This window comes from Saccostrea echinata, unplaced genomic scaffold (genome assembly GCF_033153115.1).
Source record: "Saccostrea echinata isolate AGI-Se365-2 ecotype Australia unplaced genomic scaffold, CSIRO_AGI_Sech_v1 ptg000029l, whole genome shotgun sequence".
Taxonomy (NCBI): Eukaryota; Metazoa; Mollusca; class Bivalvia; order Ostreida; family Ostreidae; genus Saccostrea; species Saccostrea echinata.
This window is the reverse complement of record NW_026889778.1, coordinates 32,588,001-32,660,089: the sequence shown is the minus strand read 5'-3', so window position 1 is coordinate 32,660,089 and position 72,089 is coordinate 32,588,001. Positions and strand designations below refer to the sequence as shown.

At 33.3% G+C, this 72,089-nt stretch overlaps 2 protein-coding genes across 3 annotated transcripts in view; one reads left to right on the top strand and one right to left on the bottom strand.

Annotated features, from left to right (window-relative positions):
- LOC133195807 (rho guanine nucleotide exchange factor 3-like) overlaps positions 1 to 35,006 on the bottom strand; it is a 52,197-nt gene extending 17,191 nt beyond the window's left edge. Inside the window, exons 1-9 of one of the 2 annotated variants that reach the window (XM_061331754.1) lie at positions 34,905 to 35,006; positions 32,085 to 32,160; positions 31,922 to 31,993; positions 27,752 to 27,844; positions 24,805 to 24,984; positions 5,976 to 6,038; positions 3,153 to 3,249; positions 2,926 to 3,002; positions 1,373 to 1,529 (exon numbers count right to left, since the gene is read on the bottom strand). In XM_061331754.1, the coding sequence (XP_061187738.1) occupies positions 1,373 to 1,529; positions 2,926 to 3,002; positions 3,153 to 3,249; positions 5,976 to 6,038; positions 24,805 to 24,984; positions 27,752 to 27,844; positions 31,922 to 31,993; positions 32,085 to 32,160; positions 34,905 to 34,936 (847 nt within the window). In that variant the 5' untranslated portion in view covers positions 34,937 to 35,006. The remainder of the gene's footprint in view (positions 1 to 1,372; positions 1,530 to 2,925; positions 3,003 to 3,152; positions 3,250 to 5,975; positions 6,039 to 24,804; positions 24,985 to 27,751; positions 27,845 to 31,921; positions 31,994 to 32,084; positions 32,161 to 34,904) is intronic. The other variant, XM_061331755.1, reaches the window with a different exon arrangement.
- An 8,717-nt stretch (positions 35,007 to 43,723) lies between these two features.
- On the top strand, positions 43,724 to 56,795 carry LOC133195806 (plasma alpha-L-fucosidase-like). The gene is made up of 8 exons (XM_061331753.1): positions 43,724 to 44,056; positions 45,059 to 45,165; positions 46,169 to 46,296; positions 46,646 to 46,785; positions 46,885 to 46,982; positions 52,891 to 53,023; positions 53,224 to 53,394; positions 56,156 to 56,795. Exons 1-8 carry the CDS (start codon positions 43,734 to 43,736, stop codon positions 56,406 to 56,408), a joined length of 1,353 nt encoding a protein of 450 aa, XP_061187737.1. The 5' UTR covers positions 43,724 to 43,733; the 3' UTR covers positions 56,409 to 56,795.
- The last annotated feature ends 15,294 nt before the right edge of the window (positions 56,796 to 72,089 follow it).

Here is a 72,089-nt window from a genome sequence, read left to right as displayed (position 1 = left end):
TGACCAGTGAAAAAAAATTATTATTTAGAGTCCTGCACAAAAACCAATCTGTTTGCCTGAGGCTGTTAGGCCACAAATTGAACAAACTTAAATATGCACTACATGAGAATGCTTGCATATAAATATGACTAAACATAGTCTTGCAATTCTTGAGATTTTTTAAAGAATTTTTTCCTGTACAAGGGTTGTCCAGTTAAATCTGGGACATTGTGTTTTAATTGATTAAAAATAAGCGCACTGAGCTGAAATTTTTGTCAAATGTTTCTTTATCATATTTTAAAACATCTGAATATTTTTGATAAATCATATGCAAATATAAGGATTTTATAATGCTTGAATGTGCACAAGGTATGGTCCCTACTACACTATAAAATGGCAAAGTTTGATGTCACTAAGGCACACTGGAAAGCAGTTCAGTTTTATGTGGATTAAGTAATAATGACGCCTTAAGAGATTAAAATAGAAGAAAGAATATATAAAGTTATCAGTACAGACAATCACTACTGGTAATATTAAAAGACGCTGTCACTGCGGACTGCCAGAATAATATTGCCTATTCAGTTCAATGAAAGTAAGTGTACCTAATACAAGACTTCTGAAGGTAATGTGTGAGCAAGATTGGTCCCTCGACTGTTTATGGAGGAATAAAGGGGAACTTCAGTGTGCATATTCTATGAAGTTCCTGGAATTCAAGTGATGCTTATCTGACTTTTTTGAGCAAAGATAAAACAAGAGGTTGCTTTAGACACAATCAGTGCACCTAAAGCCATCTCTAATTTCATCTTTTATTTATTTGATCATATATCTATTTGAAAATTGCTACATGTATTGATGAAACAAGTACTAAAGAGTAGGGAAGCTTTTAGAAAGCAGTTTTATTACTTTTCACTCTTATCAACTTGTCCATGATTTTATTGGACAACCCTCGTATATCTCTACATAAAATTTTGATCATCTTATATGGCCCCATCCTACCCCTTGAACAAACTTGAATTGAACAAATTTAAATCTACACTATGTCAGGAAGCTTTCACACAATTTTTTTTTATTTTCTGACCCAGAGGCTCTTGAAAAGATTTTTTAATGATCCCACACTATTTTTCGTCTTTCCTTATTATCTCTCCTTGGAAAGGGATAGTGTAAGGTACTTGAATCTTCTTCACCCAAGGATACTTCGTGGCAAGTTTGGTTGAAATTGGCTCCGTAGTTCTGGAGATTACAACAATGACCACAACAATGATGACAAAAGAAAACAGATTAATCTAACTAGAAGAGTTCACACATGACTCTTGCTCATTTGAACGAAAAATTGCTTTTTAAAATATTTTTTTTTATATTTTGAACCTAACCATAAACATTTATCAAACATTACCTAACAAAGTCCATAGGTCAAGTTTACGACTGAATGGGGAATCCTGGCACCTCTGTAGAAAATCATCAACAGCTGGATCATTCTTTTTCTCATCCAACATAGCTTTCCCAAATACCTGATTGGCACAAAATGGAACATATTCCTTCAGTTTCTGCACCTGTACAGACAAAGAAATATTTTACTCAGTTGAGTTCCTTCTATCAGGTGGATAAGCTGAAAGTTCTAATTGTCCACACAAACAACCTGGTCTGCTTTGTTTTAATAAAGATTTAAAAAACAAAGTATATGACTTACTGCTCTTGCACATATCATTTATAGTTAACAGATGCAAAGTTCTAGTGGCATTTGTTATAGCAATAAGCATAACTAATTTCAAAGTAAGTTCTTTAAGTGAAATAAATTTCACAGGAGACAATTTTCGCAAAAAAGTAAGCACTTTAGACACATCCCAAATCAGTGTGTTGTTGTCCAAGGTAGTATTACTGCTTTATTGTTGTGCCCATATAAGTTCAGAATGTTTTTCTAGCTAGGGTAACAGTCACTGGTTTATAAATTTGTAACTATGCGGTTGGAGTTTATTTTCTATCTAGGAATACTGCATTATTGTTTATAGCTGCTTTGTGGTTAGGGTAATCTTTAGCAATAATTATTGTCTTGTTATTGTGCCCCAGTATATGGTTGGGGCATTTCTCTAGGCTATGATTACTGATTTATTATGGCACTCGTTAGGCATAGTGGTTTGGTTGCATAATTTATTCACATAAATATCTATGCCCCTAGATAGTTGTTTTTCCCCCCTGACATTTATATATGGTGTGGTATATTGTGTGCCTCTTATGTTGTTGGAAATAGATTTAAAACATTCTTTTGCTCCTATATGGAAGGGTTTTAAACCTTATCCATAACTTGTGTAAGTTATCGACAAGTTTGTGACGTGTTTGTTCTCCCATCTTTTTTGCCAAATCTTCTAGTCATATTTGTATTTTTTCGTAATGTATATTAATATCCTTATAAGGGATATATTCAAATATGGGCATGTGTAATTTTTGTACATATTTGGTTCATTTGTTTGGCATTCTAATATATGCCCATTTACGACAAATAGTTTGTTGTTATATTTGCAAAACAGAGCAGAGTAGACTCATGGATATAGAAAATAAATTATAGTGAGGGAAGTCGAAGACGATGGTATAAGGATTACTTCCCTAATTTTCATACAAATGAAAGCCCTTGGGCCAAGGATACTCCGAGACAAATTTGACAAAGATTGGCAAAGGGGTTCTTGAGATATGGCCCATATTCCAAAAAGTTGATGCACACCACACAAATGGCCATAACATTAGCTCTGAGCCTTCAGCTCAGAAGAGCTAATAAGTCCTCATATTTCAATATATCATCCGTCCTAGTTTATTCATTGTGTATGTGTATTTCAATTATATTTTCAAATTTTTATTCTACAGTGAAATGGAAAAATATACTGTGGTACATGTAAACAGTAATGCTATATAAAGATCTGATCATGATGATCCTTTTTTACACAATAAAGGCCTTACCCAATCCACAAGGAGAGCTCCAACATCTCGGGTTGTCCCATCTGGTAGTCTCTGGTTCTGTAGTCCACATGCAAGCTCTGAAGAAAAAAAAAAGAAAACAATTATCTGGTCTTGACCAAATTTTGGCCAACAACATCAACTCATTGTCAGTAAAATTTTAAGTAACCATCACATCTTTAGTCTTACAGTAAAATAAAAGGTCTTAGTTTTTCCCATCATTGCCTTACCTTCATGAATAGGAATAAGCTTGTCAATGGGACCAAATATCTGGCTTAGTTCCCAAGCTGTCATTAGTTGTAACTTCTCCATGGAATCCCGGTATGTCTATAATAAATTATTGGTACCATATTTCAAAATATTTTTTCTTGTAACTATGATCTGCATGCCCCTGCTGGCATTCTTTTTAAATACACTTTCAAAAATAGAAACGCATAGTAAAATTTTAGCGAAACAATGAACATAAAGGTTACTTAGTAGAATGATGTACTGATAATGAAGAAATGAAGTAAACAATGGGTCTACAACCTAACTGCAGGGGTGTGCAATTAAAAAAATCAAGTACTAGCCCACGGGCTTGTGGCAGCAATAAAGTTACTAGCCCCAAGTAAAAAGTTACTAGCCCAAATGCATGGAGGAAAAATTAACAACTAAATAATATAGATAGTTTTCAGTAGGCCCAAATTAATGAGTTATCCCCCTTTGGCCACCATATTGGAGGTCAATATGCTCATATTCCTTCATTATTCAACCAACTCTAACTTTTTATACTGGCCATTGTGGGGTAGGAAGCATTGTTTTTCTGAAAAATATACATTTGTTAAAGCCTCCTTTATTTCATTATTTTTATTCTATAAAGATTTTCCCCCAAATATTTCTGCTACACCCTCTTAGATTTGGTAAGACGAAGAGGAAAAATTAGCAGGTTGACCACCAAGAGAAATAACTCGGAGAGAAAATACGTCATATGAAAACTATCTATTGAAAAAAATAGATTACTGTTGAAAAGTCAGGGTTTTAAGGTCATTCTTTTTAAAATTAAAGTTTAATTCTCACTGTCTAGTAAATCTGGATCATGTATAAATTAATAATTATGATAGAAAATAAAAATGAATTTTAAATTTTTTTTTCCTTTTTCTGTGCATTGCACTAGCTCATCTAAAACAAAAAGAAGTCATTTTCTTTCATCTTAAATTAATAAATACACTGGAAATATATTTTATGTAAATCACATAACACTTATCTTTCAGTTGATTGAGTTATCGTAAATAATTTAATGAGATATCTGCCTTTATTTACCATAAACACATGAATAGAGGAAAATTGGATTAGAAAAAAACGATCGTTCTTGGAAGTAAATAAGTCAGGATGTGCTGCAAAATGATAAGATTATGGAGATTTACGAACAAAAGGAGCATGCTGCCTGGACATTTTTCATTGGTTGGGAATTTAAAAGCAAAAAATGAGTGAAAATACCAGTAGTGATTTTTATATATTACATTGGCATCTTTAATTTTTACTACCCTACAGAGCTACCTGCATGCAGTAAACCACTAGCCCGACCCCAAATATGGTAGCCCTGGGCGTCGGGCGATGCTAACTGCACACCCCTTCTAACTGTCATAATTACTCAAGTTACACCATATTTATAATAGTTGTATACACTCTGGCTAATAAAATAAGAAAAGATCATTTTAACTGTTATTGAAAATATTGAAATACATATCATAATACAGTTAAAAATTTCACAGTATATTGCAATACTAAATTCCCAGCCAATACCCAGCCCTAATGACAAAACTATTCTATTTTATTTAGGGTATTCTTCCTATTATGCATTTCTTTTTTTGAACAGTATACTTGAAGAACCAAGGATGTCAACAATCTGCATTACCTGAAATCCTTTCACATAAGTCTCATCTTTTCTGGCATAACAGTGCTTGAGAAGTTTTTTTAATGACCTCATCAAATTTTCATTATTTCTTTATATCTCCCAATAAAGAGAATGTAGGTCTTCACTTGAAAAAATAAATTCTCTTTGTGGTAAATATGATTAAAACTGACCCACTGGTTCCAGGGAATACTGTATACTGGGTTTTTTTTGGCCCTGTGTTATTTTTGCACTTTTACACTTGCAAACAATTTTCCCTTTTAAATTCACCCAGTCACTGTTCTATTTAAGAAATTATACTGTTTTCTTGGAATCGCCTGGTCTTAAATTCACCCACTTGGGTCTTGCGTGAAAATTTCCCTGTATTCAGTATGTCAAAAATATGAAGACAGGACAGACAGTTGACAGGTGATCAGAGAAGGCTTTGAAATGTTTTTTCTATATTTTTTAACCATATGTTTTTCTATACATTCGTATGTAAAATTTTGATCGTCCATTGTGGCCCCACCCTACCCAAGGTGGTCAGGATTTGAACAAATTTCAATGTACACTATTTAATGAAGTTTTCACTTATTAATAAGTTTTAACTCTTCTGGCCAAATGGTTGATTTTCTCAGATTTTTCCTTATACTATGATTGCCTTTTGTGGCCCCACCCTACCCCCATGTGTCATGATTAGAGCAAATTTGAATCTACACTACCTGAGGATGCTTAAACTAAGCTTCTTCTTTTCAATTTTCATGACACCATTATTGCAAGATAATTATTTGGAATAATTTATAAAACGAAGCCCAAGGGCTTTAACGGTCACCTGAGTATAAAACAACATTGTAAAGATTCCACACAAATACAAAACTGGAGGTACTGTGATCGATATCACAAAATAAATTTCCTGCAAATAAAATATATTTACAGTATGACAGAAAAAACCCTTTGCATGAATTTTCCATTGTGTAACAGTTTTATATTGCATGTAATTCCAATATATGTTCTACTCAGGCTGGTATCATAGAATATGACCCATACCATGAACTAAAACAAATAATACACACACATTTTTCAAGCAATTCATAGATGCAATCTGCTTAAAAATTAATAAAAATAAGGACTCAGTGATTTAATTCTAAATCTAATGATTTATTTAATTTAAGGAATGCCTCACCTTTTTGACAATGGTCAAGTCTTCTACCAGATCATTTTCACCTTGATACAGCTCATATATTGCCTGTAAAACATGAATTCAGTTGTCAAAAATAGTCTAACTAGGCCAGCATTTTTTTTATTTTTAGGTTTACGAACACCAGAATGAAAAAGTCCTGTAGGAGGAGGAAATAAAAAAAAAATAAAACTATTTTTTTAGATAAATTATTGACTTTTGTACATTCATTTTTGCTTCTTTTTTGATGCTCTCCTAACAGGCTCCTCGCCACTGACCACACAATGGTTACAAATAGGAAGGTAGAACCTGATATTGTTTATTTCATCGTCTGCTAGTTGGGGCCAGTGATATAAATTTTTGAGATGTTGGTCAAAATACAAATTTCAAAAAATCAATTTTTTTTAACTATTTCAATATATCTTCATTTTTTTAAAACAATTTTTGTTATGTGAATGTGTAGAAATTGTTCTAAAAATATACTAGACACCTTAGGTAAATATTCCTATCATATAACAGACAGGGAGTATTGGGGATGGGGTCAAAATTTTTTTCAATTAAGTGTAAAATGATTTTTCTGGCTGCCCCATTCAAAAACGATACTACATGCCTGTTTATATTTGTATATACTTGTTTTCTTTAATAGCTAAAATATTTCATTTCTTTAGGCTATTGTTTATCTCACCCACAAGCCACAAATGGACTTCATTACATCTGATGTATAAGCTACCCTTTTCTGAAGAATGTTGCTTAGACTGTACTTTGTAAGCTTTAGCAGAGACCTAAACAATATCTCTGGCTATAGGCCTAGCTACCATGAACAGTTTTTAACCTGTGGGAGGATATTTATTTACATGCAGATACTTTTGAATACTGATACATAATTATCTCACCAACATGTCATTATGCAACAAAGTCGTCAGCATTTTATTGTCCTCTGAATGGGTGAAAACGTTTCGAATGACACTCCTGTCAACAAATTTTACACTAAGCCAAGCTATGATGCTGCTATGGACTAAGGCTGTGTCTAAGCAGATCTACATTTATTTATCTGCCATGTTTCTTAAACCGGAAGTATGAGTTCTTAAATTTGAAATCTTGATCCCGACTCAAATTCAACATCGGAAAGAAAAAATCCATTTTTCTCAATTTTATTAATTTCTGAAAATTCAAAAACTTGAGCGGTGGGTTTGTAAACCTAAAAATAAAACTAGAAATATGTCCATAGGACATGAATGCCCCGCCGAGGGTATATTAGTAATGCAACATTTTAACACAAATTGAGAAAAGTGAGGTCAAGGTCAAAGGAAAGGTAAAAAAATATTGAAGCAGTTGAATAGCTCTCATCAGTATGTATCGGCATGTGAAGTTTGACACTAATTTAAGAAAAGTGAGGTCAAGGTCAAAGGGGAGGTCAAGGTCAAAAAATGTTGATGCAGTTGAATAGCTCTCATCAGTATGTATCAGCATATGAAGTTTGATAACACTATCTTGAATGGTATCTTTAAAACTGAGCTAAAAATTTATTTAAGAAAAGTGAGGTCAGGGTCAAAGGAAAGGTCAAGGTAAAAATATTGATGCAGTTGAATAGCTCTCATCAGTATGTATTAGCATATGAAGTTTGATAACACTATCTTGAATAGTATCTTTAAAACTGAGCTAAAAACTTATTTAAGAAAAGTGAAGGTCAAGGTCAAAAAATATTGATGCAGTTGAATAGCTCTCATCAGTATGTATCAGCATATGAAGTTTGACACTAATTTAAGAAAAGTGAGGTCAAGGTCAAAGGAAAGGTCAAGGTCAAAAAATGTTGATGCAGTTGAATAGCTCTCATCAGTATGTATCAGCATATGAAGTTTGATAACACTATCTTGAATGGTATCTTTAAAACTGAGCTAAAAATTTATTTAAGAAAAGTGAGGTCAAGGTCAAAGGAAAGGTCAAGGTAAAAAATATTGATGCAGTTGAATAGCTCTCATCAGTATGTATCAGCATATGAAGTTTGTTAGAAATATCTTGAATGGTTTCATTAAAACTGAGCTAAACACTAATTCAAGAAAAGTGAGGTCAAGGTCAATTGAAAGGTCAAGGTCAAAAAATGTTGATGCAGTTGCATAGCTCTCATCAATATCTATCAGTATATGAAGTTTGATAAAAATATCTTGGATAGTTTCTTTGAAACTGAGCTTTGAACAGAGCTAAACGCAAAGTGTGACGGAAGGACAGACGGAAGGTCGGAAGACAGACATGACAAACACTATATGCCCCGGCCATATTCATGGCGGGACATAAAAATGCTGGCCTTACAGGAAAACTTCACATGTGTACCAGTCATCTGCTTGAAAATGCCATTTAATTGATAACTATTAATAGAGTATAATAGAATACCATCCAAAATCTATAAATGTCCTCTTTGATAATTTTGTCAAAATACAAAAGTCAAAATTGTTGGATTTTTTATCCCAGTGCATACCTGGTATATATTTCACAGAAATAAACTTCCTAGGCACTAAACATTCAGGTGCGAGACTGAAATCCATCATTCTGAATAATGATGGATTTTGTGGCATGTTTACTTACTATGTATTTTTTCCTCATTCTTGTTACTATGACTTACTATCATTACATTTTCATTTCCAACTTGATTCATTTGCCCCTGATTTTACCACTATAAGAGAAGTGTATAGCAAGTTTCATTTCATCCGGGTCACTACGGTAATTATTGCTGATCACGTGCACTAGAACACAAACATAGAAGGAAAATATTATTTTATCAATAAAACATTGATTTTTAGTAGAACTGACTGTGGGAAAAAAGATATTGAGGGTAAAATACTTAAATAGTAAGTGATTGGGACTTCAAAATTACTTTGACATATCCATGGTATTCGAGATATCAGTGTTCAAGATACCAAAGTTCAACTTTAAATGTATTTTGGATGAATTTGAACAAACTGAATTTACACTACCTGAGGAAGCTTCCATATTTCTTTATTTCTTTGACTAATCATGACTTTAGTAGATTTTTCAAGAATTTTTCCTATATGTTTGATTTTCTATTGTGGCCTTGCCCTACCAGTGGAGATATTTGTTGAACACACTTGAATCTACAATACCTGAAGATGCTTCTGAATTCATATGACTAATCAAGGCATTGCTGTTATTGACAGTGATTTTTCTACATTTTTTAAAAGGGGCCTGGGCCTTTACAATTGGGAAAAATCATCGACATTTGCATCAAATTGGGAAAAATCAATAAGATACCCTCAATTGACAGGTAAAATAAAATATATAAGTAAATGTAACATCATTTATTCAAAATATTTACTATGAAACAACAAATTTGACACAGTTCTACATTTCAAACTTTTTTTAATCTTTGAAAGTTGTCATTGTGACCGTCCTATATTTCCATTTTTTTTTTGGCCATAAAGATATACATAATAGGATATCCTACTCATAATAGCCATTGAAGATGGAATAATCTGACATGATTGATGATGAAGTCATTATTTTCTAACTCATTATTAAACTTTCTAAATTACCCTTATCATATTGCTGTAATTACCCTGCAATATTAATTAGTACTTGGATTTACAAATAAAGCTATGTTTGGCTGGTTCACATGCATCTTGCACTTTCTTACGATGTATTTACACACAAGTTTGACTTGATCCATACACAAAAAATAATCCAATCTTCCTCTCTATTATTTTTTTATTATATCTCTACTGTTATTACTCTATATAAAATTAATACCATAAAACTGTCTATTTCCCTGAGAAGATACTATTTCTGTCATCTGAGGACTACTCCCTGAAAAATCGGAGCTACTCCCTAGGAACACTCCCTCATGAATATTTATTTATAATTTTAACCAATGAAAATGAACAGTGGATGGAGCGTTCAAGGAATCTCAAGTCTGTGACGTAATATTATTAGCAATGTAACTATGACATCAAAACATTTCGATATGCGATGTCAAAATCATACTGGAATTCTAGCAAAATGAAGACAACGATAATCCTTCAAAGAGTCAGGGAAATTATCTTATATTTTTTGATAATTTTATTTTCCTCGGTATTGATGCATTAGTTATCTTACAATATTTTTAATGACATGCATTTGTGATTATTTAAATGCCTCTATATTGTTTTAAAAAATGTCTGAGTCTCTACTTTAATAAATCGTCCATGATTGTTTCGGTATAATTATAATAAAACATTTATGGAATGGGTATGAGGGAAATATCAAATTTATGGTTCCCTTCGACAGGAAACTAGTTTCCTCCCTTGGGGAACCATAAATTTAATATTTCCCTCATACCCATTCCATAACTGTATAATATTATATGTTAGAGTCTGAATGACCGAGAACAATAGCATTCCATTTTAGATAAGTTATACGTAAAAAAATCAAAAATTCAATATAACAAAAACAACAGACGTTTAATTTTGGGAAAAAAGCAACTGAGATTGGGAAAAAATTGTTAATTTTTTATAGGGGAAAGGGTCAATATTTGGACCTGAATTCATTTGGGTGTAGAAAAATCACTGACAGAGAATAAAGTTTTTATAAATATATCCTTTATTCCTTTGTATAACTTTGATACCCTGTTGTGGCCCCTCTCTACTCCTTAAGGGTCATGATTTGAACAAATTTGAATCTACAAATAACTGAGGATGCTTCTATATTAATATGAATAATAATGGCTTTGCTGTTCTTGCGAGAAGATTTTGAAAGATTTATCATATGTATTCCTATGTAAAACTTTGATGGCCCATTGTGGCCCCACCTTACCCCGGGGGTCATGATTTGAACAAACTTGATTCTACACTACCTGAGGATGCTTCCATATAATTACAACTAATCAAAGCTTTGCTGTTCTTAAGAAAAAGATTTTTAAAAATTTTCCTTTGCATTCGAATGTTAAACTTTGATTGCCCATAGTGACCCCACCCTATACCCGGGGGTCATGATTTAAACAAATTTCAATCTACAATACCTGAGGATGCTTCCATATAAATATGACTACTCATGGCTTAGCTGTTCTTGAGAAGAAGATTTTTAAAGTTTTTTCCTATGTAAAACTTTGTCAATTACAGCCCCATCCTACTGCTAGAGGGGTCATGATTTGAACAAACTTGATTCTACACTACCTGAGGATGCTACCATATAATATGACCAATCATGGCTTTGCTGTTCTTGAGAAGAAGATTTTAAAAATTTTTCTTGTGGCCAGCATTTTTTTATTTTTAGGTTTACAAACCCGTCACTCAAGTTTCTGAATTTTTAGAAAAAATATAAAACTGAGAAAAAGGATTTTTTTCTTTCCGATATTGAATTTGAGTTGGGATCGAGATTTTGAATTTACGAACTCGTACTTCCGGTTTACGATAAACATGGAAACATGGCGGGTACTTGATGAAGATAGATCTGCATAGGCCATAGCAGCATTATAGCCTTGGTTTAGTGAGTGATCTATCAACGGGAGTGCCATTCAAAACGTTTTCACCTGTTCAGAGGACAAATAAAATGCTGACGACTTTGTTGCACAATGACACGTTGGTGAGATAATTTTGTATCCGTATTCAAAAGTATCTGTCATGTAAATTAATTTCCTCTCACTGGTTAAAAACTGCCCATGGTAGCTATAGCCAGACACATTGTTTAGGTCTCTGCTATACCTCAAAGTCGAACCAACGTTCTTTAGAAAAGGATTGCTTATGCATCAGATGTAATGAATAACACTATGCAAGAAATTAAGTGCATTTGTGGAGAAATAAATAATAGCCTTAAAAAATGAAATATTTCAACTAATAAAGAAAACAATTATATAAAATGTATTCAGGCACATAGTATTGATTATGAATGTGGCAGCCAGAAAAATTATTTTACACTAAGTTGAAAAAATTTTGGCTCCCTCCCCAATGCTCCCTGTGTGTTATACATGTATGATAGGAATAATTAATTAAGCTCTCAAGTATATTTTAAGAAAAATGTTTACACATTCACTTAACACATATTTTAAAAAGTGAAAATATATTGAAAGTGTGAAGAAATTTGATATATTTTTTTTTAATTTAGTATTTTGACAAACATCTCAAAATTTATATCACTGGCACCAACTGGCAGACAATGAAATTAACAATTTAAGGTTCTACCTTGTCTTATTTTTAACCATTTTGTGGCCAGTGGCAAGGAACCTGTTATGAGAGCACCAAAAAAAGAAGCAAAAATGAATGTACAGAAGTCGAAAATTTATCCAAAAAATTATTTTAATTTTTTTGTTATTTCCTCCTCCTATTGAACTTTATAATTCTGATGTTCGTAAACCTAAAAATAAAGAAATGCTGGCCTATGTATTCCTATGTAAAACTTTGACACCCATTGTGGCCCCACCCTACCCCTGGGGGTCATGATTTTATTAACAAAGTTGATTCTTCACTACCTAAGAAGGATGCTTCTACATGTATATAAATATGACTAACCATTGCTTAGCTGTTCTTGAGAAGAAGATTTTTAAAGATTTTTTTCAATGTATTCCTGTGTAAAAAATTGATCAGCCCTTGTGACTCCACCCTTCCCACAGGGGTCAAGATTTGAAGAAAATTGATTAAACACTACCTGAGGATGATTTCACCTAAGTTTTATATTTTCTAACCCAGTGATTCTTGAGAAGAAGATTTTTAAACAATACCATTAATTTTTCATTAATTCATAATTATCTCCCCTTGGAAGAAGGTGTGGCCCTTCATTTGAACAAATTTAAATTCTCTTCACCCAAGGGTTAGAGGTGGGACGATACACAGATCGTGCGATACGATACATATCTCGATATTATTATAAATTGTAAACTATTTTAAAAAAGTATTTTATTTCATTTTTGTCTTCTTGACAATAACAAATATGATTTTTTCTATATCAAATCATATGTGTTTTGAAATTGATACTTGAAGTTCATAAAATTCATTGACTAAAATTTTACAAATATAATATTACATGTAGGTATTGCCAAATATCTATAAACAAGTTTTCAAATAGTTGTGTAGTTCATCAAGAATACTGACTAAATATTCATTTAAAAAATCATCACATGTACATTAATTATTACTAATTGCTGAAAGTCGGTAACCAAGTTGAATTTACCAAAAAAAAAAAAAAAAAATATTAAACCACACTTTGTTTCAAAATTTCAAATTCTTTTTAATGAAATTAGAGAATCTGTGCTTTGTTATGACCTGTTAGTGTCAGATGGACCAACAATTAATAATTGCCTGACGCCTTGTGCGTCAGGCAGTATAAGGATTATTTTTTCCATGTTCCAAAACTAAGCGATCATTCTTAATGAACTAGATTTTGTGCAAGCTGATTTACATCGGAATTTGTTACCTGCATTTAAACAAATACAGTTTGCAGAAGAAAGAATCATATTACTGACGCAAAATAATGGGTTTAATTCCTTCAGTTTTTTTGCATGCACATCAATTCTTTGCGATTCTTTGTACGGACATGTCCATGTAACATTTTTTTTCGTTTCTAGACTACTGGGTCAGTCCATTTCCTTCTACAAAATGGGTAACACAATCATTTTGCGCCAAATGTCACATGTATATTATCTTTGCGTCTTTTTCTTGGATTGTTCTATTGAATGGGTGGGATAACTTCTATTGGAAATATGGTTTATTCTTTTAACCTGATTCTTAAGCTTCAGATTTTTTATTAACAGTAAATTTTACTTCATTTTTTAAAAGAACACATTGTATATGGGCAGGCAACACTAAAGCAATGGATTTGCTGATTATTCTTACTAGTTAATTATTCCATAAGTTGCCTAGTTCATAAACAAACTCCCTCCACCTAGTAAATGGGACATCCCTTCTTGATGCAGTCTGTTTTCCACCTTTTCTTTCAATATTACATTTATTAATAAGGCCAAACAAAAAAATATGTGTGGTTCCGGTTACATCTCCAAAAAAAATTAGGGTAGGTAGGTAGGGAATCTTTTTTAAATTTTTTTTTATTATTTTTTTGTTTCACAAAATTATTTTCTTAATTTTTGCCTGCATGGTGCAGTGATTAGAGTGTCTGCTCTAGAGTTGCAGAGTAAGTAGTAGATCCTTATGTCTTGGGTTCGAATCCCACTGCAGGACGTGGAGACAGGTCCTTCAGATGAGACCGTATAAACCAAGGTTATGTGTTGCCGTAGGTGCTGGCACGAAAAAGATCCTTCACTGCTCAATGACCCTGAGTGCCGAGTATAAGTCAAAATTTGTAGCCCTCCACTGGCAAGTGGTGGCGTCTACATATGAGTGAAAATTTCTCGAGAGGGATGTTAAACAACAAACAATCAATCAATCTAAATTTTTCTAAATAATACCTATCACTGCTTTGCAAGTGGTATTTAGATGTGCCATGATAATATCCTAGTCAACATTGGTAGGGGCACCGCTAAATCAAAAATAATAAAAACACAAATAATCTTTTTTTTTTTTTAGGCGAATATCATCTTTTTTAAATCCATGTTTTATGAAATTAATGACCATTATCCAGAGTAATTCTTGTTTTATTCAAGAATAAATTTAGGACAATAAAATAGAAAATGGATATAGAGTACTGCTAAGAGCTGTCAGAAGAAAGTGACACCTGTACTTTATAGACTCAGCAGGGCTCTCGATTCTCTATAATTGGGGCCGATATTCGGCCCGTTCCCAACGTGAAAAAGGCACCTTTTTTCCCAAATTTGAGTGTAAAAATTCCCAATGTATGATTGCTTAAATTTATTACTGTAAAAAAAATAAAACTCATATTTTTGACAGTCGTAAAAGCACTGTGAAGATATGAAGGAAACACTTCCGTGTTGTAAACTGGTAGTTCGTATATATGCTAGAACCAGTTTAGTATGAAAGTGAAAGTCGACTATAGTAAATTACGAATTCTCTTAGGTATGACTTGTTTATTCACAAGCATGTCGCATAATGCGAAGTACTATAGAAAAAAGATTTCTACTAAGACAACTGACAAATGTAAGAAAATAGACACTTTGTTTAAACAACAGGCTGCCACTCAACAATTAACAGAATCTCATTCTGAGTTAGTGGTTACTGAAACCCTGCCAACCGAACAGGAAAAGACGATCGCGAAGCAAAATGAAAGCGAGGAAATTCAGACCGACCCTGTGCAGAGCAAGGAGTTAGAGGTAATTCAGAGTGAAGCAAATCCCGAGAGCTCAGCGAAGAATGACACAGATACAGATGACTACGAACCACCCAGAAAATTAAAAATTCAACACTGTGATAGCAGAAAAAAGTCCGCTATTTCTCATGAATTGACTTTTCCGTGGCTGTACCACAGTGCAGCAAAGGAAGCTTACTTTTGTAAGTACTGTGAATTTCGGTATGGTGACTGTAAAAGTGACACTTCTGCAACTAGTCCATTTGCAACAGGTGGAGTTAGGAGCCTGGGAACTCACCCAACAAGAAAATTAGAGAAGCATCATAAATCAGAAGCCCACCAGCAAGCAGAGTCTATATACCTGAGCTCTGGTAAGTCTGATCAAAGTCCATCAATATTACAAATGCTTCAACAACAAAATGATGCCTTAAAAGAACAAGACAAAAAGAGAAATTTAGAATACCTTGGAACTCTCTTCAAGACTGCCATATTTATGCTCTATAAGAGATGGGCAATTACTGATAACTTGAAAGATATGATCAAGTTTTTGGGAGATGAGTTGAATTACAAACCTGTAGCAGATCACCTAGTTTACCACCCAACCCTCACTTATACTTCACCATCATCTGTCCAAGATATTGTTTCCTCCCTTTCCTTCTCCATTGAGAGTGAGATTCTGGAGTCAATAAGAGAAAAATTCGGGAAATATTTTTGGGACTGCTTAAACTTCAGTGCACTGATGCAGAGAGCCTGACATCTAGCCTTGAATCAATTTTGATAGCCAAAGGACTCGACGTTAGTAAAGCCATCTTTGTTGGTTTCGATGGCTGCAATGTCATGAGTGGAGTAAACACTGGTAAATATTAACTTTTAGTTTAGCACTGCCACTACATTTGTAGTTTATTTTCTTGGTGAATAGTAGTGTAATATAATGTAAACTATTTCATAGTTAGTAAGTTATTTAATTTCATTCTGACAGTAAGACAGTGACTAGAAGTAGTTCATAACCAGGGTACCCTACATTATAATATTTTATAATAAAATTAGAAACCTCTATTTTAGGTGTTCAGCGACGCTTTCGTCATCTGGTTCCTCACCAAGTGTACATTAACTGCAGAAACCATAAACTTGCTCTGTGCGTGAAACATCTCATAAAGGATTTTCCAGTCCTCGAAGAGCTCGACTCTCTACTACTTGGGATATGGAAATTATTCCACTATTCTCCAAAGAGATATGCAGTCTTTGAGGAAATACAAGAAACATATCATCAGAAAAAACTCAAGTTTATTAGGGCTGCAGCTACCAGATGGTTAAGTCATGGGCGTGCTTGTGTTCGGCTTCTACATAGGTATTCCTCAATTTTGGACTCTTTGGATGCAATATATGAGGCAAAAAAAGAACCTGAGATTCTAGGTTATAGAAACATGCTCACAGATAAGAAGACCATTGCTGCTGCAACAGTCCTTTGTGATGCACTTAAGCCGGTCGTCATCTTCAGTGATTATTTACAAGGAGATGTTCATTTCAGCAGAGTGAATATAAAAGTCAAGGTATCATATTATGTATAATTCAAATAGAAAAAGTTATATTTAATTAATACTCTACCTCAGAGGATTTAATTTTATTACCAAGTAATATTAAATACAATTTTACAATAATTTATTACTTAGGAACTCACTGATGAACTGCGCCATCTAACAGAAAGATACAGAGTGTGTGCTGAAGGCAATGTTGCAGATCCTGATGTTGACTTACACTTCTCCAGACTTCCAACATATTGGGCCGAAATTGATGATAGGACAGAGTTAGCAAGAAGACTCCGGTAAATTATTTAATATTTCATATTTTTGAAAGAATATTAATATTGGTACATTTATATTAACTTGTCTTCTGTTAATATTAATATGATTATTTATAAAATACTATTTAGGCAACAGGAGAATGTATATACCATGACCCAGGTTGTAGCTGAACTGGCAGTCCCTCTCATCCATGCCCTTATACATGAGATTGAAGATGGATTTCATTGTTCTCCAGTGCTGGCTGGGTTTAGGGTATTTGAACTAAAAGAGGTACCCAATACTGTTGCTGAATTAGCAGAGTTTGGAGAGGTAGGTTCAAAAATCAATTGATATATTATTAAAAAAAGCATTGAATTAAAAATTATTTCATTTTCCAGTACAGTGTTTTGCCCCAGAGTGGTATTTAAAAAAAACTTTTCCAAAGATTAAATTTCATCATAAAAAAAAATTAAAGTTAGTATCTTAACATTGTGCAGGAGGAAATAAGATGTTTAGCTTCACATTATGGTAATGCACTGGAGGATGTATTCAAGGGACATAGGACAGTCTCCCAGCCTGTCTTTTCTGAGGAAACATTCAAGCAACAGTTTGCTGGGTTTAAACACCAGATGTTTTTAATGAGGTATCCTTATGTTTATTTGATGGAGTTTGTTGTTAGATTAAACCACTTTGTTTTATTTTTACTTACCAACTTCTTGTTATATTTTCATGTTGATGTTAATTTTGTATTTTTTATTCAGAAATATCAATGTTTCAATGTTATCTTATGATATTGTTTATTTTAATTTTGACTTTCAGTGCTACTGAATTAGATCTCAGTTTATCATAAATCAGTCTAAAGTACCAGGACTGTAAGTGTTTTACAATTTGTAAAACTTTGCGCTGAGTTTGCAGCTCTTCTGGATTCAGTATTCAGGTCAGATTTAAATGTGCAGTTGCATGTTTGTTTTACTAACTTTAAGATTTAAATTATTAGTAACAATTTATTACATCACAACAGTGTATTATTTATAATTAAAATTTTTACTAGTTAAAATACAAAGTAAAAGTTCAAACCCAATGGTAATTAATTCACTTGCTATATTTTAATTGGAATTTGTTTTTGAATTTAATATTATTATAAATATTAATTAATAAATTATGAAAAGTACTACAGTTGAAAGAGGCAGAGACAAAAAAACTCAAATTTAATTTTATTAAAGTTTCCAAAATCAAATGTTAAATTAATTGTTGTTAGTCTTCAAATTGACGCTTTCATTTTTTTTTTGTTTTAGACAGAGAGCTTCTGAGGATGAGTTAGCAGACCCAAACTTTTTACTTAGACAGTTCCAGGATGATATTTTGCGTGCTTCTTATCCTGCCATGTACCACCTGGTTTTGTTGTCCTGCCTCATTCCAAGTTCCACAGCATGTGTGGAACGGCTGTTTTCTCTTATGAACACAGTTTGCACACCCATGAGGAGCTGTCTTAAACAAGAGAGTCTGGACAACATTATAAGAATTGTGTCAGAATCCAATGGGTCCTTGACTCCAAGGCAGCTGACCAGAGCCCTAGAGCATTTCAGGACATCCAAAGACAAACATTTTATTTTAAAGTTCTAAACATCTGAACAGTCAATTACATGTCTAATTAAGATCTACCTTGAATAAATAAGATGATTTGTTTTCAGTTTCTATGATTATTCTGTGTTTATTTGATTTTTCTTGTTTTAAGAGTTAAAATTATGACTGGTAAAAATTTCCCAATTTTTATAAAAACACCGCTTTTTTCCCAATTCCATTGGCCCCGGCCCCAGTACCAAAAATGGGTGTGAGAGCCCTGTACAGTAATATTTAAAACAAAACTAGAAATCTGACCAGTCAGCAAGGGCCCCGCTGAGAGGTAGAAATATAAGGGTGCAGATTATGGGATGAGAATTTTACTTGATTACAAAAATTTAAAAATATATAAAGAAGAATAAGCAACAGCAACTGCTAAATATCCAATAACCTGTAAATAGTATCCTTGTATTTACATAAGGCAGTAAAAACATCATTTCTATAATGACTCAATTAAATGTATATTTAAAGAAGAATGAAGCATGTGTTTTCTAAAATGCCAGTCTTCAGTGAATGCAAATATCACCCAGGCTTGACCTTAACTTCAAAACAAACATCAGTTGCAGACGAAGGTGTTAATTAATCTTAAAGTGACAGAAACACAACCCTCTAAAATTTTCTGTGACCAGCAAGATAATTAATCTCAGGGGATTAATTATACTGCTCTCTTAACCTTTTCTTCTAAATTTACAACAAGAACTTTTTCAGCAATGATAGAATGAGGTTATTATCTGATTACCTCTTAAAATAAATAGTATTCTTGAATTTACATCAGGAAGAAAAAAGAAAGAAAAAAGAAAATAATTATAAAAAAGATATCTTTATCTATATCTTGTTTTTAGAATTCAACAAAATCATAAATAACTCATTGTGTATTTTACCAAAATAAAGTATGAACATTATTTAAGGATGTACAACACACCTACCCCAAAAATTTCCTGTCGTTTAATTTTCGCTATTTTTGTATATCGTATACATGACCATATCTACTATGTGTATGTACATTTTGGTCAAAATCGTTCGAGCCGAATTTGGACAGGAAGTTCCTAAAGTTACCCCCCTTTGGCTGATCACGAGTACAAAAAAAATTCAACAAACTAACTATAAAGTCCCTTATTTTAAAATATTTAAGGTTAGCCTAGCTGTCAAAATTTGCTGAATCGTTCGTTTAACTATTAAACACACAAACAAAGTGAATTTGTAGAGGTACACTTCGAGAAAAACGATTTTGAGGTACACTTCGAGAAAAACGATTTTGAAGAATTTAAACTGAAAAACTATGGTTCATTTTTGCATTGAAAAATGCGTGATTTTCAAATGAAATATTTTTTTATGAAAAAATCTGTCGTTTAATTTTGAAAAAAATTATTACTTCTTGTAACTAATGATCAAAATGTTCTTGATAATTTTTTGAAAATTTTTTAAACGACGCATTTTGAATTTATAGAAGAAAATCTACCTTCCCCCTCTCTCCGTAAGTTACATTTCTCACAGCGTCTTTCAGACTTGGGACGAAAACAATGCTATGATTCTACAAATACAAATAAAAATTCCTAGCTGGAAAGTATATTTTACTTTAAAAATGTAATGTACATTATATTTATCACAAATATAAAACTTTACATCTGCATTTAAATGAAGATGAATAAGCAATTTCTGCAATTTTAAGACCCCCCCCCCCCCTCCATTCTTCTCTGCAATGCAGTACATTCGATCTTGAAAAAAAAAAAAAAAAAAAATCGGTTACGTCTGCATGATAAATATAATTGGCATATTGAACTCCTAAAGTAATATCCTTCATTCGGGTATACAGATTAGATATAGACTACTAATATTTTTTGTTATTCTAAAAACTATTTTTTTTTTGTATTTATATTTAGTAAAACCATTTTTCTAAGGATTTTATGACCACGTGTCCGGTTTGGAGTTCATGCACACAGGTGCAGTTTCAAACCTTTATATGACCTACTTGCATTGAATATTATTTTTTAAGTGAACCAACAGTGGTGTATGTACAACTCTCTTGTGATGAAAATGGAATATATGTACATTTAGGTTTTAAATTATTTCTGTTTTCAAACGCAGAGGGGTGCACCCCCCCCCCCCCCCCCCCCCCCCCCCCCGGATATTGTATCCTCCTTTTGTTTCAATGAATGGAAATGATGTATTCGTCCATGTTAACTTCAGTCGTACCAAATTGTAAATTATTTATCAGTATTAAAATTATTCATGTTAATCATCTACAATGGTATCATCTACATTGGTATCAATCGTTTTGTTTTTATTCGAGGAAATGCGAACTGATACTGTTTATAGTAAAAGATTTTCTCAGTGGGATGCAACCGTTGTATTAATTTCAGTAAATAATTTTAAACTGTTGATACTTACTTTAATTTGTATAAACTTTGGCTTTTAGTTCTTGTGTTCCTTGCAACACACTGTAAAATCTTTAATGTATCTGTGTATTTGTGAGGGAAAAAACTCATAATTCTTCGGAAAACAGGAGGAATAACTCAGCTAAGGGGAGGAAAGACATACACCTCAACATTTTTAGAGTTGTTTCTCTTTGATCAGTGACCTTCTGAAAACGGTTAATCTTTTTCATTTTTTTTTTCAAAGAAAAGAAAGAAAATGTTTATTTTCGTAATATGATATTTAAACATACCGGTAATATTTATTCTCAATGTTATGCGGCCGATTGTAACGGGAAAAAGCAATGTAGAGTACCATTAACATTTTTAGATTTAAAAAATGCCTTAGTATATATCATAAATACAATATTAAAGAATTAATTAACTAAATTTAAATTAAAGAGGTTTAGGGAACCTGTCCTTTTTTTCTTTTTTTCTGGAGGTGGGAGATTTATTGCAATTGCGCAAATGATCAAGGATAGGATTTGGTATTCCTAAAGAAATAAAAAACCTCTATTCTATTTTTTTTTACATTAATTACATTGGGATCGTATCGCTCGTCATTTTGACGCTTCGTAATTAACGTCAAATTTAATGTTATGTTAAACGTTTTATTGAAATCGCAAGAGTTATCTCCCCCAGTGTGTTGTACGTCTTTAAATCCACATATCAGAGAATGTAAACATCATTCAGAATTGACCTGAACTTCAAAACAAACTTCATTTGCAGACAGAGGTGTTAATTAATTTCAATGTGACAGATAAAGATAAATGCTTTGGATTTTCTTCAAGAGAAAAGTTAAATAATCCCAAGAGACTCATTGCAGCCTTTCATAGTTTACAATAGGAACATTCTCAGCAGTTATCTCTCTTTGCCAATTCACTCTTATATAAAGTTAAGGAATCTACCCCACCACCCCAGCTTCAAACCAGATGACACAGAGAACCAAACTTAGCATCAAAATATGTCTTACTGCCTATTCAACCAACATACCAAATTTGAACTTAATTGGTCAACCCTAAAAAAAGTTATTAGAAAAAAACAGAAAATATGTGGACGGAAGAATGACAGACGGACAGACAGACAGACAGACGGACAGACAGACAGACAGAGTGATTACTATAGGGCACCCGCAAATCCTTGCGGGGCCCTAATAAACCACATAAGCAAGGTGACATAGAATCATTCATGTGTGAGAATTATAAAAATTTAATGTTGTTAAAATTTTAAATTCTTACAATGAACACCTTTTGCCTCATTGAAGATTTCATACTTCCAAGCTTATTTCTCATATATATTGGTACTATGTATGATGACTTTATTCAGGTAAAATCAGAAGTCTTGTTTGTACCTTATCCTCATCATTTTTTTTTTCTACTTTCGGTTTAAAATTTTTAAATTAAATGATCCTGATATAAATTATTTAATAATTTACAAGTTAATCTATCTTAAACATTAGGATCAATACAATCAAAATAAAAAGCAAAACAAAAAAAACATGACGCTGGAAAACAAAGCAAGCTGTCGTGCCATGCTAGCTTGCTTTAGATTTAACACTATTAAACACTTGCATGTGTTGAAACGATGTTTTTCAAGGAGGCCGCCATTGCTGAGACTAAAACTAATACCAGAGCCGATGATGGAAATTGGAGAAAATTCCGGAAAAAATATGAAAATTGCCGAAAAAAATGTTTAGGGTCGGGGGTGTAAAATAGGGATGGTCGGGTAACTGGAACCACACATATTTTTTAATTTGGCCTAATGTACATTACAAGGTTAGGTTAGGTAAGACCATCATTGTATGAGTTTTGTCGGGGGGGGGGGGGGGGGGGGGGATTTGTATCTTGCTTTGCTCTAGCTATAAAGTGAACAGGTCATTTACTCTGAGTTCTAGAGCAGCATTGAAGCATTTTTCTCTCAAACACTTCAAGACAATTTTCCCAGTTAAAACTGTTCATAATTTACTTCGTCGTTGATAACAACAGAAAATAATAGAGGCTGTCTCATCAATCTATCACTGACCAGAGAGTGTGCATGAAGAAGCGCACCCTCTAGTAAGAGAGTACATGTAATATGAATTTCTTTAAAACAAATCATCTAACTATTATTCCAAGAATTATAATCTACACTAGCACACTTGTAGTTTCATCCCAGCGTAACTAGTCAGCCCATGGGCTAACTAATAAATGACCAAATAGTGCCATGTCTTAGATATTCGTTAATCTGTAGTATTTGAAACTTCATATTACATGACATATGAGAAAGTCAATTGTACATCTGGCGTAATGAAGTATCGCAACTATGTCGTTCCTTAATGACGGAAACACCTCTCTGTTTAGCACCTCTCTTGCTTATACGTTCCATAGATATTGATTGATTAGTCAGGCAAGCTTTTTTACAAAGCTATTACTTGTATAATATCAACTGTTGTGGAAACGATACTTTCTGTATATACATGTAACACTCTTTACATACTGAACTTTTCTTGTCCCATCTTGCGAAGATGCTTAAAAGTGAAAATGTTTCACCCCTTATCTATGACTTATTAGTTTTAAAGCGTGTTTTCAATATCAATATCCTCTCTTCATTTCATACAAGCTGCCATTTTCCAAGGACAACTGATTTCATTTTCAATTTTTTGATAGATGTATCGTTTCATACCGATATTTCAATGCACGTATCGTAATCCGTATCTTAGCAGAAAATATCGGTATGTATCTGTGTATTGGTATATCGTCCCACCCCTACCAAGGATACTCTGTGCCAAGTTTGGTTGAAAATGGCCCAGTAGTTCTGGAGAAGAAGATTAAATTGTGAAAGTTAATGACAACACCGACAAGGACAGACAACGGATAAATTTTGATCAGAAAAGCTCACTTGAGCCTTTGGCTCAGGTGAGCTAAAAATCAATTCTATCTATAATAGTTTGATAACTAATATTATTACACAGTTAATAAATAGTCATAATAAAAAGAGGCACAGGGGCCACATCGCTCACCTGAATTCTAATGAGATCTAATCAGATTCTAATGACCTAAATATGAATCTCACACACACATGTACTACCCTAAGTTGTATAAATACTTTATACTTATTGAAGTCAAATTTAATTTTATTAGTCTATTTAATTCATAATTGATCTTGTATGATGAAGTTGGATCATATTTAATTGTCTGTTAATTTAGATGCCCAAATAATGTTCATGCTGAATTGTTAAATGAATTACAACTGAATACATGACGATAGTAAGATTTTTTATTTTTCCCCAATTTCATCAAAAAGTCAAAAAATTTTCCAATTCCCTAAAACTGGCATTTCCCAAAATAGGCTGATAAGTGATAAATCCCTGTCTTTAACAATTTTGAATCTCTGGACTTCATTTACATTGTACAATTTTCGCATCCATTACCATGATAGATACTTCTAGTAAAACTTCCAACGAACTTGGTTGGTTGCATCAATGTTTCTAAAATCCAAGAACTAATGAAAATGTACATTGCAATTAATGAATAAAGTAGGAATAAAGTGAAGCAAAAACAGACAAATAACTTGAGTAGCTTTCAAAATAATACTAGTTTCTGTAGTGCTCTGACTGGTAAAATATTCAAACTTTATAGAATGACAACCAAATCCAAGGAGATAGTAATTGTTTACACTACATTCCACCCATTTTCACAAGGTGAGACAATAAAATGATTTTTCATAGGCATACTTTATATACAAGTTCACCCAATATAGGCAGAATCAGTAATTTAATAAAGTATCACAGACTGGAACCAGTATCATCTCAAGCTCTCATGTCTGCTTTAACTATTTAAGCACATGTACACTGTAGACAAATTTGCATACCTCTTGTCTTTTGATGTCTCTGTGTGACAGCTGTGAGGGGATATGTCCCTCTGTGGTACTCATCATCTCACTCCATGTGCGACTGAGTCGCCGCTTTGCAGGGGAAGGCTGGGGGGCCTTGTATGGGGTCACATTGTGTTTGGTAATAGGGGATGGGGGAACTTTAAAGCTGATTGATCTCTGAAATATAGATACATGTACTATTTGTATATTCAATGTTTAAATGTTTGACCCTTGAAACACAATCTTTAACGTTAACTGGAATACTGACAGAGCCATACAATTAAGGGGTATACATTAACTCTCAGATTCCCTGACATTCCGGCAAGTGAACTCAAACTTTGTTTTGTCTGCAAGTAAAACTTGGTTGCCTCTAAGTTTAGAAATAAACTAGAGGTACTGTGAGCAAGGTCACAAAATAATACCATCCCTCCCTGGTCCAAGAATTTTATACTTTTTCTGCCAGTCACGTTGAACTTGCCAGAATGACCTTGGGTCAAAGTCATGACACACCCTCAGGTCATAAACAATCTCTGTACCAAGTATGAGCTTCCAATAATTACAAGGATTACAAAGTTATAGCTGGTCAAGATTACATGGAGACAGACAGACGGACAGATGGACTACAGAAAGCTCAGGTGAGCTAAAAAGTTGGGTCAAGGTCAAAGAAAAGGTCAAGGTAAAAAATGTTGATGCAGTTTAAAATCAATCACTTCAGCACAAGAAGTATGATAATTTATAGTGATTTCTTTCTTATAACTGAGCTAAACACAGATGTCAAAGTTAAATGGAAAGGTCAGGTTCGAAACTGTTGATGTGATTTAATAGCTTTCATCAATATGTACAAGCATGATAAGCATATGAAGTCTGATTAAAAAATAATTTGAATAGTTTTCTTTTCTTTCTTACAAATTTAGGAAAAGTGAGGTCAAGGTCAAAGGAAAGGTCAAAGTCAAAAAATGTGGATGAATAGCTCTCACCAATATGTACAGTACAATTCGTTTTTTATCATAGCGGTTTTATATCATACTTCTTTTTTTATCATAGATATCTGAAACACAAAACCATTTCTTAATAATTCATTATAAATTTCGTCTGTTATTATCATAGGTAAAAGTATACACTTCGCTTACTATAATAGAAAATTTCCGTCCGTAATATTTTTTTCACACCTTTTCACTCTTGGGACAATCAACAAAACAAAAGATGACACCTATCTACACCTGTGGTTCATGCACTGTCGCTTGTCTATACACAATGGTTTGATTTTCACTTTGAAATTTGCCGATAGTGAAAGACTGGGGAGATTAGTCACACTTCAGTGCACTTACCTGAGCGATTGACAGGGAGTCTGTTTATTTCATAAAGTACATGACAGGATAACACGAACTCTTTTTTTCATAACTTATTTTCTTCTTATCTTAATCCTGAATTGTACGTTCGTAATAAATACGTTTTACCAAATGTGTTGAAAGTAAATTAAGTGTCAATATTAACCCAAGCTTTCTTACGCTTGGTGTTCTGGATCAATGTTCATAGTTAATTACATTTACAAAACTACCCGATTAATTAAGAAATAATTAAGTGAAATTAACTCTTTCACCAGTCTGTCCAAGCGGCTTTGAATGCATATGCTCATCAGTGTATCAATTAATTTTAATTATACGGCGACATTAAGTGTAAATAGGTAAATTTTTTTATGTCTACTTTGGATGAATAAAAGAAACAATTTGAATGCATGCTTTGTTGCTGTGTTAATTTATTTAATATGTGACCAAAAAAAAAAAAAACCGAAACGAAACGAAACATTGGTAATTTGAATTAACCATAAATTGAAAATGAAAGTAGATCAAAATAAACAAGATGGATGCCAAGGGATCTAGAAGATTGAGTTTGAAGAGTATTAAGCTTTATTTAAGTGAATTTATTTATAATAAAAAGTTGAAACAGTAAGTAAATATTGTGAAATGATATGTTAGTTAGCTTGTATTTCAAATAAACCTAAAAAATCGAAATTATATGTAACGTAAGATGTATAATACATCCAATAATTTACACAAATGTCGTATCGTCAGCCGTCCGACATGAATTTCAGCCGACTATGGTTATTATAAAAGTCGCTTATTATAAAGTTTTGGCCTGACAAATAAACTATGATAATAAACGAATTGTACTGTATCAGCATAAAAGGTTTGATAAAAATGTCTTGAATAGTTTCTTTGAAACTGAGTTAAACATAATTTTTAAGGTCAAGGTCAAAGGAAAAGTCATATTGATAAAGTTGAATAGCTCTTACTAATATGTATCAGCATATAAGGTTTATTAATATTATCTGGAATGGTTTCTTTGAAATTTTGCCAAACAAAAATTTTTAAAGTGACATCAGGGTCAAAGGAAAGGTTAAGTCAAAAGTTGAATAGCTCTCACCAATTTGTATCAGCATATAAGATTTGATAAAAACTTGAATAGTTTCTTTGAAACTGAGCTAAACATAAGTTTTTGAAAAGTGAGGTCAATGTGAAAGGAAAAGTCAAGGTCAAAAAATGTTGATGCAGTTGAATAGCTTTCATCAATATGTATCAACATGAGTAAAGTGACTCAGGTGACCTAATGACTGCATTTAAAACGAAGTAAAATAAGTAAGAAAGTTGTACACAAACTATTTCCAACTAACATTGTTAAAAACAAAAACTGAATGCGCACCTTGGCACCACCAACAGTTGTTTACACTTCAATGCAGCTATGGTGCATGGCGAAAGCCCTTCCCAATCATTGCAACATAATGCCTAGACTAGCATAAAATTTACATCATTATAAAAGGATATGTGGTGACAATGCTTGATGCATTGTCATCTAAAATTGAACAGTTTTGAATTAGGGCCAAAAAAGGCCCTAAGTGAACCTTGTTCTTTCTGACATTGAGTGTATTTTAGATTTGCTTGCTTACTTGAAATTCATTTTCTCGCTTGATGGACTTTGAAGGAGACAAAAGATTGGCAATGGAAGAAACTCTAAGCATGGACTTCCGGCTCTTTTTCTGCTAGAAAAAAAATCAAAACAATAATATCACAAAGTTTATAAATGCAATGTTGATGATAATTGTCACCCTAAATTTTTAACTTCAGAAATGAAACTTCCACCACCACATCATAATTATGCCTGTTTTATCAAGCTTCATATGTGCTTGATTGTATTGAAATTTGTACAAAATGGAAACTTGTAATCTTTATCAGATTCAACCCAATCTAGTGAAGAAACTATTTAGCTACCTATGTTTGATTACACCTGTAAAATACAGGTGATAGACATGCAGGATTATAATACAAGCAAGCCTTCCCAATTATTTGCTGCTACTCAGCATGGTCACACAAGACTTTCTTCTCCAGAGAATGACAACATTTTATTTTTTTTATTTAGATATCAGGGGTGTCATTGGGATCATCCACCCCGGGCTACCGTTCTTTAAGGTCCGGTTAGTGGTTTTTGGAGATAGCCTCTTGGGCTAGTAAAAAAAATCAAAATTACCCATGTAATGCAAAAAAAGCACTGCAGATATTTTCACTGTATAAATTCCCATCCAATGAAAGAATTCCAAGCAGCAAGCTCCTATTGTTCATAAATATCTTTCTTCTTGCAGTACTAAATGACTAAATGATCAATTTTCCTAATCTGAATTATTTTTTGTCAGTTTGATACACAGTACAAAATCTCCATTTTCGGCTTGGTTCATTTTTTGGTTGGGATTTTTTTTCAGTCTGATGTGTCATTTGTAAAATCACGCTACACAGCATGGCTTTAATTCTAGAAATGTGATTTTTGAGGACTAATAGAATTGAATAATCATTAACAGAAAATTCATTCTAATCAATTTCTTCTACTCAATTTGTTACTGGTTTTAGTGAAACAGAACATAAAACAACTTTGAATTGTTGCTGCTATGTAAGCATTTTCAAACACTTTTTCAAGGACTGGGTCAAAAACAAAGCACTTTTCATGGTTGATCCCTGAGTACATTACTTGTGTATTAGACCTTAGCTTAGATTAGAGCTGAGGCTTGGTTGTCCTCTACTAGACTTGCTCTAATTAATACTTTTTATTTATTAAGATATTGACTATGAATAAAACATGAGGTAGCCTGGATCAGAGAAGGCCTTTACCTGTTTGAATGGACCCTGGGACACTATTTGTTTGAAAAGAGGACCCCTAATAGCTGCAATATGTGCCGGGTCAGACTAAGACTCAACCCTATGTTTAATTAATTAAAATGTGTAAACTTGGCTCAGAAAAATGGCTCAGAAAAGGTGTGGACCCAGGTATTTCCTGTGATTGAGGAATGTTCTACAGGCTAGGATGGACATTACCTTTGGTTGTGGTGTGTATAAGGTCTGTGTGAACAAGGTCTCTAGTTCTATGACACAAGAACATGATGCCTCATTCAACATCTCCATTTGACCCAAAACATTACATGTTTATTCTCATGAATGCTCTGGAACTCACATTATATAAATCCCTTTCACATAGTTTGAAACAGAAACTTAGTAACATTGAATTGTGTTCACACTGATGTACAATGAATTCCAATTCTGACTGCAATTTAATCCACACATCCAATTCTTTAAACTTCCACAAATTTCTGTCTGACAGGAGTGAATTAAGTGGTGAATATCAATGTATCAAAATTTTAATCAGTTTTTTTTTTTTTTTTTTTTTTTTTGTAGGAAAACATAAAAATATCCAGGTAAAAACCACAAATAGATGAAAATTTCCTGATTAGGTCAGGTTTCTCTGACTCAGATAAGCCTGTCTGAACACCCAGTTTAGACCAGTCCCAAGATGAAAGGATTCCACTAACTGATAAACACTTCTCTGCAAGGCCTCCATGATATCAATGAAAAATTCTTAAACAAACAGGGCTAACAAATAACACTGGAAAAAGTGAATGTTCCAATCCAGGTAGATAAGAACTTCAAATGAATTTTTCTTATAGTTATAACTTATCGGACAATAAGAGAAGCTTCTGCATTTTCATATAAACAATACTATTAGCATCCTCCTTATTACAAGAACAGCAGATAGTTATGTCTAAAACAATTAATATATACACTTGTAGTGCAGAGAACTGCCCGACTTCTTTATAAAATCAAGGACTTTTTAAAACAGCCAAATAAACATATGACTTTTTAACTAGTGACACAACAATAACTGCTGATATTAGTAGTTGCTGAGAAAACTATGACAGAAATTTGGTACTAACAGAATGCACGGATAAACAGTAAGTTGACATCAGGTTCACACAAACATAGGTAATCAACGAATGTTGTCTTTAAGTAAGGCAAAGTCCCACTTTAAGTAAGGCAAAGTCCCACACTAAACTAATAATCTAGTTGTGTGCATCCCTAGATGCATTATGTGTGCATCCCTAGATGCATTATTTATGCAATTTTGGTCTGATGGGGCTTGCTGTTACTTGGGAATGGACTTATCTAAAAACTTTAAACTAGTCACTCATCCAGAAAATGCGAGTCAAATCCAGCATCTGAATTCTGAAACAAGTTTGAGAGTGTTCATCCCCTTGATGCATCATCCATGTAAGTTTGGTTCAGATAGGCCATATAGTTACTTGGAAATGAGATCTGCTCCAAAAAATTTAACCTGGTCACTCATCCTGAAAATATAGGTCAGATTCAGAATCTGAAGCAAGTCCAGTAGTGTGCATCCTTAGACTTATCATCAATGCAAGTTTGGTCAATATAGGGCTTATAGTTACTTGGAAATGAGATCTGCTCCAAAAACTTTAACCTGGTCACTCATCCAGAAAATGTAGATCAGATCCAGCATCCATTTAGCAAGTCCAGTAGTGTGCATCCTTAAGTGTATCATCCATGCAAGTTTGGTCAATATAGGACTTATAGTTTCTTAAAAATGAGATCTGTTCCAAAAACATAAACCTGGTCATTCTTTAGCTAAAATTGCAGCATCTGAAACTTTGACTGGTACAATGAAATACCGTATATACGGTTTTTTGGGAGTTAAATTTTAGCCCAAAACTCTATGTCCGACTTATAGGCGAGTCATAAAAAGATTTGTATTTTTTCTGGACGGCAAAATGTAGTATTTTACATACACATTTCCCACGATTATCGTTGAACAAAGTCTGGATATATTATATCATTTATGTATTCTAAAATTATACATAATTAAAGTACAAGTATTTACATATTTTGATAACTTTATTTTTATCTTAAGTGTGCATCATATATTTTGCTTAATGATTTAAAATTAAACATCAGCGTCATTTTCAAAAATATTAATCGAAACCAGCATGAACATCAGAGCACTGATTTGAAATTGTCAACTGATTCTGGCAAAATGTTGTACCGACTTACATGTATAAGCGGGTCAATGGCAAATCCCTCCAAAATAACCTCAAAATATACAACCGACTTATAGGCGGACCGACTTATAGGCAAGTATATACGGTACACTAGAAGCATCCTCCATGCATCTCTGATTAATATAGGGCATGTAAGCACTTCAAAAGAAAACTGCTCCAAAAACTTTAACCTGGGATGCCGACACCAAGGGTATCACATAAGCTCCCCCAACTTCGTTGAGGTGAGCTAAAAATGAATCCCACTAAATGGCATGCCAAAAGAGAGTGTACTAAAATTTCAAGCATTTGCGATGAGTACTTGCTGAAAAAACTGCAATAGAAATTTGGTACAGATAGACACAAAGATAAACAGGAAGTTGTCATCAGATTCATACAAGAATAAATCCCACCATATGGTATGCTTAAACATGGAGTGAGCTAAAATTTCAAGCATCTTGGATGAGTAGTTGCTGAGAAAAAAATGTGATGAAAATTTGTTATGGGCAGACACACAGACAGACACAAAAGGGTAAAACAGTATACCCCCTCTCCTTCAGAGCAGTGGTATAAAAAATCTTCAAAAAATCCTCTTCTCAAAAACAGCTGTGCAGCAGTTACTCAATTTAGTATACAAATATCCTAATTTATCTAGTGTAAGTTTCCATTTACAAACTAATCATGGCCCCTGGGGCTAAGGTTAGGATCATATGGCTGGGAAAAATACTACCGAGTCAAGGAACCAACCTTAGCTTTACTTGTGTCATAACTCTGAATGCTGATATTGTCTTCATCTGCTTGTTTTCTTTTTCGTTTTCCCTGCAAGCAACAAAATAAATAATGACACAAAAACAAGTAACTTAGACTAACTAAAAATCAGTCTCAGTAAATTTGTATATGTAAAATTTACCAGTTTTGGAATGTCAAAACCTAAACCTATGATTGAATGACGTCTTGATTTTTTCTCATCCTTAACTTCTGGTAGTCTAGAAAGAAAAATATGGTCATAACATATAAAATTCACATTGAATATGGTCAAAACGTATAAAATTCACATGGAACATATAATTATTTTTCAAAACTACTTATTAAAGTAGGCCTCAAATTAATTTCTGCCATTTTCAATCTGGAGAAATAAGTACACCAACTCCAATGATGTTTAATAATAAACATACTCATGATTCGTGTTATTGTCATGAAATGTTGTTTGTGTTATATCTTTATTAATATTACTCAATCTCATTACATATCTGAATGCTGTATGTCTGGACACTTCATCTTCCAGACAATTTTTCTTGGGAATGAAATATCGTAAAATATGCTAATTTGTTGATTATAGACAACCAATCCTCAACTTTGAAAATAAGTTTATTAGTTTGCTATTTATGCTTAATATCTTGACACTCATTAAAAGGTGCAAATTTTGTTTTAAAATGATTAAAGACAAATAGTACAGGTCTCTTTGTCTTACATCAAATACCAGTAAGAAATTATATGGGAGTACCTTTCTTAAACTTCAAAATGCACCAGTGAGTGGATTTATTTGAAATCTGTGTGTTATCTACAGAAAAGTTTTGTCATTGTCAAACATACATATATATGTAACGTCAACAAAAATTCTGCTGAAAAATGTGCCGATATTAACAGATAAAAATAACATGCCAGTCATTTGGACCGACAGAAATGGCATTTTTACCAGTCACAAGCATTTTAAGTCAGTTTTCCTGGCATGACCGGCAGTTTTCTACATCTCTGCCTTAAGGTATGTCACTCGTCAGCTTTTAAGAAAAGTTCAGTCAGAACCTTTATCACAAAAACTATCTATTACAATTCAATTTTTATAACATATTTAAATTAAACAATGCAAATTATTCAAGATTCAATTAAAAAAACTGCTCGCAAATTCATTAAGAAGCAAGATTTATGAGGGACTATTTCTTGTGGTGGAAGGATATTTAGAAGAAAATTCTTCAAATTTACACATTTTTTTGATTAAATATCTTGGAACTTTAGTCCCACATATTTTTATTTAGAGAATATTTTTCATTATGACATGCTAGGAATATTAAGTATAGGTCTCAATTTATTATTTTAGAACAAATTTTACACATTCACTCTACAGACTTTGCCAAGAAATGAAGATGTATTAAAGAAGTCAAGATAAAATTTACACCGCTTTTTGCCTGAAAATCGCACATTTTGACCAATATCTCAAAATCTACATCACTGACCCCAAAATTTTTTCTTTCACTATTTTAAACAACACAATGATTCCTACCGATCAGCACTTGTCATAAAAAGTTTGATACAAGAAAATATTTTACTGCCTATTTAGATTTTTTATACCCCAAATATGATACTTTTTAGTGCAAAAAGGTCACACAATAATTTATGCGCATTAATTTGCATGATTTGTTCAATGATAAATATTATTCAAACCATTTTAGGTAAAATAAGGTTATATTACTTGCCATAATTACATCTGATAAAATATGATAAAGATTAAATATGATAAAGATTAAAGTGAATAACCAAAAAGTTACAATTTAAGTGCAAAAAGGTCAACTAAATTGTACCGTAGCTCAGTAAGATGTACACTGACCCCCCATTTTCTTTGCGATTTGGAGTCGTACTATATGAGTACTTATCTAAAATATACTTCTTAAAAAATCCTTGATATAACTAATTTCACGAGTGACATACTAATTCAATTCAATTCGTTTATTGATCAATTAAGGGCCCTCATGGGGCAAAAAGAAAGTACATTGTTAAAATGTATATGAATGATTATGATCATACACACGAAATACAATATACATATACATAAGAGGGAAAGAATTGCTTGATTCATAAAAAAGGTTAAAGTTTTCAATGTTATTTGCAACCGTTTTACCGATAGAACATTCTATCTAGCAGCCGCTCACTTGATCGCCATTTTCACCAATTCAACAACCTGACTTTTCTTGGTTATAAATGTGTTTGTTCATTATTCTATATTCTCAGTTGGTGATTGTCTTATTTTCATTAGCCGCTATGCTTGTCCATAGTTCATACAGTCTGACTTTTCTACTTCATGTTCAGACTTTTCAAGACCCTTTTTTAATGATTATATATACATTTTAGTAGCAAAAGGTTCACCTGACAATACTATATTTGATGTGAAATGTTTTGTTTAGATAGTTGCTGACCCATTTTGGTGTTTATGCAAATAAATAAACAAATTCTACCATACCTTTGTATATTTTTTTTTTCGTATCAAAACAGAACATTTATTCTCTAATTTAGAGCCCATAACAGACAAGTATGAAATTATTACAATAATAAAGAAAAGATATGCCAATGGATAGTATAACAATTTGTAAATGACATTGCTCATTTCAACAATAATATTGTACTATTTCAGTTAATGGGAATACTATATATAAAACTGTATGGCTACTACAACATGTTATCATTTATGAATTTGCCCACAGAATTAAGTGTATATATAGAGGGGGTAGGGGTTTTAAATCTAGGGCTTTTTTGCTAACTTCTTGATAAAAATCCAGGCGCCTAGCTGTGCATTATGATTCATTTCTAATTATTCGGAAAATTTTGTATTTTTTCCAACTAAAAAAAGTTATCTTGCAGAGGTGTGTGGTCTCGTTGTGCAGTAACTGAGCACCACTTAAAATGAATATATAGAAGGCCTATAAAAACCCGCAAAAAATACGCATTTGTGAAAACTCACCTAAATACATTTTCGTCCCCTGCTGAAGGCATACCTACTTAGTCCAACTTAATTTAGAATAAAATTATAAAAATAACTCAACTTTGTTTTGAAAATGGCGGCTATTACTCGGGAATTTGGGACTAATGAACGTTAGCTTGACTTACATACTCGACCAATCAAATAAGAGCTTTCAAGATCACTGTAGTAGAATTGTAAATTTAGTCGGGTTAATATTTCCAGAAATCAATGCATACATGAAATATTGAAAGTTTTAAACAATTAAACGCTTTCCTTCTGTCTTTGCTTCTTTATATTGGGATTAACGATTACCTTTGCAGGAAAATACACATAATATGTTATTTTTTAATTAGTTTCCACTTTTCAAACTATTTTCTTGACACGAATAAATGAAAAAGATTTGAACTGTTCAAACAATCCCATGAATCCTGACACTCTAATATTTCAGGTGAGTCATTAATATTTTTAGATTTAATTTTTTTCAATTCCGTATGACACTTTCCCCTGCACCTCTTCCAGTCAGTACTTTTTTTTTTTAGTTTTCCTATTAATATTTTTTTTAATTTTCTATGAATTAATTAATTTTTTTTTATCTTTATATGGCAGTTTTGACCAGTGACGAATTATGCGATAAAACCTAAACACTGTTCTTAGTCACAGTATTCCTTGGTCAGCACCCGTCCGTCAATATAGGCGACCTTTTCAACTGATTTCAGAAGGACGCCCCCATCAATATTAATTAACCCCCGCTATTCAAGCGGGAGCTAGTATAGCTACACAGCGACGAAGTTTTAGCTACACCACAGGCACCTGAAGCGTGCCCTCCCCCCAATCTGATTAAAATACAGATCTCTTCATAGCGCAAAGCGCTTTGCGCTATGATATGGAACGCCATAGCTGCCTGAAAGTCATTTTCATTTTATATGAGGTGGTATAACCTTTATGTGAAGTGGTTAAGTCATTATATATAGTGGTAAAATCATTATATTCAATGAAAACTTTATTATATGCAGTGGTTTTATCTTTATATACAGTGATAAAATCATTATATACAGTGATAAAATCATTATATTCATTGATAACTTTATTATATGCAGTGGTTTTATCATTATATTCAGTGGCAATGTCATTATATGTAGTGGTTAAATAATGTAATGAAGTGATAGTACCGTTAATTATGCTGTAAAATCCTTATATGCAGTGGTTTTTCCATTATATACATTACTGATATCTTTCTGTGATGTGATAAATTCAATATATACAGTACAAACATACATGTAATTTGTGTGATAAAGCAATCATTACATTGTATGAAACCCGCTGCATGTGGAGTGCCAAGTTAATTTCATTCAGTGCGACACCTTTACATGAAGTGAAAAATCTATTATGTGCAGTACTAAGATCATTATATTATATAGTAAAATTATTATATATATTCCTAAATCATACTTTGCAGTGGTAACATCTTTATATGAGGTGGTTAATTAATTATATGATGTTGTTAATTTGTTATATGATGTGGTCAATTCTTTTTATGCATAAGTCGTTTCATGTTATGCAGTGGTAACTTCTTTATCATCATCTAAACTGGTCCTCTTGCAAAAACATTTTTAAAAAATGCGCTGAGTTCCAGTTTAAAGAGTGTTTGAAAATAGGAAACCCGGGCCGTGGCAAATTAAAAGCCGGGACTATTCGAGATTTTTCAAATTTCTGATTTAAAATTTACAGACTCTTTTTTAGGCTAATGTGTTTTCGCTGTAAAAATTGTATTTAAGGTCAAGATCTAGTAAATGAGTTTAGACTGTGTTTTTGGTACTATATCCATTATGACGTCATAATTGATTTAAACTTAATTTTTTTCCCGTACTTTACAGCTATAACAGAATTATGTAGAAAATGACGCATTTCATGGAATTCAATTTGAAACCATGTAAAAAGGAACCCCGATACCTATATTCAGTTTAATATTATTTTAAAGTAGAGGCCAAGAAGATATGAATAATCGTTTTCTGAGAGTCTGTAGGCAATATAGATACATTTCCTATGTCTGAGATGGAGAAAACTCTCATTTTTACACCTGATTTTCTTCATTTTTCATTGAAAAGGGCAGTTTAAAATATGTTTTTCCATTGAGTTTATCTAAAAATTATGTTCCGATACACCTTAATTTATTATGCTATAATTGTAAAAGATTATTAAAGGAACTCGTTTCTCAAATTTGAGAAATCTGTAGGCACTCTTCATTTACTAGATCTTGACCTTAAATACTTGGTATTTTAGATTTTCTTTACGATTTTTGGTTTCAAGTAAAATTGGTCGGCAGTTTCAATTTTCTGATTTAATATTTCATCCATTGTGCTATAAGTACTTAGTATTTTAGATTTTTTTTTGGCGATTGTTGATTTCCATGTTGGTAAAATGGGTAGACTGGGTTGGCGATATTTTATGTGTGTGTTTTTTTTTGTTGACATATTTGATAAAAATCTAATAAACTTGAAAAATTATTCCGATGTTAAACACTGTATTTATTTTAACTAAAAAAAAATTTCTTTTTGATAGTTATTTCTTTATTTGAAAATGCTATTTTTATGCAAAATACACATTTTCATTAAAAAAAGGATTATTAAACCAGATCCGATCATCCGGGAAGAACCTGGTGCAAAACACCATAAATCATTTCTAATTTCATAATATGCAAATGTGCACTGGTACATGTATCTATTTGTTAGTAGATGGAAGGGAACTGGATTACGTTAAATATGTAATTTGTTTAATACTTTTTTCGGGGGGGATGTTAAATTACTAATATCAACTATTTATAAGACTGTTTCTAAGACTTCAGAAAACCTTAAATCACATTGAAATGCTTAAAATAAAAATTGCTGCATGAAAACATTTAATTTTCAAGTTTCATCTTTGCCGTCGCCAACGTGGCACGGTGATTAGAGTGTCTGCTCTAAGAGACGCGGAATAAGGAGTCAATCCTTACGTCACGTGTTCGAATCCGACAGTGGGACGTTGAGACCGATCCTTCGTAAGAGACCGCATAAAGCCATAAACCGAGGTCCCGTTCCACAGTAGGTGTTGGCACGAAAAAAAACCCTCACTGCTCAATGGCCGTAAGTGTCGAGTATAGGACAAAATTTGCAGCTCTCCACTGGCAAATTGTGGCGTGTCCATATGAGTGAAAAATTCTCGAGAGGGACGTTAAACAGCAAACAAACAACCAAATTAAAATCATTTTAGCCTTTTGAATAAAATGATAAAATTAAGAGTTATCCTTCAAGGCTGAGGATCGGATATCCTTAAACCAAGCAACTTACGCGTGATTAAAGTTTGACACAAGGCTTTGCATTATAGTCCTATAATTACATGTATATGTGATAATTCTTTAATTAATTTATATTTTATCAAATGGCATGTAGATAATGAATAAGTATTTCGGATTTTTTTATGTTTGACTTCCGGGAGATCAAATCCGATTTTAATGAACCATTGGCGTCGGAAGGAAATTGACAGTGGGGTGGCTAATTGAAATAGAAAAAAAAAAATCAAACCTGAAAAAAAAAAACTTGACAAGCAAAAAAAAAAAAAAAAGGAAAATTGTTCTTTCTCCAAACCCGAAAATCCTATTTCGGGGGTGTGGGGGGGGGGGGTGGGGGGGGGGTCGAACATCTTTCAGTACCAAATTCTTTTAAATACTACCAATTACCCTTCTTCACTACAATGAATCGTGCCTGTAGAAAGTGGGGAGGGGGGGGGAAGGCTAGACCTACGCCCGAATTTTCAATGCCTATATTATGTCTACCTTTGTAAAAAAAAAAAGGGGGGGGGCAATAGCTCCCCCCCCCCCCCCGGTTCCGACGCCTATGTGAACCGGTTTTTCTTAAACGTGTCATTTCACTCAAAAAATGCCTTTCAAAGAATGAATAATTTTTAACATCAGAAGAATTTTAAAGTTTATTAGCTTTCTGTCAAATATGGCAAAAAAAAAAAACAAACAAACAAACAAACAAAACACGTAAAATGTCTACTTGATTGCCTACCCGATTTACCAACCTCACGGGCGGATTCAGAAAGGGCCTATGGGGCCCGCCCCCCCCCCCCTTGTGTCCAAAATATACATAAGATTTAATAAATCAATTGTTTTTTGGTTTGGCTGTGGGCTACCTACCCCGACCAAAAACATGTCGGGCCCCCCTTTTCAAGATTCCTGGATCCACCACTGAACTTGGAAATCAACAATCGCCAAGAAAATCTAAATTACTAAGTATTTTAAAATTAAATGCAATTTTTACAGCGAATACACATTAACCTATAAAAATGAGTCTTAAAATTTCAGCACAGTTGATAAAATCAGGAAGCTGTATAATAGAATCAGAAATTAGAAAAATCTCGAATAGTCCCAGCTTTTAATTTGCCACGGCCCGGGTTTCCTATTTTCAAACACTGTTTAAACTGGACCTCCGCGCATTTTTTTAAATAAAAGGACCAGTTTAGACGATGATAAAGAAGTTACCACTGCATAACATGAAACGTCTAATGCATATAAAGATTTGAGCACATCATATAACAAATTAACAACATCATATAATTAATTAACCACCTCATATAAAGATGTTACTACTGCAAAGCATGATTTAAGGAATATATATAATAATTTTACTATATAATATAATGATGTTAGTACTGCACATAATAGATTTTTCACTTCATGTGAAGGTGTCGCACTGAATGAAATTAACTTGGCATTCCACATGCAGCGGGTTTCATACAATGTAATGATTGCTTTATCACACAAATTATGTTTGTACTGTATATATTGAATTCATCACATCACAGAAAGATAACAGTAATGTATATAATGGAAAAACCACTGCATATAATGATTTTACAACATAAGGTATCGATATTATCACTTCATTACATTATTTAACCACTACATATAATGACATTGCCTCTGAATATAATGATAAAACCACTGCATACAATAAAGTTATCAATGAAAATAATGATTTTATCACTGTATATAATGATAAAACCACTGCATATAATAAAGTTTTCAATGAATATAATGATTTTATCACTGTATATAATGATAAAACCACTGCATATAATAAAGTTTTCATTGAATATAATGATTTTACCACTATATATAATGACTTCACCACTTCACATAAAGGTTATTCCACCTCATATAATATGAAAATGACCTTCAGGCAGCTATGGCGTTCCATACTATGAAGAGATCTGTATTTTAATCAGATTGAAATACAGATCTCTTCATAGCGCAAAGCGCTTTGCGCTATGAAGAGATCTGTATTTTAATCAGATTGCCCTCCCTCCTTACTAATAAAATATAAGCAAGGAGTCTTTATTTTCTCGAAAATATGTGATTTCGTCGTCAATTCTGTTTGTCATTCTGTGAAATTGGTTTAAAAATTGTACATATACGGCATAATAAAAATACACATTATACCGTATATATGGCCAATTTTAAACCTTCACAAAAGTACAAACCAATTTCACAGTATTTTAATGATTATAATTTTGATTTTAATTTTTTTTTATCTGATTTTATTTAATGAAGAATGTTTTTGTTTACTATTTATCTGCAATATATCTATTAATTAACAAGCGATGCAATTGTGGGTCCAGACTTTCTGCGGGAAAAAATCTATTGAATGAATGTGCAGTAGTCCGAATTTTCCCTTCGCCCATTCGTTGTCGTTAGAGCTCGCAGTGACGAGCGGCGCTCTGCGCCGCTCGATCGCTGCACTCGCTATAAAATATAAATCATAACGCTACAGTTCTGTGGCTAAAGCTAGAGTATTTCTACCCCCCCCCCCCTTTCTGTGTTTGCAATAACATTAATTACATCAAAAGCCTCTTAACATTTTCCTTTGAGCTTTTTGAAATGTGAGAAAAAAGAAAGTTAATATCATAGGGTCCAGAATTTCATATCAACTGGTTTTTGGTTTTCAACACTAAAATTAAGATTAAGGATGTAAAATCTAGGGCTCCCGTAATCGAAGATTCGGTGGCATATAGTTTTTGCTCTATCCGTCCGTCCCACCGTTCCGTCTTTCGGCCTGTCTGTTTGTCTATAAATATGTTCGCAAAAACTTTAACCTTGCCCATAACTTTTGATTGGTTGGAGTTGTCAGTATGGCTTTCATATTTCACATGTGTATTTCTTGTGACGATCGAGACCTTTCTTTAGGTACCAACATATTTGACCTCTTGACCTTGACCTATGAGTTTGACCCACCTTTGCAAAATTTTACCACTCTTAAACCTTGGTCATAACTTTTGAACGGTACTGATTAAGTGCTAAAACTTTCATACTCAACAGGTGTATTCCTTACGATAAGACCTTTCCTTGGGTACATGTACAAATATTTGTGACCTTGACGTTTGACCTACTTTTAAAAAACTTTAACCTTGGCCAAATAAAATTTTTGAATGGTTAGAGCTAGGGCTTTCATTTTACACATTTGTATTCCTTGTGACAAGCCATTCCCTTGCATGGGTACCAAGAATTTTGACTCTTTGTCCTTGACCTAATTTTGAAAAAAAAACAAAAACTTTTACCTTATTGCGGTAATAACATTTTTTTTATTTATTGACCTTGACCTTGGAGTTTGACTTATATTTTAGAAATTTCTGCATGAGCTGCCATACGGGGGCATCCGTGTTTCACAAACACTTTTTGCTGCTTTAAATTCAATTCCTTTACTTATATATAACTTTCTAAACTTTTCTATGTCCAGAGGAAGAGACAGGGTGATCCGATAATGTGACCATTTTTTTTATTGTTCCTGTAGTTGGACATAATAAATACGTGTATATATTTAGTAGATCCAACACATTTAGGGTTGTTGTAATGTGCAATCACACCCCCTTCACGCGCGGATCCATGATTTTTTTTCCGGGGTGGGGGGTCCTTACCAACTAAAAAAATCAACTCAGAAAGGATGACTGCACTTACGGAACTTGCGTCAAAATAAACTTTGAAATTAAGCATTTTTCTTTTAAATGCAGGAATGGTCAACATCCATTCCACAACTATACCTAATTACATTAAATAAACGTATGTATTTACGAAGTACGAATCTGTTTTCAAAGGCGGGGTCATCACACGCGCAATTTTTTGAATCTCCATACGATAATGAGAACACCCACTTTTTTGTTGACTTTATCATCGTCATCACATACTGTTCTCCGTTTAACAATAGTTTTATATTTGCATTAATAATGTTGTGTCAAAAGGAGTTGAATATTATAATTCACCACGTGATTACCTCAGGCTCCAGGGCCATAAAACTTAAACAGCTCACTTTTGATCCCAGTCTCACTTTTACATAAGGAATTGATGGTGGAAATGTGAGACCGAAATAAAAAAATGAGCTCATCCGCGAAGCGGATTATAAAGCGTAAACTGACCCAAACCAGGTTATACTCGAATAATTTGGCCAAGAATTAGAGTCATTCCTTATAATTTAATTTTAAAATCATTAAATAACTATGGGTGTAAAATTTCGTTGCTTTTTATTAGTTCAAATTTGCCGCTCAATAATACAACCGTAGTAACGGAAGTGATGGGAAGCGAGGGGAGGTAAAAACTGATACATAGGCCTTGCATGTTGTTTGTTTACATGTGGTAAGATCGGTATCCAGTCAACTCGTAACCATTCCGACTCGTACCCAATATTATTGTATGAAGTTAAAGGTACATTTATTAAATCTGGAATTTTCCATGAATCCCGAGGACTGGAAATGTATGGATACAGATGATTCAGCTGGTTGTCAGGGGGGGGGGGTGTCCCCATACCAAACCAGGTTATACAGAAATAATCTGTGTCATGGCCGTAGGAACCGGGGGGGGGCACGGGGGGGGGGGGCGTGCCCCCCCAATAATTTTGCCGATATATAGATTACTATAGGAAACATAGATACTAAATGCTTGTGCCCCCTCAATAAAACCGCCTGATGACCTTTTTTTGCTTGTCAATGAATATTTGGTAGTTGACGACTTTTTTTTTTTGCTTGTCAGAAAATTTTTGCTAGTGCCCCCTCAACTGTCAATTGAAAAATGTTTGGCTGTGCCCCCCCCCCCTACTGAAATTGCTTCCTACGGGCCTGTGTATTCCTTTTTGCAGCTGTTTGGATATTAACCAATCAGACACTAGAATACAAACAAAATTAAATTATTTGAATATATGTTAATTTGGCATTCCATACATCAGAAGCGACCGAAAAAGACCCAAAACTCCGCGTTAAGCAAAACAAAACCAAAAAAAAAAAAAAAAAAAAAAAACAAACAAACAAAACCAAAATAAAAAACAAACAAAAAAACACACACACACAAAACACAAAAGAGAAGAGAAATTTTAATTTTTGTTCCATAATGCACAATTAAAGAACCCGCCAAAATGGTATTTATAATTTATAAACATTTTGGGCTTAGGAGCACAGGCACTTGTTTCTGTAATAAATTTTTGACCCATATTATTATACTATGGGTCAAAAATTTATTACGGAAACAAGTGCCTGTGCTTAGGAGAGGTGTACCCCCGACCCCACCCCCCAATTTTTAACGCACACGTACACACACTTTCGACTTCAGTGCATGTGACGACCCTGGTCCTGGACTCTCATGCTTATTTTCTCTGTTTGCAGTGGACACTAACGAAATCCTGGGACTCTCCATTGCTATCCTCATCAGTTTTGGTCTCGGCTCATCCTGGTTATAACTGTCAGTGATAAAGAACGATAACCCTGTAGAAATTGTCGGGTGTAATGGCGAAAATTAGTTTCCGTGTTATCATGGTTATATATTTATTTTGTGTTCTCTTCTTGTGTGTTTTTTGTTACGAACCAAACTGGGAGTCTCTTGACAAAAGAAAAAATCCTGAATGGTATGATGATGCTAAAATCGGGATATTTCTTCACTGGGGGGTGTACAGCGTGCCTGGAAACATGGTATGGTTTTGGTATTACTGGCAGCGAGAAAAACAACCCGAATTTGTTAACTTCATGAAGAAATACTACCCGCCCAGTTTTCAGTATGCAGACTTCGCTCCAGAATTCCGGGCTGAGTTTTTTGATGCAGACCAATGGGCAAAAACCCTTAAAGACTCGGGTGCAAGGTATATAACTTTTCCAGGCCTGTAGAACGCGGGGGATCGAGCAGGGAGCCCCGCCCCCTCCTCCACTTTTTTCTGAGTAGGCCTATAGTAATTTTCTGTATAGTTTTAATCATATGCACTCCCCAGCTTGATTGTTGAAAATAATATATCTACTATGCTATAAATATTATGTTTATAGTATAGTAGATACATACTTTTTTAACAGATAAGCTGGGGCTCAGTGCCTATATATGGTTTTAATTTTAGATGCTGGTCCCCCCCCCCCCCCATTTTTTTTGTTGTAAGGTCGAGCACTGGCAGAGTTGCTGCATATATAATTTGAACTTTCTTTACTGTCTCACTCATCCAATATTTTATAATGTGTAGATTTGTGAAGCATTTGGTGATTACGTGCTGAGTTGTACCAATTGAATTGTGTGTCAACAGTCTGTCATCCATGAGGGCCTCCTATTTTGACTTGTCTGTAAAGGAAACATCACTTTTAAAACATTTAAACAAACAAGTGTTTCATGAATTTTGTAAGTCTGTGGGAATTTTCAATGGTAATTTCCGCCATTTTTGACAACATACAAGGGAACGTTCTTTCCGAATTGCGATTCCAAAAAAAATGATTGAAAATTTAATGAAGTGTGTTTTGAGAAACAAAGAGAAAATGTGACAAAAATGCTTTACTAGTTGTTTATAATCCACACATTGATAAAGCAAGAATGTGTCCATTTGTCATATGTATCTTGTGAATAATTTAACCATTTTACATATAAACCCATCTAAAGTATCTTTTCAGTTTATTATATTTCGCAAGTTGGACATAATATCAAGACTGAAGTGTATTTATATAATCTAGTATATTTTGAACCAGAATAGATAATCCAGAAGTAAATGTGAAATAGGTTATAAAGATGTATATTCTTAAGCATGAGATTTTTACGCATATCTCTATGTAATAACGACCACTGACAATAATGTCCTTTTTGTTTCAGTTGATGTTTATTTTTTTCATAGGTATATCGTTCTTACATCCAAGCACCATGAGGGGTTCACATTGTGGCCATCCAAATATTCGTGGAATTGGAATTCCATGAGTGTGGGTCCCAAAAGAGACCTTGTGGGTAATGATCCTACTTCATGTCAAATGTATGCAGACATACATGAATATATATAAAATTTCTTAACAACACAAGTACTCTTTAAAATCTTATACTTACAGAGAAATGATTTTTCTATTTTTAAACCCCAGCTTGAAAAGCAGGTGGTGTATAGTGATGGAGGTGTCCGTCTGTCTGTACGTCCATTTGTTTGTTCGTTATGCTTTGGGGTACCCATCTCTTATCCACAACTCCTCTTATACCACTAAATGAAATTTAATGAGACTTTCACAGAATCTTTGTTACATAGTGCCATTGTGACCTCTTATTTTACACATATTTCGGGATTCTCACAGCAAAACATAGCCACTGCCATTCTTTCTATAATATTGAGTGTACCTGTGTACTCCCTTATCCGCAATTCCTCCTTTAACACTCACTGAATAGAATTTAATGATAATTTCACAAATCTTTTATTACATTGTGCCATTGTGATCTCCTATTTTACTTTTTGATTGGATACTTATTTCGGGTCTCCCATAGCAAAACATGGAACACTGCCATTCTTTGTATACCTCTGAAAAAAAATTAATGATACTTTCACAGAATCTTTATTACACAGTGCCATTGTGCACCTCCTATTTTACTATTTTTTTTAATTGGACACATATTTCAGGTTCCCATAGCAAAACATAGACACTGCCCTTCCTTCTATAATATTGAGGGTACTCATTTTTTATCCACAACTCCTCCTGTACCATTGAATATTAAAATTTAATGATATTTTCACAGAATCTGTATTACTTAGTGCCATTGTGCACCTCTTACTTTGTTTTGATTGGACAGATATTTGGGCTTTCCCATTGCAAAAATGGACTTTGCCATTATAATCATATGGGAGGCAGAGGGTATCATTTTGTGAGCTCAGTGCTCACAGTACCTCTAGTTTTTTGTTGGGGGATGCAAAATGCAGAGTTAATCATCATCTTTAGTTTCAGGTTCTATTAAGATTTATTTTGCATAATAGGTGAATTCTCAACAGCCATAAAGAAGTCAGGACTGAGGTTGGGTCTGTACCACTCACTTTATGAATGGTTTAACCCTTTATACATGAAAGACAAAGCCAACAACTTCACTACCAAAGACTTTGTGAAGGTCATATAAAAACAAATGTTTTAAAATTTTAAATTCTATGTCTTCATCTTCTTATATTTACAACTGAATTTATGAAGTGTTTTCCCTTCTAAAACACTATTTGATCATGTGACCAACTTGTATTTGCATCCCAATTTATTAAATAAGTTGAAAAATGATACCTTGCATAAATTATTATATTAATGTTATTATGACGTCATGGTAAAAACATCAGTAGATTGGTGCAATAAATGTCTGAAATTTATACTATTACATACACAATATTTAAAGTGTGAAAATGTTATACACTGTATATATAATTCTTGAAACCCTATTATTTAGTAAACAAGGGACATGTTTCACATTTCAGGCCAAAACTATGCCAGAGCTGTATGAATTGGTGAACACCTATCATCCGGAGTATGTGTGGTCAGATGGAGCTCCATTGGACAGCGGAAACAGTTCCTACTGGAATGCACCAGAGTTCGTAGCTTGGCTCTACAATGAAAGGTCCATAAAATCATCATATTATAAGTTATATTTTAAAAATCTTAAATCATAACTTGAAAGATTTAAATACCAGGTTAGTAAAGTTCTTTTGATTTGTAGCCCAGTCAGATATACTGTGGTCACCAACGACAGATGGGGAATGGATGTTTCCTGTAAACATGGAGGCGTGTTGACTTGTTCCGACAGATACCATCCAGGTTACATATATTAAGTAAAATTTTGAAAGTAAATGACACATGGTATATTTTTATTTCCTTAAATCTTTTAAATATAAATCTTAAATCTGGTGAAATACTAATAAACTAAATGATATAATAAACAATTATTGCTGATTTTGTGGTCAATATGATGATACAGTGGCTGCAACGTTATTGTTGACAACTTACATGAACGATCATGTTACACAAACGATTCCGCACGATTAATGCAGGATTATATAAACCTGTTACACGAACGATCCTTCACGCACACGATTCTACACGTTACACAATCTTTCATGATTGCTAATGCAAACGCATGATTGTTCACGCAAAATAGATAAAAATATTTAGGATTGGATATTTTCAAAACGATATAAGGCTAAATATAGGTATTTTAGAATACAAATAATTATTAATGCAATTCATCGACTTTGGAAAACTGAAAAAAATATTTAGATATGGATATTCTTGAAACTAAATAAGACTTAATTGTTATTTTAGATTACAAATAATTATTTATGTAATTTTTCAACTTTAGAAAATTGACTTTTTTTTTTTTTTTCGATATGTAAAGTTGTAATTTTTGATCGATTGCTGCATGTTCTATCAGATTATATTTACGTTGCAAATGTTTTCTTTTATATAACACTATAAAAAGCAATGCATATTTATATCCGTATAAACACGGGTTCCTTGCTTCATAAACATTTGATGGAATTTCTCAGTGATGTCATAAAGGGTCGACGCACAATCAATGGATCAAATACATGCCTTTGAGTTTGAAAAATAAAACATTTCATGTGTTAAAGATTATAATCAGGAAAATATGAACAAGTCATAATTGTAAATATAAGTAATAATGTATGATTTTTAAACATCTATCTGGATATAAATACAGGTTGGTACGAGATCAAATTTACCATAAAGCCCTTCGAGCTTTATGGAATTTGATCTCGTGACCAACCCGTATTTATATCCCGATAGATGTTTAAAAATCATACATTATTTCCAGGGCTCAAAATAATTGATAGCCCGCTGGTCTGGGGCCAGTGAATTTTTAATCTGGGCTAGTACATAACAGAGGGCATGTGCCCTTTGGGTCATCATATTTTTATGCATAATAAAATTCATTCACAGTCGGGCTAGTTAACTTGACAGGGTTGTGTGTCCCAACTTCTGTTGTTTCTTGTTTTGTTAAGTTGTACTTCTAAGTATCACAATATATAAAAAAAATATTACTATTATTATTATGGTTTTGGGCCAGTCTTTTTAAAATCTACTGGCCCATTGGGACAGTGAAAGTACTAAGATGACCAGTAAAAATTTAAGGTGATAGCCCGAGTGACCAGTAATCAAAAATAATTATTTCTAGCCCTGATTTCTTAAATTTTGGTGGGCTGTGAGTTTTGATTCTATTGGATTTTATGATTATGCAGTAAGGGAGAATAAGACAAAAAAAAAATGGCATAAAAATGTAATAAAACTATCCATCTTTCCATTTTTGAATCTCTATAAAATTGGCAGTTTTTCTTACATTCATTCATTTGCTGAAATTATTAAAAAAAAAAAAAAAATAAAGTAAGTACCAGGAATATACACTGATAAAAGTAACCTCGACAATCATGTCGTGTACATTCGCCGATATATATTATATATATATAGTTATATATATATTTATTATAAAGCACTAAAAATTACCAACGACATGAACAATAATAATTGTCAAATTTTCGGGATGACCTGTCCCTTCCTCAGGACAAAGAAAAAAGTTAAGAAGTCATAAAAACAAAGAAAATAAAGAAACAAAAACAACTAGCACTACTACTAAACTACCAAACACTAAATATTTACAGTATTACATGTTTAATTGGAAGTTTATAAACAGTTGTGAACAAAGAAATCCGGAGTGCTATGAATTGCGTCTGGTCTATCGGGTGTACTCTGGTGAAGTGCGATTTACATAATTGAACGAATTAATTATCGCTAATTAATTACGACCAAGCAGTAAATCGTACATTGTCTTATTCTCTCAAAATAGTGTAACTATACATGATAAACAGAAATTAAAGATTATATGGAAGGGCAATTTTAAAATATGAATTTGGATATGTTATAAATTTGGAAATCTGATAAAAGAAATAAACAAAAATGTAAGCTGTAAATATTTGGGTAGGTTGTTCAGAATTGCTTATGCGAATTAACAGTAAAGTTAACACTATATAGAGAGAATGAACTTGTTTGTTACAATCCGGGATTGGGTCTAGTTCACGTTCATCCTGGTGAAGTCATTAAGTTTGTTAATACCATTAGGGCGGAATGACTTCAGCCTGTGCATCCAGAACTTTTCCTTGCCTTTATAGTTTTATAGTTTTATATATATATATATATATATATATATATATTAGGGATGGCAATCGAATACAGAATTACTAATCGGTTAACCGCAAGGCGTTCCGGCCGATTAACCGGTTAATCGTATCGTATCAAAATATACATTTTTGACTTTTTTTCATTTATTTGTATTTATAAACAAAAGAAGACTGAAAGAGAGACGTGGTTAGAAGTTAGAAACATTCTGCTCATTATCTTGATCAGGAAACTATGTGTACATATTAATTATTTTATTTCAATTTCAATAGTTAGACACGGAAAAAATAAGAAAACCATGAATCTTGCCTAAGAAATCAGACACAGAAAGATATGTTTCCAGTGCAGATATCGCACAAATTCATTCTTCATTGTCACAGTGATCAAAACTTTGTCTGAACTTTAACTTATGCAATGATTTTCTAGTAATGTAATAGATAACGGCCAAAGATCGGTATGTACACACAATCATTAAAAGTGTTCAATGGAGATTATGTAAAATCATTAAAGTATTAAGGGACGACCAGGTTTCCAATATATTGTTTTTAAAAACAGTAATTAACACTTCCCAAACTGACCAATTATTACCTCGCGATCTCAGTCCGGAGAGCCATAATTACCTCTAAATCAGCTCAATAAGATGTGTAAAAACACTGAACTATCAACTTTTATGCAGAAATTTCCTTTTTTTAAAATTAAATTTAAGAAAATTGCATCCAATTTTACATGTATTAAATTTTCAGACTAACCGATTGCAGATTTTCTAACCGATTACCATCGTTCCGACCGATTAATCGATTACAAATTGCCATCCCTAATATATATATATATATATATATATATATATATATATATATATATATATATATATATATATATATATGTAAGCATTGGGAATTATTAATTTTTTGTAAAGATATACATTTTTTGATGTATTGATAAAAAAATTTCTTGACCAAGATTAGCAGTAAAAGTCTGTAAACATATTTGACATCAAAGAAAAAAAATTGCTAAAAATCTTAAATACGTTTTATTATGAAAAATTTTGCTATTGTAAGAGAATACAATAATGTGCGACTTACCATATTAACTATTGATAATTAGTTCGTTCAATTATGTAAATCGCACTTCATTTCTTTTATTTCAATTAAAAAAAATAGACAAGCTGAAAATTACATTCCGATAAAAACTTACAAAACAAAATTTGCATGTTTCTTACCGCACGATCAGGCCAATTAAAACCACAATAGGTTAAGCCTGATACACGCATGATCTCTCACATTACATGAACGACCACGCACATTACACGAACGAGTCTACACGATTGGTTTGTTAACAATAACGTTGCAGCCACTGTATTTAGCCATGTGAAGAGTACAATATTCACCGAGCCTGAAAGGTGAGGTGTATGTTGTACGTCGAGGGTTACTAAATTGTCATATTGTTTAAAAACCCCCAGCAATAATTGTTTTATGATATGATTCAATGTTTAAATCATAGGAATTTATTAAGCAAACTACGCTACCTTTCTTGATTATTTACATTTGTTGAAATCCTAGCCAAACGCAGTGAGAGAAGCGAGCCAAGGTTAAAATAGACATAACCAGTTGTGTAAATTTCAAATTTCTCAACCTATTTTTGGTGCGATGGAGAAAATAAAATAAATGTCAGCATCAATTTTGAAAGTGGATAGTATACCATATACAGTCAAACCTCGTTATCTCAAACTCCATGGGACCGAGGAAAAACTTCAAGTTATCTGAGGATTCAGAATATCAAGGGTAAAATACTAAAGGAATATTAGGTTGGGACTTCAAAATTATTTCGACATATCCATGGTGTTCAAGATATCAGTGTTCGAGATACCAAAGTTCAACTGTACATGTATTGACAAGTTTATTTAAGAAATAAACAACAATGTTAAAAAGTTCTCTGGGAAATGAACTTTGTTGGTCACGTGATGAAATCCAGTGAAGCCCGAAGGGCTTCTCAGAAGATTTGATCATGTACTAACCAAGTTCATTTCCCAGTGAACTTTTTAGCATTATTGTTTATTACTTTTATTTACATTTGAGACGAATTTTCTGAAAAGAACTGCATTTATTACATGAACAGCCCGCCGTATTGCTATGTTGTGACGTGCAATGACCTAGATGCTGTTTGGACTTGAGAGTTCGCCTCGCTCCAACATTTGAATACTTACATTGATGGTCAGCAGTCCAGTTCAGGAAATATCTGTTCATAATGAAAAAACATTATCGCTACTGAGAATAATCTTACTATTATTGTATGAGTTCTTTATATATGAAGTCAAAAGCGGTGGCATCGTCTTCAGTTTACATACCTTCAAAGGAATTTCGGGTTAAAAAGGTATGTGATTTTAGGCTAATTAAAAATATTCTTCACACCGAAGAAAGAACTAATGATCATTTGTTGAACAAAAAAAAAACAAATATGTTTCAATAATTTTATCTTTTTCATCAATTTAACGGCTTAGAAGTTCTGAAACCAGTGTCACCGGGACAGAAGTATGTAGAAAAGATTATCATCTCGCTGTGTGATTCGGTCAGGCCATGACCTCTGACCCTAATAAGTTCATACAGAATTGAACATATTTTCTCTTCAATAGGTTCATCTAAGAAAAATATTTGCAAATGTAAATAATAGCGAGCGCAGTGAGCGGCGCAAAGCACCGCTCGTCACTGCGAGCTCTAACGACAACACCTGAGCGAAGAGAAAATTCGGACTACTGCACATTCATTCAATAGAATTTTTTTTCGCAGTATTTCTGGACCCACAATGCATCGCTTTTTGTTCTCGTTGCTAACTTCGTTCGCGCGGTAACAACAACTAAAATTTCAGACAAAATAAACTCACCTTAATTTAATGGATATTGCATACAGATAGTAGATTAAACGTTCTTTGTTAAAATCATTGCACTTTTTAAACTTTGTTTATGGAAATGCAGCTAACATATGACGTCGTGTGACATCACAGTCTAGACGTTCCAAATCTCTCGTGCGGTTTGAAGAGGCGGATCTTAACGAATGAAGTGAACAATGCGCTAGCCCCAACGGTTGCACCGTCAACATATTAGATTTCATGAGTGAACTTGGGTACCCTATCTTAAGAAGTTCCACACCTTTATTCTTTATAACCCTGGTATATCAGTAGGAGTATTGTGATCTAAAGGCATATGGTACATATTCAGAGTACCCGAACCAAGGAAGAATTCCAATATTAAAGGGGGGGGGGGGGGTACGATAAAGATTTTCATTAATTTTGTAAATTGGAACTTCATCACACAAAATTTTACAAAGTTATTTTCATCCTGAATCTAGACATATCAAAGGTATATTCAGTTTTAAAACAAGCCCAGCAGATATAAAACCCCTCTCTTATGTGTCTTCTAAACTACATATTGTATGTTCTTAGAGGTGGATACTACCTTTGATCTTTGCAATTCTCAGAAATATGCTTAGCTAGTGATATTTTCACACTCTAGAAAGTCATAAAGTCTAAGCTTTGTGTTCTTTAGGAAAGCTACTGCATAGAAAATGGGAGAGTGCATTCACTATTGACAAGACAAGCTGGGGGTTTAGAAAGAAGGCTGTTCTTGCTGATTTCATGACAATGGAGGAGTTACTGTATAACGTCATAACCACAGTAAGGTAAGTATACAGATTCAGGTTACACTATTTTGTCTTAAGTTAACCTGAATGCTGGGTAGTTGCTATTTACATTTAATAAATTTGCAATAATTCTCTTGCATACATCTTTCTGGTGCATCCATTGTTTTCTTGCCTCTAATTATAAAGGATATTCATTTTTCATAACAAATTACTTTCTAACGTTTGTGACAAATATAAAGCTGTGGTGGAAATGCATTGATTGATGTTGGACCAACACCATATGGGACTATACAACCCATATACCAAGAGAGGCTATCACAGCTGGGAAGTTGGCTAAAAGTAAATGGCGAGGGTGTATACAGGACAACACCATGGATATACCAAAATGACACTGTAAATCCACATGTTTGGTAGGTTTCTCTCTCTCTCTCTCTCTCTCTCTCTCTCTCTCTCTCTCTCAGTAAAAACAAAGAAACTCATTTGTAATCTCTAAATGGATAAGATAAATATGACATAATGCTATGATATTGAACTGGCAATGGTTCAGGTAACAACCCAAACATATACACCATTGATATAAATAAGCAATGATATAAGCCAATAAATCTCTAGTTTTACTCTTAATTGATAACAGATACACTCATTAAGACATGTAAATGCAATGTAATATATAAAACACATTATAGTCAGTTTTAAAATGACATGCTAAGGAGCCTTGTTTTAACCTTTTGCAATATCTTTTGTAATTGTTGATTCTGTCAAAATCCAATAAGCAAACCAAGAATTACAGTCTGGATAATCAGCATTGGATTCATACTCCCACACAAAATCTGTTGACATTATCATTATAAACTGTAACCAACAGTACTTCCTAAATTCTGCTTCATTGACAAAAAGTTTCCTTGCAAATTCTTTGGAGTGGTCTCTTCCAAAAACCATTTCGGACCCAGCATTGAGATTAAATCAGAACCAGATATTGTTACCCCAAACTCTATCAGAACCAGATATTGTTACCCCAAACACTATTACAATTCAACTTAACTTAATGATTTGTAAAAAATCAGCACTCTGTACTTTCACCATAAAGTCTTTGACAAAATGTGACTAAGTCTATTTTGAATGGTTATTACCAAGTTGGTGCTGCTTGGCAGTGCAATACAATGGATTTGCAGTTCAGTAAAGATGCAATGTGGAAAAAAAAGAAATTTAGTATGAGTTTCTCTCACCAAGCAAACACTGCCAGGCAGGACACATTCAGAATTTTTTCTTCTGAGCAATGAAAATCAGCACCTTTACTTTCCATTTATTAAAAAATTGTGCAGAAGTATTAAAAATCATATTATATTTATATGTAGTAAATTATTAAACAGAAATATAGTGAAGGCATATGTGTAAAAGAGCATATGCATTGATTTTTGTGTTCCTTTCAAATTTTTTTTTTTTTTTTAAAACAAATTAAGTCTTCTAAAAATACCAGTATTTTACCTTATATCAGTTGGAGGTATCATACATATAATAAATAGGGCAATTCTCTCTCTCTTTCTTTCTCTCATTTATAATAGCAAAAGGGATAAAATTTGCACAGGTTTGATATTTTAAACAGAATTATTCAAGGTTCAAGTCAAAACACGCACACAAATGTAATTATAAGTTGACTGGCATATACACTTAAAGGGGCCTGGACACAGAGTTGAAGTTAATATTTTCTCAAATTTTCTGTGTAATATCTTGACATATATGTTGCTATAGCATTTCACACAGAAATAAAAGTGTGTTCTCTATCTGGAAATTATTGAAATTATGAATTTCAGGATGCATTTGATTGACCCATCCTTGCACTTTCACAAAGTAAACTTTATCCTTAATACTTAAGAAAAGTAGAAATTTTGTTGTGTATTAATGAAAAATATTAAAACTATAATCCAGAAAATTCAGAGTAGAAATGTGAGAAAGCAAAACAAACTCACCAGTATTTCAGACCATGCTTAGTGATGTGTGCAGAGTTTAACAAATTGAATGCACCCAGTGAAATGTAAACACTAACAATAACAGACCTCATGCCCTGTTAACAAAAACAGATATTTGATGTGATGTAAAGAAGAATGTTGTTGTCATTGAATTCTAAGAATATTCATGCAAGTTCAATTCATTTAATTGGTTTTATTTTGTGTCGCCCGCAGAGCAGAGCGGCACTTAGGGATCACTTTACCGACATCTGTCTGTCTCTCAAGAACTGTAAGAGATATGAACTAGATGTTTTGCACATATATTGTTTGACACTGTGGCATTTGTGCATTGCCATGGTTACTGACCTTGTGACCCTTGACCTTTGACCTACTTTACAAAAAAGTTAAAAGTGCCAATATACAGCATATTTTTTTTTTTACATTTAAGGGGTAAGTCTATGCTATTTAGCATGTGCACTGATTGTCATAAAACATTATAAAAAAAATACCAGCATTACAGTTCACTTGACCTTGACCTTTGACCTACTTTGCAAAAAATACCCCCGGACAGTTTAATTTAACTTAAGGACATATGCAACGTACGTTACCTACTGATAATTTTTCAAGGTATTTTTATAGTGCCATCAGATGTTCATAGACAAAAAATCAGTATGCATTACCAGGGGTTTTGAAAAGATATCATTTGATGAAAATTCGTGTATAATTCAAAGAAAAATTTACAAAAATTACTAAACATTTATTGAGATGTTTTGTTTATCAAAACTTGTTTTAGAAGAAGTGTACAACAGCATATATAGACATTAAAATGTAGCACGCTGTTCCTTTAAGTATTGGAACTCTTCAACTAGAGGGAAAAAGACAATAAAGTTCAAACTACGTTGCGTATGTCCTTAAGACTTTTGAATTTTGAGAGGCGGGGTGTTGATAATTAGCAGGCAACACATGCATTCCTTGGAACACTCTAGTTTGAATAAGTGTAGCAATTTAAAATGTAAATAATGCAATTGTGGCAACTGTGTCCAGGCCCCTTTAAATAGATTGATTTGTGATTTTTATTTAAATGATTTTTTAATGTTTAATTTCCAGTATTTTACTTCACATCAATCATTTACATGTGTATAATATAGGATCCTCTCTCTGTCTCTCCTCCTCTCTCTTTATCTCTGACTAAATAAAGAAGATCTAAAAAAAAGAAAATTTACAGGTACACTGTTTCCAAATTTTCCTCCATACTTGTGTATGCATTCTTACTGGAGTGGCCAGAAAACAATATAGTGACACTCGGAGCTCCAAAACCTTCAAACAAAACTCTGGTTAATTTGCTGGGTCATTCTAATTACATCCCCTGGAAAAGTGGACCTAATGGTGGAATCCAGCTTCATCTACCAGACATTCCATATTCCCAAATGCCCTGTCTGTGGGCTTGGACATTTAGGCTTATTTATTTAAACAATTAAGTTTGAATGGCTGACATATGAGAAAAACACTAAGTAAAGATTTGCTGAATAAAAAACTCTAAGGATAAAAGGAAACTTCATTTCCATAATCTTCAGCAGGGTTTTGGCTGTTTTTTTTTAAATCCTTCACAAAGTCTTATGTGTTGTTAGACTCTAAACATTCCTCTGGTTCACCTCAATGTCGGAGACTGCTTTTACTTTGTTTAACTGAACATTGTTATTTTTTTTTCATATGTATGCTAAAAACGTGATATTACTTAAACAGTGGGAGAATAAGCATGTATATGGCTATCATATTTTTTTATTTTATCTCCCAGTCTGTGTGATTACTTATGCCATGCCACTGTTTATGTTACATTTAACAATAAAAACAAATATATATAACAATGTCAGTGTGATGAAAAATGATTTTTGAGGTTTTGAAGATAACATTCTCTATTTACTAAAAATCGCTAATGGTACATGCTTTACTAATTTGAATTTATACAGTAAAACATGCTTAAAATGAATTGGTGCCAGGGACAGAAAATTTTGTTTCATAATAAATCATTAATTCGTTATATCCTTTAAGTTTTACAATATTTTTTAAAGCCATGGGAATGAAAATCACTTTGCTGTAAGTGTCAATTCGTTATAAGTGTGTTCGCTATAAGTGTGTTTTACTGTACATTAAAACTTCGAAAGCTTCTTGAAAAAAAAATATTGGAATATATATGAGTTTGGATGGTTCACCATTTGAATTTTTATATAACTTTATGCTATAACTTGGTGACAGAAAATTTTATGTCAAAAACAACGATAAAGGAACAATGTGAAATGGAATACCAAAATTCTGAATCGGAGAGAATTTGAATACTTAAACATTTGGGTTAGCATTTGCATTTAATGTAAAATGTGTACAGAGAGTGTCAGGATAAAGTGATTGACAGGGTACTTCTGTTTTATGTATGATCCCCCTTTTTAGCAGGGGAGGGGGGTTGTTAAAATTGTATAGGTCCCTTGAAAAGGAGCCAATTAGAATTGTCCTAGGTGTTTTCTAACATGCTAGAGAACTAAAAAAAAGTAAGAATCATACACAGGGCATCTAGGCCTTTTGGAAGATTTTTAGCTCACCTGAGCCAAGGGCTCAAGTGAGCTCTTCTGATCAAAATATGTTCGTTGTATGTCGTTTGTTGTTATCGTTGTTGTAAACTTTTCACATTTTCGTCTTCTCCAGAACCACTGGGCCAGTTTCAACCAAACTTGGCACAGAGTATCCTTGGGTAAAGGGGATTCAAGTTTGTTCAAATGAAAAGCCACACCCTCTTCCAAGGGGAGATAATTAAGAAATACTAAAAATTGGGTAGGGTTATTCTCGAGAACCACTGTGCCAGAAAAAATGAAACTTAAGTGAAAGCTTCCTGACATGGTGTAGATTCAAGTTTATTCAAAACATGCCTTCTGGGTTAAGGGTGGGGCCACTATGAGTGATCAAAATTTTACATAGGAATACATGGGAGAAATCTTAAAAATTCATTTTAGGTCTCTCTCTACATGTATCTCCAGATTTATCGTCTGTGTCAAACACCTCTAAAAACTTGAAGGATTTAGAAAGACTTGCTAAATATGATCTAGAAAAAAATAATGAATGGTAAAAAAAACTGGCATGTAAAATTTTATCCTGATAAGACCAAAATATTAATATTTGGTTGTAGAGAAGATGAACTATCCAATCTACATTTTAAGTTTGACAATCAAGAAATGGTCCCATCTTCTACTCACTGTCATCTTGGAGTTACGTTTTCAAATTCTGGGAAATAGACAAATCACATTGATAACATTATTAACAAGAGGCCCAGGGGCCACATCGCTCACCTGAGCACTTTGGCCAGGAGAAAGCAGAAATTTCAGCATAAATAGTTAGGTCACCTGAGTCACTCAGGTGACCTATTGCTATCCGTTTTTGTCCGTCGTCGTCCGTCGTGCGTTAACATTTAAACATTTTCAGCTTCTTCTCTGAAACCGCTCAACCATTTTCAACCAATTTTGGCATATAGCATCTGTGGGTGAAGGGGGACAAAAATTGTGAATTTCATGGTCCCTGCCCCCCTGGGGCCTGAGGGGTGGGGCTAAAACCATCAAAATTAATGCAATCTTTAAAAATCTTCTTTACTCCTGGACATCCAGCAGTCAAACTGTGGACATGATTGTATTAAGCATTGAGCCCTCTACCAAAATTGTGAAATTCATGGCCCCAGGGTCAGGGGTTCTGGTGCTAGGGCGGGGCTATATAGATCATATAGTGAAAGTGCATTATTTCTTTGAAAATCTTCTTCTCTACTCCTGGGTATTATTGAAACAAATTGAATACATAGTTATGATAAGCAAGGGTGACTCTACCAAAATTGCGAAATTCAGTGAAAGTGCATTATTTCTTTGAAAATCTTCTTCTCTACTCCTGGGTATTATTGAAACAAATTGAATACATAGTTATGATAAGCAAGGGTGACTCTACTAAAATTATGAAATTCATGGCCCCAGGGTCAGGGGTTTGGTGCTAGGGCGGGGCTATACAGATCATATAGTGAAACTGCATTATTTCTTCGAAAATCTTCTCTACTCCTGCGTATTATTTAAACAAATTGAATACATAGTTATGATAAGCAAGAGTGACTCTACCAAAATTGTGAAATTCATAGCCCCAGGATCAGGGGTTCTGGTGCTAGGGCGGGGCTATATAGATCATATAGTGAAAGTGCATTATTTCTTTGAAAATTTTCTTCTCTACTCCTGGGTATTATTGAAACAAATTAAATACATAGGTATGATAAGCAAGGGTGACTCTACCAAATTTGTGAAATTCCTGGCCCCAGGGTCAGGGGTTCTGGTGCTAGGGTGGGGCTATATAGATCATATAGTGAAAGTGCATTATTTCTTTGAAAATCTTCTTCTCTACTCCTGGGTATTATTGAAACAAATTAAATATAAAGTTATGATAAGCAAGAGTGACTCTACCAAAATTGTGAAATTCATAGCCCCAGGGTCTTGGGTTTTGGTGCTAGGACGAGGCTATATAGATGATATAGTGAAAGTGCATTATTTCTTTGAAAATCTTTTTCTCTACTCCTGGGTATTATTGAAACAAATTAAATATAAAGTTATGATAAGCAAGAGTGACTCTACCAAAATTGTGAAATTCATAGCCCCAGGGTCTTGGGTTTTGGTGCTAGGACGAGGCTATATAGATGATATAGTGAAAGTGCATTATTTCTTTGAAAATCTTCTTCTCTACTCCTGCGTATTATTTAAACAAATTAAATACATAGTTATGATAAGCAAGGATGCCTCTTCCAAAATTGTGAATTTCATGGCCCCTGGATCAGGGGTTCTGGTGTTAGGATGGGGCTCTATGTGTTATATATTGAAAATGCATTAATGCTTTAAAAATCTTCTTCTCTGCTCCTTGGTATTATTTAAACAAATTAAGTACATTGTTATGATAAGCAAGAATGCCTCTTCCATAATTGTGAAATTCCTGGCCCCAGGGACAGGGGTTCTGGTGCTAGGGCGGGGCCATATAGATCCTATAGTGAAGGTGAATTATTTCTTTAAAAGTCTTCTACTCTGCCCCTGGGTATTATTTAAACAAACTAAGTACATAGTTATGATACGCAAGGATGCCTCTTTCAAAATTGTGAATTTCATGGCCCCAGGGTTAAGGGTTCTGGTGAAAAAAGGGGGGGGGGGGCTCTATTGATTATATAGTGAAAAAGCGAAATTTCTCTGAAAATATTCTTTTCTGCTTCTGGTTAAAAAGCAAAGTGTATAGTTATGATGAGCAAGAGTGCTTCTTCCAGAGTAGTGAATTGCATGACCCCTGGGTCAGATGTGCTAGTGTAAGGGTGGGGCTCTTGATAATATAGTGAAAATGCATTAATTCTATTAAATAATCTTGTCTGCTCCTCAGTAGCAGATAAACAAAGTGATTACTTATGATGTGCAAACTTCTGGTCCCAGGGTGAGAGGCTCTGGTGTTTCTCGAGGGGGGGGGGGGGGGGGGGCTCTATTGATAATATAGTGAATCTGTAGTAAAAATGCACTATTTCTTTAAAAATCTTCTCTGCACCTGGGCATATCAGAGGCAAAAAGAGTAAAAGTTTTAATAAGGAAAGGTATTTTTACCAGATATTTGAACATCTGGACTATTTAGTCAAGTGTTCTGATTCTAGCTAGGGCACTATTAATTTGTAATCTACTGAGAGGAGTTATTCCCCTTTGCCATTTACTTTTGATAATTAATCACTGTAAATAATGTACTTGAAAGGTTAATAGAATAAGTGAATTATGCAAGAATTTTTATTGTATAATACAAAAACTACTTTCATAGTTTTAATGATCAGGTAGACTTGTAAGTAATAGATAAATAAAAATGAGACAAAAATAACTTGTCTTATTAAATGTTCATCAAAGACCAAGAGAGGCCAATGTAAGAGATTTCAACAAGGAATTAAGATAGTACAGAAGCACTGATAGTTTCTTAATTTACTGTATGGTGATAGTGTTAAATGGGGAACAGATTAGAACCTAATTTATGAACTGTTAATGAATGCTAGACTAATTACATTTTTGATCCTGATCACTCTATTTTTCTTGCTTTTAGGCAACAAAGCTTCACCTTTCAGTTCAATTTATACTCTATGGATCCTCTAAATTGTTGTATTATACTCAGGTGACCGTTAAGGCCCTTGGGCCTCTTGTTTAAATATGAAAGTGGTTTGAGGAGGGGGGGGTATGATTTGAACACTTGAATCTACACTTCCTACGAATGCTTTTGAAGTAATATGACAAATAACGGCTGTGCTGTTCTTAAGATGAAATTTTTTATTGATATATCCTTTATATTCATTTGTATAACCATGATCCCCTGTTATGGCCCCTCTATTCTCCTGGGGGTCATGATATGAACAAAGGACAAGGTATGGTAATGGCTGAATCTGGCCCCTTATGTGAACTCTGTGTATCACATAACTTAGAACCAATACACATTTTTTTGGCACAGGTGACAACAGGTTTCTATTGATAAATTCTTGCATCATTCTAAAATACACCCCAAACCAGGGGCCAAAAAGGGGTCTTGGCCTATCTTGTCCTTTAAATCTACTTTACCTGAGGATGCTTTTATATTATTATGACCAAGCATGGCTTTGCTGTTCTTGTGAAGAATTTTAAAGATTTTCCTGATGTATTCCAATTTAAAAATTTGATCGCCCATTGTGGCCCCACCCTACCCCTGGGGGTCATGATTTGAACAAATTTAAATCTACATTACCTGAGGATGCTTCCATATAGATATGACTAATCATGGTTTGGCTGTTCTTGGGAAAAGATTTTTCTGATGTATTCCTATGTAAAACTTTGATCCCCCATTGTGGCCCCACCCTACCCCCGGGGTTCATGATTTGTACAAATTTGAATCTACACTACCTCACAATGATTCCACTTAAGTTTCATGTTTTCAAGCGCAGTGGTTCCTGAGAAGAAGTTTTTTAAATGATTCCATTAATTGTTCACGAAATCATGATAATCTCTCCTTGGAAGAAGGTGTAACCCTTCATTTGAACAAAATTGAATCCCCCTTACCCAAGGATACTTTATGGCAAGTTCGGCATAGTGGTTCTTGAGAAGAAGATGAAAATGTGAAAAGTTTACGACAACAGACAAATTTCGATCAGAAAAGCTCACTTGAGCCTTCGGCTCAGGTGAGCTAAAAGACTTCAAAAGAAATAACAGTTCTTCGTAAATTGAAATTATCATTGAATCGTCGTTTTTTAACTAAGATGTATATTACATTTATTAGGCCTCTATTTGAATATGCATCAGAAGACAGAAAAACATTTCCGCAGCTAATTGTGATAGGCTGGAGAAATTACAATTAGAGGCAGCACGTATTGTCACTGGCCTTCCAATTTATGCTCCTCGGAAGTCTCTATATTTCGAAACAAGACGGGAAAAACTTGCAAGAGAAAACTACCGGTATGTTTAATGTTTAAAATAAAACCTGGTCTCGCGCCAGAATATTTATCAAATCAAACCTCCTGATGTCTCACAAACTACCCATTATGATTCACGTAATTGTAAAAATATTTTCACACCACAATGTAGAACAAACTTACTAAAAAAAGTCATTCTTTCCATCAACAATATCATCATGGAATGCCTTGCCTCCTGAGATTAGAAACCTTGATACTGTATATTCTTTCAAAAAAAAAAAGACTCTTTAAAGGTGAATCTCCCCCAAATTATTTTTCTTACGTGATAAAAAAACCAATTCAATATTAACTAGAATGAGACACGTGTACGATGCAAGTCTCCTTAAGTCAGATCTATTTAAGGTTAGGCTTTCAGATAACACTCAGTGTTCTTGTGGATATATCAACGAAAACACTGAACACTTCTTCCTGTATTGTAAAAACAAAAGCTGAAATAAGAAAAGAATTATTTCAAACCACATAAAATATCAAAGGAAGACCTCGACATAATTATATTTGGGGACCCAAACTTGGGTCAATAAAATAATATCAACATTGTCAAAGCCGTACATAAGTATATTAAAAATCGAAAAGATTTTTATGAATAACCAGCGTAACCGTTCTGTATCTTTTTGTTTGTTTATTTCTCTCAGACCATACAATGGTATATGATGTACATGAACATATTTACATATATACAGAATACAAAGTCAAGTAAGAAAGAGTTGTATCAAATGGAAGAGTATTACTGAAAACAGGCCAATATCTTTTTAACAAACAAAGACAGCTTTATCAGTGAGTCAACATTTGTGGTGGACATAACATTCTCAAACTTATAAGTATTTACATGAAAACAATACCTCTTATCAATAAGTTTCATACGTAATGAGGAAAAGTATGGACACTCCATTACATAATGGAATTCATCACCTAAAGTACGCGTAAGTATACACAAAAATGACTTTCAAATCAATGTCACAGTTGGCTTAGTAGAAAAACACAGCAAATGTAAATATACGGATATAGATACGCGTTTTTAATGTTTTTAATAGTGTTATATAAAAGAAAACATTTGCAAACGGAAATATTTGTATGTAGAAGATGTAGGCGGATATCGTAATTCTATCATTCACAGACAAAATTCTAAACTATTGTTGAAGATGAAAAACACCTTTTTACTTGATTTTCCTGTATACAAACATGCACGAAAAGGTGATCAAAATTATAAAATATTAATCCTGTATTTTGTTTACTTAATCCACTTTACGTTGTATCTACAAAAAAATTGTTTATGTATCAGAGACTCTAAAAAATCTTAGAAACAATACTTTGTTTTTGTTTTAATGTTTTAACGTCCCTCTCGAGAATTTTTCACCCATGGAGACGCCACCACTTGCCGGTGGCGGACTGCAAATTTATACATATACTCGACACTTGGCACTGAGGGTCATTGAGCAGTGAGGGATCTTTTTCATGCCAATACCTAGTGCGACACGGGACCTCAGTTTATACTGTCTCATCCGAAGGACCGGTTTTCACGTCCCGGAATGGATTCGAACCCGCGACGTAGCTGCTTACTCCGCGACACTAGAGCAGACACTCTAACCACTGCACCACGCGGGCAACAATATTTTGTAATGTATGTATAATACACAATGTTTATTTATAACAACACATTCTTGTATTACAATAAACTTTAATGCCAATAAAGTGTTTAACTAAAATTGAATTGAATTAGATTTTTTTATGTTATTTTAGAAATATATTAACAAAAACATGAAGTGTAGGTGACGCCATAGGCATGGAACGTGCTCTTTGAAGTGAAGTTTTGTTTGTAGTTTTCATTGAGTTTTCCATGTTGGGTTCTATGGCAACAACACTCCAACATTGGAACCGTGCTTTCCATGATATAAACCAGTCTTTGATAAACGAAACATAAAGAAGCACTACACATTTAAAATAACATTCACATTCTTCTCTGTAAGATTTTCCCCCAGTAAACTTTAAAACATTGATACGGTGCAAAAATCACCCATTCAACTGAATAAATTTTATTGAACATCAATAAAACATCAAAGTTTAAAAAAAAAAATTGAAGTCTTACAATTTTATTAAAATACAGTGCATTTCATAGTTAAAGGAAGATAAACATGTACAACAGAACTCGGGACAACTCCTGCCAACGTATGCAGTTGTAGCCAAGGACTATTTATAACGATTTTTATCTAATAGCAATCGTCCTTGAGAACCACTGACGTAATTGCTGTATCCATGGCTCTCGTAATTCACAAATTCATTGTCATCATATAAACACATATATAACACATATATAACACATATATAACACATATATAACACATATATAACACATACAGAAACACAATAACATTGTCATCATATAAACACATATATAACACATACAGAAACACAATAACATTGTCATCATATAAACACATATATAACACATACAGAAACACAATAACATTGTCATCATATAAACACATATATAACACATACAGAAACACAATAACATTGTCATCATATAAACACATATATAACACATACAGAAACACAATAACATTGTCATCATATAAACACATATATAACACATACAGAAACACAATAACATTGTCATCATATAAACACATATATAACACATACAGAAACACAATAACATTGTCATCATATAAACACATATATAACACATACAGAAACACAATAACATTGTCATCATATAAACACATATATAACACATACAGAAACACAATAACATTGTCATCATATAAACACATATATAACACATACAGAAACACAATAACATTGTCATCATATAAACACATATATAACACATACAGAAACACAATAACATTGTCATCATATAAACACATATATAACACATACAGAAACACAATAACATTGTCATCATATAAACACATATATAACACATACAGAAACACAATAACATTGTCATCATATAAACACATATATAACACATACAGAAACACAATAACATTGTCATCATATAAACACATATATAACACATACAGAAACACAATAACATTGTCATCATATAAACACATATATAACACATACAGAAACACAATAACATTGTCATCATATAAACACATATATAACACATACAGAAACACAATAACATTGTCATCATATAAACACATATATAACACATACAGAAACACAATAACATTGTCATCATATAAACACATATATAACACATACAGAAACACAATAACATTGTCATCATATAAACACATATATAACACATACAGAAACACAATAACATTGTCATCATATAAACACATATATAACACATACAGAAACACAATAACATTGTCATCATATAAACACATATATAACACATACAGAAACACAATAACATTGTCATCATATAAACACATATATAACACATACAGAAACACAATAACATTGTCATCATATAAACACATATATAACACATACAGAAACACAATAACATTGTCATCATATAAACACATATATAACACATACAGAAACACAATAACATTGTCATCATATAAACACATATATAACACATACAGAAACACAATAACATTGTCATCATATAAACACATATATAACACATACAGAAACACAATAACATTGTCATCATATAAACACATATATAACACATACAGAAACACAATAACATTGTCATCATATAAACACATATATAACACATACAGAAACACAATAACATTGTCATCATATAAACACATATATAACACATACAGAAACACAATAACATTGTCATCATATAAACACATATATAACACATACAGAAACACAATAACATTATTTTAAGTTAATCATTTCTTTACTGTGTTAGTGTAAGTGATTTTTAAAAAGAAAAGAAAAAAAAAGATTGAACGTGTAATGTAAGTATTTGAAAAAGATTATAACGGTCAGATAGCTATTAAATATATATATATAGAGAGAGAGAGAGAGAGAATTCAATGCATCTTAATGATTCATAATAGATATAAATTTCCATATTATTTTTCACTAGTTTGAAGATCGTATTTTTATTGAAAATAACATTTCTGAATAAATATATCGTTAAATGTATTACTAGTATTAAAAGTCTTTTTTCCCCTTTACTGACAATGTACTATTTGTAAAAATTTAAATGCATTAAGAGTAAATCTCGAACAGAATTGTTTTTTTTTTTTTTTTTTGGAAGACTGACGTACCTTATGGGTGATTTAAAAGAATAGAAACTTCTTGAAAAATTCAGCTACACATAACATATATTTTTAGCTCTACTGGTCAGAGACCAGAAGAGTTTATGCGATAGTAAGGTGTCCGTCGTCCGTCCGTCTGTCTGTCTGTCTGTCCGTCCGTCTTAAACAATTTTTCAAAACGCTACTCCTCCTACAGTTTTGGTCCAATTTCAGTATAACTTGGCAAACAAGTAGACTACACTAAGATACATAATTCTTTATATGGATTTTAGATTTCGATGATTTTTGTTGCCATGGTTACTTAAAATAGAAATTTTCTTGAAATACCTTCAAAATACTACTCCTCCTGCAGTTTTGGTCTGATTTTAGTATAACTTAGCACACAAGTAGACTAAACTAAGATACCAGTTGTTGATTTCAATGAACAGTGTTGCCATGGTTACTTAAAAAAGAAATTTTCTTGAAATACTTTCAAAACGCTACTCCTCCTACAGTTTTAGTCTGATTGCAATAAATCTCGCCACAAAAAGAGACTTAACCAAGGATCATTATTCTATGTATTGCTGTTGCAAAGTTTGAAGTCCAAGTGCTACTTTTATCTTTATAAGTACAACCAGTAGAGCTACAGTCTCGTCAGAGACTTCTGGTTAACTTATATTATCATACTGTACATGCATTCTAGTTAAAATTCCTGAAGTGGCAAAAGAATAGACAATTGTATTTTTAAAAAAAGTTTAAGAATTTTTATTAATACAAGAGGCCCATGGGCCTTAATGGTCACCTGAGTATAACACAACAATTCAGAGGATCCATAGAGTATAAAATGAACTGAAAGGTGAAGCTTTGTTGCCCAAAAGCAAGAAAAATAGGGTGATCAGGATCAACAAAATAATTAGTCTAGCATTCATTAACAGTTCATAAATTAGGTTCTTATCTCTTCCCCATTTATCACTCTCACCAGACAGTATATAAACAAACTATCAATGCTTCTGTACTATTTCAATTCCTTGTTGAAATCTCTTACATTGGCCTCTCTTGGTCTTTGATGAACATTTAATAAGACAAGTTATTTTTGTCTCTTTTTTATTTATCTATTACTTACAAGTCTACCTGATCATTAAAACTATGAAAGTAGTTTTTGTATTATAATATAAAAATTCTTGCATAATTCACTTATTCTATTAACCTTTCAAGTACATTATTTACAGTGATTATTTATCAAAAGTAAATGGCAAAGGGAAATAACTCTTCTCAGTAGAATACAAATTAATAGAGCCCTGGCCAGGACCAGAACACTTGACCAAATGGTCCAGATGTTCAAAAATCTGGTAAAAATACCTTTCCTTATTAAAACTTTTACTCTTTTTGCCTCTGATATGCCCAGGTGCAGAGAAGATTTTTAAAGAAATAATGCATTTTTACTACAGATTCACTATATTATCAATAGAGCCCCCCCCCCCCCCCCCCACGAAACTCAAGAGCCACTCACCCTGGGACCAGAGGTTTGATCATCATAAATAATCATTTTGCTTATCTGCTTAACACTAAGGAGCTGACAGGATTATTTGATAGAATTAATGCATTTTCACTATATTATCAAGAGCCCCACCCTTACACCAGCACATCTGACCCAGGGGTCATGCAATTCACTACTCTGGAAGAAGCACTCTTGCTCATCATAACTACATACTTAGCTTCTTTGCTTTTTAACCAGAAGCAGAAAAGAATATTTTGAAAGAAATTTTGCTTTATCACTATATAATCAATAGAGCCCCCCCCCCCCTTTTCACAGAACCCTTGACCCTGGGGCCATGAAATTCACAATTTTGGAAGAGGCATCTTGCGTATCATAACAATGTACTTAGTTTGTTTAAATAATACCCAGGAGTAGAGAAGAAGATTTTCAGAGAAATAATGCACTTTCACTATATGATCAATATAGCCCTGCACTAGCACCAGAACCCCTGACTCTGGGGCCATGAATTTCACAATTTTGGTAGAGTCACCCTTGCTTATCATACCTATGTATTCAATTTATTTCAATAATACCCTGGAGTAGAGAAGAAGATTTTCAAAGAAATAATGCACTTTCACTATATGATCTATATAGACCTGCCCTAGCACCAGAACCCCTGACCCTGGGGCCAGGAATTTCACAAATTTGGAAGAGTCACTCTTGCTTATCATAACTATGTATTTAATTTGTTTCAATAATACCCAGGAGTAGAGAAGAAGATTTTCAAAGAAATAATGCACTTTCACTATATGATCTATATAGTCCTGCCCTAGCACCAGAACCCCTGACCCTGGGGCCATGAATTTCACAATTTTGGTAGAGTCACCCTTGCTTATCATACCTATGTATTCAATTTATTTCAAAATTAACCAGGAGTAGAGAAAAAGATTTTCAAAGAAATATTGCACTTTTACTATATGATCTATATAGCCCAACCCTAGCACCAGAACCTCTGACCCTGGGGCCATGAATTTCACAATTTTGGTAGAGGGCTCAATGCTTATTACAATCATGCCAACAGTTTGACTGCTTGATGTCCAGGAGTAAAGAAGATTTTTAAAGATTGCATTGATTTTGGTGGTTTTAGCCCCACCCCTCAGGCCCCAGGGGGGCAGGGACCCTGAAATTCACAAATTTTGTTCCCCTTCACACATAGATGTCATATGCTAAAATTGGCTGAAATTGGTTGAGCGGTTTCAGAGAAGCTGAAAATGTTCAAATGTTAACAAACGACGCACGACGGACGACGACGGACGAAAACAGATAGCAATAGGTCACCTGAGTGACTCAGGTGACCTATAAACTTGATTTAAAAAAAAGAAAATAGTACTCCATCATAAAAATACATAATCAAAATGAAGGAAATATGATACAATAAATTCCCCAGAAATTACCCTTTTGTCCATTTAAGTCAATTCTTTAAATCTAAGCCAAAAAAGAATTTTGATTTACAAGTTTTCGTACAAAAAATATCAGTAGATTTTGAAGTGATCATATTTTACCTTATAACACACAATAATTCATTCAAAGTTAGTCAATCAGTTCGTCATTTTGACATTTTTGAATAATTCATTCGACAATCACTATAATTATAATTGTTGTATATATTACAGGGAAAGGTTTCTCTAAGTTGTGAGAACTTGTTACCAATTCCTTTTGTATTATTTAAACAATAAAATATGTTCAAAACAAAACTTTTTTTTTAATCATTTACGGCAAGTTTTTCACATTTTCTACATTTCAAAATCTTATTACTGCTTGTATAATAATAGACAAGAGGCCCAAGGGCCTTAACGGTCACCTGAGTACAACAATTTAGAGGATCTATAAACTGAAAAAATGAAGCTTTTTTTCCAAAAGCAAGAAAAATAGTACGATTAAGATGAACAAAATAATTGGTCTAGTATCTATCTATCTGTCCCCCATTTATCACTATTACCATGTAGACTTTTAACAAAATATCTATTTTTAACCCCATATTATTACCTCTCACATTGGCCTCACTTGGCCTTTGAAGAACATTTAAAAAGATAAGTTATTTTTGTTTCATTTTTATTCATCTATTATTTCCAAGTCTAACTGATCATTAAAACTAGGAAAGTACTTTTTGTATTATACAATCAATGTTCTTGCATAATTCTCTTATTCTATTAACCTTTCAAATACATTATCTACAGTGATTAATTATCAAAGGTGAATGGCAAAGGGGAATAACTTCACTCAGTAGAATACAAATTAATAGAGCCCTGGCCAGGACCAGAACACTTGACCAAATGGTCCAGATGTTTAAAATTCTGGTAAAAATACCCTTGCTTATTAAAACTTTTACTCTGTTTGCCTCCAATATGCCCAGGAGCAGAGAAGATTTTCAAAGAAATAATGCATTTTTACTATTTAACACAGCCCTACCCTAGCACCAGAACCCATGACCCAGGGTCATGAAACTTACAAATCTGGAAGAGGTACCCTCATCATCATACCTATGCAATTAGTTGAGGATTTTCAAAGAATTCACACATTTTCACTATATTATCAATAGAGCCCCCCCCCCTTCTTAGAGAAACAACAGAACCCCTGGGACCACAAGTTTTAAAATTTTGTAAAAGCATCCTTGCTCATCATAACTATACACTTGTTTCTTTGCTTTATAACCAGGAGTAAAAAATATATTTTGAAAGAAATTATGAATTTTCACTATATAATCAGTAGAGCCCCCCCCCCCTTTTCACAAGAACCCCTGACCCAGGGGCCATGAATTTCACAATTTTGGAAGAGGCATCTTGCGTATCATAACAATGCACTTCCTTTGTTTAAATAATACCCAGGAGCAGAGAAGATTTTCAAAGAATTGATGCATTTTCACAATATAATCAATAGAGCCCCGTCCTAACAGCAGAACCCTGATTCAGGGGCCATGAAATTCAAAATTTCTGAAGAGGCACTCTTGCTCATCATAACTATGTTTTAGTTAGTTTTTTAATACCCATGAGCAGAGAAGAAGATTTTCAAAGAAATAATGCATTTTCACTATATAATCAATAGAGCCCCCCCCCCCCCCTTCACCAGAACCCCTGACCCAGGGGCCACGAAATTCAAAATTTCTGAAGAGGCACTCTTGCTCATCATAAATATGTTCTTAATTAGTTTCTTTAATACCCATGAGCAGAGAAGAAGATTTTCAAAGAAATAATGCATTTTCACTATATAATCAATAGAGCCCCCCCCCCCCCCCCCCCACACACACACACACTTTCACCAGAACCCCTGACACAGGGGCCATGAATTTCACAATTTTGGAAGAGGCATTCTTGCTTATCATAACTATGTACTTAGTTAGTTTATTTTATACCCAGGAGCAGAGAAGAAGATTTTCAAAGAAATAATGCACTTTTACTATATGATCTATATAGCCCAACCCTAGCACCAGAACCCCTAACCCTGGGGCCATGAATTTCATAATTTTGGTGGAGGGCTCAATGCTTATTACAATCATGCCAACAGTTTGACTGCTTGATGTCCAGGAGTAAAGAAGAAGATTTTTAAAGATTGCATTAATTTTAGTGGTTTTAGCCCCACCCCTCAGGCCCCAGGGGGGCAGGAACCCTGAAATTCAAAAATTTTGTCCCCCTTCACCCATAGATGCTATATGCCAAATTTGGTTGAAATTGGTTGAGCAGTTTCAGAGAAGAAGCTGAAAATTTTCAAATGTTAACACACGACGCACGCCGACGGACAAAAACGGATAGCAATAGGTCACCTGAGTAAACTCAGGGGCCCGTTTCATCAAAAGTCGTAAATTTAAGCCTTAACTTAGGTGTACTTCCGGGGCTTACGCCAAAATTTAGTCGGGCGTAATTTGCGTTTCACGAATTGGCGTAAGTTTAGTCGTATACGATACGCTTAGTCTCAGGACTAAGTCCTTGACAACGCTGCATTGCAC

Excerpts from the sequence above, each read along its gene's own strand:
- LOC133195806 (XM_061331753.1), top strand. The coding sequence starts at position 43,734 with ATGGTTATATATTTATTTTGTGTTCTCTTCTTGTGTGTTTTTTGTTAC. Across the intron at positions 46,983-52,890 it reads TTCCGACAGATACCATCCAG|GAAAGCTACTGCATAGAAAA; the intron begins GTTACATATATT and ends TGTGTTCTTTAG. Across the intron at positions 53,395-56,155 it reads ACTGTAAATCCACATGTTTG|GTACACTGTTTCCAAATTTT; the intron begins GTAGGTTTCTCT and ends GAAAATTTACAG.